Source organism: Mercenaria mercenaria, chromosome 3 (genome assembly GCF_021730395.1).
Source record: "Mercenaria mercenaria strain notata chromosome 3, MADL_Memer_1, whole genome shotgun sequence".
Taxonomy (NCBI): Eukaryota; Metazoa; Mollusca; class Bivalvia; order Venerida; family Veneridae; genus Mercenaria; species Mercenaria mercenaria.
In genome coordinates, this window is record NC_069363.1 from 53,321,194 (window position 1) to 53,382,141 (window position 60,948).

The 60,948-nt window shown below is 36.6% G+C and overlaps 2 long non-coding RNA genes across 4 annotated transcripts; both read right to left on the bottom strand.

The window, feature by feature from the left end:
* Positions 1–24,454: 24,454 nt before the first annotated feature.
* LOC123543761 (uncharacterized) lies at positions 24,455–46,724 on the bottom strand. 3 transcript variants are annotated; one of them, XR_008370226.1, is made up of 10 exons: positions 45,863–46,724; positions 35,341–35,417; positions 32,343–32,445; positions 31,537–31,733; positions 30,905–30,963; positions 30,497–30,691; positions 30,102–30,235; positions 29,577–29,780; positions 28,535–28,682; positions 24,455–24,580 (listed from the first exon to the last, which is right to left on the bottom strand). It is a non-coding gene; the product is annotated as an uncharacterized LOC123543761 (long non-coding RNA). The 3 variants fall into 3 exon arrangements; XR_008370224.1 differs by having other exon boundaries at positions 30,497–30,963; XR_008370225.1 differs by lacking the exon at positions 28,535–28,682 and having other exon boundaries at positions 30,497–30,963.
* Positions 46,725–52,276: 5,552 nt separating this feature from the next.
* LOC128556041 (uncharacterized) lies at positions 52,277–57,911 on the bottom strand. Its single transcript, XR_008370405.1, has 3 exons — positions 57,775–57,911; positions 54,390–54,624; positions 52,277–52,447 (listed from the first exon to the last, which is right to left on the bottom strand). It is a non-coding gene; the product is annotated as an uncharacterized LOC128556041 (long non-coding RNA).
* Positions 57,912–60,948: the final 3,037 nt, after the last annotated feature.

Below are 60,948 nucleotides of genomic sequence, written 5' to 3' on the forward strand. Positions count from 1 at the left end.
GAAAAAGTTGTCCCCCTTTGAAGATGAATGCCATTTGTAAAGAAATAAAAATAAACAATTGCTGAAAACTGTGTTCCACCTAGTTATGTGAAATTTCAACACTCGCACGCTATTGCAAATGCATCAAAACAAACTTGTGTAACAGTTCTTTGAAAATGGTGAGTTTTTAAAGGCGTTTGACTGGCCGGAAGATGGACCCCTTTAGGCAGTCCTTTTTCCGGAATTCAATGTTTATATCAGTATACTGACACATGTTTTGTAGTTTTTGTAATGATAGCGTATATATAACTCTACAAAACAAGTGTCAGTGTACTGATTTAAACATTGAATTCCGGAAAATGACTGCCTTAAGGGGCCCCACTTCCGGACAGTCATATGCCTTTAAAAACTCACCATTTTCAAGGAACTGTTGCACAATTTTGTTTTGATGCATTTGCAATAGCGTGCGAGTGTTGAAATTTCACACAATTAGGTGGAACACAGTTTTCAGCAATTGTTTATTTTTATTTCTTTACAAATGGCATTCATTTTCAAAGGGGGACAACTTTTTCAGAATATTTTAAGTACGGGACAGTGCGGCAGAACATGTAATGGTCAGTTAAAATATTGGTAACGATGTTGTTCGTTTATCAAAAATCTCTGTGTTTTGGTGGTATACTCCTAAACCTTAAATCAATAAATGTGAAGCCATCTGTCAATAATAAGACCTGTTGCAATGATGTAATGATGGCCTATAGGTTAAAGGTCAGTAATTCAAATCCTTCTTTGTTTCATATAAAAAACGACAACTTCATGTCGTCTTTACGTATCTTTAGAGAACATCACTTTTTCCTACACCAATTTTTCATGAAAGTTCTATCACAAATTAACGCAAAAATGAAAAGAAAATAGGGGGTTGAATAGTTCCTAGTGAAATGCCAGTCAGTTGTGATCTGCTACCCTAAAAATGGCGCATATTTGCTCTCCTCCGCGCAATAAACACCTACTTCCGGTTTCGATTTGCAAAACTTGCCATGTGGGTTGTATGAACATGAAAACCGTCTCATTTCATGCAGAATGTATTCTAGTAGCGAAAAGGTGTGATTAAAGCACTCGTTTTACACGAGTTTGCGCAGAAAATGGGAAAATTAGGATCTATTTATTATGGACTTCTTTCGACTACACCACAGAAGCACATTTTCGACCGAATTACTGACCTTATTCCTATAAGATTTAAGAACTGTATGCGGATAGCTTCTCTAGTTACTGTGCGAAAACTGATTTCAGTTTGACAGTCAATACATGTATCGCCATAACATATTTGACCAACTAACCCCCAAAACAATAGGGTCATCTACTGGACACAATCACTCAAACTTAACAAACTTAAAGATAAGTATATATATATATATATATATATATATATATTTCTGTAATGTACTCATCAAGACCAAAAAAATTGATGTATGATATGACCCATTTCGAGAGAAAAAGTTTTTGGTGAAATTTTTCCAAAAAAAAAATATTTGTCTCCGATTTTATTTATTTTTACAGGAAATCAAGTTTAATCTATTTCATCGACGGAACTGCCTCGAAAAATAAAATATCTAAACCCAAACTAAAGTTACGGGGTGTTAACCGAGGTAGGGGTGGGCATTTTCAAAAAACTGAAAAAAAAATCAACCCCCCCCCCCCCCCCCAAAGTCGGGATCATTTTTCGTACCCTTAAAGGCAATACTAAGATGAGTTTTATATATCATTTGAAGGTATATACCTTAGGCTTTAAAATAAAATAATGATGAATAAATTTGGACACCGTCTTACGTGACCTTGACCTGATGAATATGTGCCGAAAATAACGTATTTTTTTATAAAATTTGATTGATTTTTAATTTATTCTGAGAGCAAAGTATTAGATATATCTTTATTATTCATAGAACATGTAGATATACATCCTAGCTACAAAATAAGACCCTAACCAGGTTCCTAGAGTATATATTGAGGTCACAGGACCCAAAAGATGGAGGTCCGGTAGGGTCATTTTCCTAGAAATCGACCATTTTTGACAGGTTAGTCATCTGATGTGAAGCCTAACTACCAAGCATACATATAAATGATACATAAACATGTAGAGATATACCATGGCTACATTTTAAGACCATTCCCAAGTTCCTGGGGTAGCCCTAGGGGTCAGGCCAAGCCATAGAAGGTGTTCAGGTAGTGCTCGAACTAGTAATATTGGCCATTTTTATGGATTTTTATTGGTTTTCGACCTGGTTCGAGCCTCTATGACCATAGCATATAACTACATGATACATGGATGTGTAGCTGGGGTCCTTGCTACATTTTAAGACCATTCCCAAGTTCCTGGGGTAGCCCTAGGGGTCAGGCCAAGCCATAGAATGTGTTCAGGTAGTGCTCGAACTTGTAATATTGGCCATTTTCATGGATTTTTATTGGTTTTCGACCTGGTTCGAGCCTCTATGACCATAGCATATAACTACATGATACATGGATGTGTAGCTGGGGGTCCTTGCTACATTTTAAGACCATTCCCAAGTTCCTGGGGTAGCCCTAGGGGTCAGGCCAAGCCATAGAAGGTGTTCAGGTAGTGCTCGAACTTGTAATATTGGCCATTTTCATGGATTTTTATTGGTTTTCGACCTGGTTCGAGCCTCTATGACCATAGCATATAACTATATGATACATGGATGTGTAGCTTGGGGTCCTTGCTACATTTTAATACCATTTCAAAGTTCCTGGGGTAGCACTAGGGGTCAGGCCAAGCCATAGAAGGTGTTCAGGTAGTGCTCGAACTTGTAATATTGGCCATTTTCATGGATTTTTATTGGTTTTCGACCTGGTTCGAGCCTCTATGACCATAGCATATAACTATATGATACATGGATGTGTAGCTGGGGGTCCTTGCTACATTTTAAGACCACTCCCGAGGTCCTAGGGTATCCATGTGTGTCAGGCCAAGCCATGAAATGTGCAGCGGTAGTTATGTTATGAAATTAAGGAAAAATGCAAAAATGGGGTACTTTAAAATGTTTGTTGTGAACTCATTAATTAATATAAAATTATTATTTATATATTACGTAGAGGCAATACATAGCGCTTTCCCACAATGTAAATTATATTAATATGGGAGTGTCCGTCTGTCCGTACGAGATTCCGTGTTTTTTTGCAAAGATCAATGGTCTCGTACAGACAGACGGACACACCTAAAATTATATATGTTACATTGTTGGAAAGCCCTACCTATTGCATAAACGTAGATATATAAATCATAATTTAATATTAAATAATAAGCTCAAAATGTGCATTTGAAATTACCCCTTTTTCGCATTTTTGCCGACTTTACGCAAAGTTCCGTGTTTTTCACAAAGATCAATGGTCCCGTACAGACAGACGGACACACCTAAAATTATATATTTACATTGTTGGAAAGCCCTAACTATTGCCTAAACGTAGATATATAAATCATAATTTAATATTAAATAATAAGCTCAAAACATGTATTTGAAAATACCCCTTTTTCGCATTTTTGCCGACTTTACGCAAAGTTCCGTGTTTTTCACAAAGATCAATGGTCTCGTACGGACGGACGGACACTCCGTTATTAACATTATTATTTACATTGTTGGAAAGATCAAAGTATTGCCTACACGTACATATAAAAAATTATAATTTAATATTGAAAAATGAGCTCCCAAGATGCAGTTGAAATCAACACATTTTTGCATTTAAGATGAAGTTGATGAAATTTTCGAAATAGAATGCGTCTAAATTATCGTTAGAATAACGGTTCTTTTTCTACTTCTACAATTTGAATTTCTTGGTTCAAATTTTTGTTAAGGTCCACTTCACTTGAATACTATCAGAACTTTTCAGACTTGTTTATCATCATTAGGTGAGTAAGTAGGCCAGGTGCCGTAAGTCTGATGTCTGAATTATTACTCTTTATGTACTTAAAAAATTTGAATTTTTTTTTTTTTTTTTTTTTTTTGATTTAGGTCATTTTTTCTACTTGCTAATAAATATTAAATTAGTGTGAAGGTTAAAAACCACAACTCTCTTTTGCTTTTTGTCATAATTATGAGCATTTTTAACTTAGAATGTCGGTATTTATTTGTTGTTTTTGTTCAAGTTCACTTTTTTGAATACTTTCTATAGCTTTGAAATCTCAAACATTTTGTCATCAGTTAATATGAGTAAGAAGGCCAAGAAACATAATTCTTTTTTCTATTTTTTGATAATTGTTTCAAATGCGATAACAACAGGTGTAAGTTATTAAATTTTTGTGAGTTTTTACATTTCCTCATTTATATTTTCAAGGATCGTTAAATCAAATGTACAACGCCATTGGCTATGACATTGTATAGATACAGGCGTTTAATCAAATTAATCAGTTTCAGTTTCTTTTTTAACATATTGTCCAGCACTTGCAGACGCAATGTTTTTGTCTACTTCTACGAGGCACACATTTTATAACACAGTAAAAACGCTCCTTCACTCATGAATAATAATCCGATATTTGTTAAAGTGAGATCGTAGTTACCTTGTTACTGCATTCATACAATTGTGTGTGTTTACAAGACATATACAAAATGATTTCTCCGTTGCAAAACGATCCACTTATCTTAGCAGGGAGGAGAACGCAGATTTGTGGATCATGGGGTCATGAGTTCAATCGACGGGCGAGGAACAGGTTCTGTCTGACAATTTGATAGAGGACACTGTGCCTGAAGTTAACTACTTTGACAATTACTTGCGGACTAGTACAAGTTCGAGCGTCACTGGTAAGAAAACAGCCTACAAACAACATTCATTGCCCTTGTAAAACATATAAAACAGGATATTACATTTTCTTGTATTTCAGTTCAGCGTATCAGTCTTATTAGTGGAAATTATTTTGGTCTAACAGAAATATTTTATACATGTGTCAGCCGATTCTTATCAAACATCTGTTGTAAATTTTAACTAATACATGTTCATAGTAAACTTTATTGCTCCGGAATTTTAAAAAGATATACCAGTATCAAATAGAATTTATACTGACCAAGTTTAGAAAATATATTTCGAGAAACGGTAAATGTAACGGTGTTATAAATCTTTAAAAAAGTTTCTATAGAAACTGTTTGTTTGCCACAAAATGTCTCTTTATAAAAAACATGTAACATTTTATTTCAGAAGTTTTACACAAAGTTGATATGTTGCTAAACATGGTATGGGCATGCGGTTTTGATGCTACAAAGTTGTCATCTAAAGACTAGAGAAAGAACATTGCTTACGTTATATTTAATCAAAATAAGATAGAAGTTAAAAAGAAATCGGAAAATATGGATTCCTTCAATAATACATCTTGTCGTTTTTCAACGTACTGTCTAAAATACTACATTGACGTCGCTTCCTCAATTTCAGATGTAATTTATCCCGATCAAAACCCTTGTACAAGCACACCCTTAAGAAATAGAAGAAAATGTATACCACCACAATCTTTAGTTTCCTTTGTCTCCTTAACCGTTAGCCTGCTTGCGGCAAGTGGTTCTGCCTTTGCGACCAGTGCAGACCGTGCAGGCTGTTCATGGTCTGCACTGTTCGCTATTCGGTCAGTAAATTTTCGGTAAAGACCCCTTTGATGAACTAGTGGTACTGTCCAAATTGAATGATCAATCAGTCCATTTTAGAAAATTAGCAGGCTAAAAGTTAAAATACAGTGGGCGACTAAAAACAGTTCGGTAAAAGTTATCTCCCCTTTATATTGCAAATGGCGTTGATGGAGGTAGTGGAAATTACTCTGGGCGACTATAAAACGGGTCGGTAAGAGTGACCTCCCCTTTCATATTGCAAATGGCGTCGAGGGAAGGCAGGGGAAGTAACTGTGGGCGGCTAAACAAACTTGTCGGTTACTACGATCAGTTACCTCCCCTTTATATTGCAAATGGCGTCGAGGTAGGTAAGGGCAGTAACTGTGGGCGACTACAGAGGGTCCGTAAGTGACCTCCCCTTTATATTGCAAAAGGAAGTAAATCTGGGCGGCTTAAAACGGGTCGGTTACAGTGACCTCGCCTTTAAATTGCAAATGGCGTAGAAGGAAGAAGGAAAATAACTCTGGGCGACTATAAAACGGGTTGGTAAGAGTGACCTCCCCTTTATATTGCAAACGGCGTCGAGGGAGGTAGGGTAAATAACTATGAGCGATTAAAAAGGTTCGATAAGAGTGACCTCCCCTTTATATTGCAAATGGCATCGACGGACGAAGGGGAAATAACTCTGGGCAACTACAAAACAGGTTGGTAAGAGTGACCTATCCTTTATATTGCAAATGGCGTCGAGGGAGGGAAGGGAAGTAACTCTAGCCGGCTAAAAAAACGATCGGTAAGAGTGACCTCCCTTTCTATTGCAAATAGTGTCGAGGCAGGAAGGGGAAATAACTCTGGGCGACTATAAAAAGGGTTGGTAAGAGTGCCCTCCCTTTTATATTGCGAATGGCGAATGGCGTCAAGGAAGGTAGGGGAAGTAATTCTGGGTGGCTAGAAAATATTTGTAAGATTGACCTCCCCCTTTATATTGCAAATGGCGTCGAGGGAGGGAGGGAAATAACTTTGGGTGACTATAAAACCGGTAGGTAAGGGTGTCTTCCCTTTTATATTGCAAATGGCGTCAGGAAGGGAAAATAACTCTGGGTGACTATAAAACGGGTAGGTAAAAGAGACCTCCATTTTCTATTGCAAATGGCGTTTGAGGGTAGAAGGGGAAATACCTCTGTGCGATTATAAACGGTTAAGAGTGACCTCCCCTTTATATCGGAAATGTCTACCTAGGTTCCCGCTCGTGATGAAATAATGCACGGAGGAGCACCTGGGTTCTTCCTCCACCATTAAAGCTGGAAAGTCGCCATATGACCTATCATGTGTCGGTGCGACGTTAAATCCAAAAAAAAGATAAAAAAAAATATTGCAAATGGCGTCGAGAAGGGGAAATAACTCTGGGCGACTATAAAATGGGTCGGTAAGAGTGACCTTCCCTTTATATTGCAAATGGCGTCGAAACAGGAAGGGAAATAACTCTGGGCGGCTAAAAATACGTGTAGGTTAAGAGTGACTTCCCCTTGACATTGCGTCGAGGGAGGAAGGGGAAGTAACTCTGTATGGCTTAAAAATACGTGCAGGTAAGAGTGACCTCCCTACTTATATTGCAAATGGCGCAGAGGGTGTGTGTGTGTTCGGGTTCAACGTCTTTTTCAACAGTTTTTCAGTCATATAAACGACGGTGTCTACTTGTAGCAGTGAGCACAATGCCGAACTTTATAGTGCTGCCTCACTGAAATATCACGCCGTAGACACATTACTTGATACCCCACCCAGTCACATTATACTGACACCGGGCTGACCAGTCCTAGCACTACCCTCTTAATGCTGAGCGCCAAGCGAGGAAGCTACTAGTACCATTTTTTACGTCTTTGGTATGACGCGGCCGGGGATCGAACCCACGACATCCCGCACTCGAAGCGGACGCTCTACCACTAGGCTACCGAGGCGGTATGGCGCAGAGGGAGGAAGGGGAAATAACTCTGGGCGATTACAAAACGGGTCAGTAAGATTGACCTCCGCTTTATATTGCAAATGGCGTCAAGGGAGGTAGGGGAAGTAACTGTGGGCGGCTAAACAAACTGGTCGGTTAGTGACCTCCCCTTTATACTGCTAATGGCGTCGAGGGAAGTAGAGGAAGAAACTGTGGGCAGCTAAAAAAACTGGCCGGTCACTACGATCAGTCACATCCCCTTTATATTGCAAATGGCGTCAAGTGGGAAAAGGGAAGTAACTGTGGGCGACTACTGGGGTCCGTCGGACCCCCCCCTTTTATTGAAAAGGCGGGGGTGGAGGTAAAAGTAAATCTGGGGGGTTTAAAAACGGGGGGTTACACACTGCACCAACCAAATAAAAAGCCTCTGTATTTTTTTATACCCTTCCCCTGGGGTATTCTATAAAAACCATGGCCCTGAAGGGGAAAAATTACAACCCCATTTAAATCGTAATTGCTATTTAAAAACGGCAGATTGGTGAATGCGTACCTATTTTTGAACAAGCGAAAATTTTATCTTCCTTTGGGCACCAGTCACTTTGTCTCAATGTTCCGATTGCAGAGAGCTCCACTTTTTTATGCTTTCGTCAACTTACGAAAAAACTTGGTGACTCCCCTAATGAACATCCGGTCTAGAGGCACAGCAGTATGCACATGTGGGCGAAATGTAAACAAAAAAAAACAAATGCAAAATATTCACATTTATCAATAAAACTCAAAATGAGAATAAAATTCATTTGTATGCGATTTTGAATTTAAAATCATCATTGGTACATCTTTCTTTTTTATTTAATTCTTTTTGCACATTTATCTTGCATATCACATTTTAGCATACACTGGGGTAAAAGCGATTGACATACATTTTTCATATCACCCAAATCAGAAGGTTTTTTGAATCTAGCCCGGAACTTCACCGGGAAGCAAGTTTTTTTGTGAAACGTTAAAAAACGTAAACGCGCTTTGTTTTTCTAAGACAAGATTTTGAAAAATTGACCGGTACAAAAGGGAAAGAAATTATCGCATTTTAATATCCATAGTACACTTTTAAACCAAACTGGTTTTTTATTTATAAATGCCCAACTGACAGCTCTGGCGATTACAAAAGGGGCCCATAAATTGAGCCCCTTTAAAATTGCAAAGGGCGTCGAAGGGGGGAAAAATTTTTGGGCGCTAAAAACGGGTAAAGTGACCCCCCTTTTATATTGCAAAAGGCGTCGAGGGAGGAAGGGAAAAAACTTGTATTAAAAAAGGGTAGGAAGAGTGACCTCCCTTTTATATTCAAAGGGCGTCAAGGAAAAAAATAATTTTGGGTGACAAAAAAGGGGTAGGTAAGAGGATCTCCCCTTTTTTTTGCAAATGGCGCAAGGGGAAAAACTGTGCATTTTAAACGTTTAAAGTGAGCCCCCCTTAAATATTGCAAAGGCGTCAGAGAAGGGGAAAAATAACCGGTGTTTATAAAAGGGGTCATAGGTGACCTCCCCTTTTATTGCAAATGGCGTCGAGGGGGAAAGAGGAAATAACTCGGGCGATTACAAAAGGGGTCTAAGACGACGTCCCTTTTAATTGAAAAGGGCGTCGAAGGAGGAAATAATTCTTGGTAATATAAAACGGCTAAAGTGACCTCCCTTTTATATTGAAAAAGGCGTCGAGGGAGGAAGGGAAAAAACTTTGATTATAAAACGGGTGGGTAAAGTCCTTTCCCCCCCGATATGTAAATGGCGTCAAAGGGAAAGGGGGGGAAAAAACCCCGGGGTGACTTAAAACGGGAAAATTAGATTGACCTCCCCTTTTATTACAAAGGGGCGTCGAAGGGGGAAGGAAATAACTCCGGTGACTAAAAAGGGGTAGGTAAGCCTCCCCTTTATATTACAAAGGGCGTCGAAGGGAAAAAGGGGAAAAAACTCTGGGGGGGACTAAATGGGAGGTAAGAGTTATTTCCCATTAATTTGCAAAGGCGTTAAGGGAAATAACCGGGTGATATAAAAGGGAAATAAAGAAACCTCACATTATATTGCAATGCGTTGGGGGAAAGGGGGAAATAACTGGGTGTGATTAAACTGGTCAAAGAGCGACCTTTCCCTTTTTATATGAAAAGGCTGGGAGGGGGGGAAAAAACTCTAGGCAATTCTAAAACATTTTGAGTGCCCTCGCCTTTATATTGCAAATGGCGTCAAAGGGAAAGGGAAAAAAACTCTAGGTGCTAGAAACTTCAGTAAATCCCTCCCCTTTAATTTGCAAATGGCGTAAAAAAGAAGGGGAAAAAACCTTGGCGATTAAAAAACGGGTCAGTAAGATTGACCGCCTTTTATATTGCAAATGGCTCAAAGAAAGGGGGGAAATAATCTTGGGGATAAAAAAGGGGGAAAAAGGGAAACCTCCCTTTATATTGAAAATGGGTCGGGGGAAGAAGGGGAAAAAACTGGGGACTAAAAAACGGGTAGGTAAAAATGACCCCCCCTTTATATTGAAAATGGCGTCGGGGGGGAAGGGGAAAAATTTGGGGTGACTTTTAAAAGGGTTGGGTAAGAGTATCTCCCCTTTATTTGCAAATGCGCAGAGAGTGGTGGGAAGAAATAACTCTGTCCCGATTTTAAAAGGTAAGTGACCTCCCTTTATATTGAAAATGGCGTCGAAGGGGGGAAATAATTCTTGAAACTATAAAAGGGCTAAAAGTGACCTCCTTTTTTTTTGCAAAAGCGTCGGGGGAGTGGGGAAATAACTGTGTGTTTAAAAAAACGGGTTGGGGTAAAGTGCCCTCCCCTGTATATTTTAAATGGCATCGAAGGAGGAAGGGAAATAACTCTCGGTGACTATAAAAGGGGAATAAGATTGACCTCCCTTTATTTTACAAAGGGCGTCAAGGAAAAAGGGGAAAAAACCGGGGTGACTAAAAAGGGGTGGGTAATGACCCCCCCCTTTATATTACAAAGGCATCGAAGGGGAAGGGGAAAAACCCCGGGTGACTAAAAAGGGGACAGAAATTGACCCCCCCCTTTAATTACAAATGGCGTAAAAGGGAGAAAGGGAAATAATCTGGGGACTATAAAAGGGGTGGGTAAAATGCCCTCTCCTTTATTTTGCAGATGGCTCAAGGGGGGAAATTCTCGGTTTTAAAAAATCGGTGGGAAAATTATTCCAAAATTTTTTTGAAAAAGGCGTTGGGGGAAATAACTTGGGGACAAAAAAAGGGGTGGTAAGAGCGCCCCACTTTTATATTGCAAATCGCGTTGAGGTAAAGGGGAAAAAACTGGGTGTTTTTAAACGGCATAAGAGTACCTTCGTTTTATTTTGAAAAATGCCCCGGGGGAGGGGGGGGAAATAACCTGGGCAATTCTAAACGATTTGTAAGAGTGACCTCGCCTTTATATTGCAAATGGCTAAAAGGTGAAAAAACTCTAGGACTATAAAACGGTTATAAAAAGGTGACCCCCCTTTTAAATTTTGCAAAGGCGGGAAAAATTGGGAAAAAACTTTTGGGTGTTTAAAAAAAGGGAAATAAGATTGACCTGCCTTTTATTTTGCAAAGGGCGTCGTAAGGGGGAAATAACTTTTTGGGTGACTATAAAAACAATTATAGTGACCTCCCTTTTAATTGCAAAGGGGCGTCAGGAAGAAGGGGAAAAAACTCTGGGTGACTATAAAGGGGTCAGTAAATTGACCCCCCCTTTATATTAAAATGGGTCGAAGGGGAAGGGAAAAATTTCTGGGTGACAAAAAAGGGTGGGTAAGAGTGACCCCCCCTTTTTTTGCAATGGCGTCGAAGGGGAAGGGGGAAATAACTCGGGAGACTATAAAAGGGGTAGGTAAGAGGACCCCCCCCCTTTATATTGCAAATGGCGCCCAGGGGGAAGGAAATAACTCTGGGACTTTTAAAAGGGGCCCCCCTTTAAAGGTGACCTCCCCTTTTATTGCCAATGGCGTCGAAAGAGGGGAAAAAACTCTGGGCGACATAAAACGGTAGTAGTGACCTCCCTTTTATATTGCAAAGGCTCTGGGGAAGGGGGGGGAAATAATCGGTGTTTAAAAAACGGGTAGGCAAGAGTGCCCCCCCGAATTGCAAATCCCGGGGAAAGGGGAAAATAACGGGGCGTTTAAAAAGGGATTTGTAAATGACCTCCCTTTTATACTGCAAAGGCGCAAAAGGGGGGAAAAACCTTGGACATAAAAGGGGAAGAGGGGATCCCTTTTATATTTGCAAATGGCGTCAATTGGGGGGGGGGAAATAACTGTGTGAATTTAAAAAACGGGCAGTAAGAGTAAGAGGACCTCTCCTTTTATATTGCAAATGGCGTAAAGGGGGACATAAATGGGGTGGGTAAGATGCCCTCCCCTTTTTTTGAAAAGGGGCTCGAGGGGGAAGGAAAAGCTCTGTGTTTAAAAAAGGCAGAAAAGGACCCCCCTTACATTGCAAAAAAACTTAAAAGGGGTAGGAATGCCCTTTTTTATTTTGCAAGGGATAAAGGGAAAGGGGAAAAAACGGGGCTTTATGAAAGGGGTTTTGTACAGTGCCCTTTTCCTTTTTTCTGCTAATGCTCAGGGGAAAGGAAAAACTTGTGATTAAAAAAACAGGTCAGAAAAGGGGACCCCCCCTTTTTTTATTCAAATCGTCAGCGGGGAAATAACTCGGGATGACATGAAAGGTATAAAGGACCTCCCTTTTACTTTGCAAATGGTTCGGGGGAGAAGGAAATAACTCTAGATACTAAAAAACCGGGGTTTCGTCATGACCCCGTTTTAAATGCAAAAGGGCTCGTGGGAGAAAGGGGAAATAACTAGGGGCGATTATAAAAGGGGTCGTAAGGTGCCCTAAAAACAGTTGGGAAGTAATCTCACCTTATAGTAAAAAGTGGGTCAGGAACCCCTTTAATTTTGCATATAAGGAAAAAAAATTTTTAAAGGAGGTCATATTTAATGTGGGAAAGTTTCCAAAATCAAAATCAAGCAATTTTTTGACATTTCATTTTTTTAAGTAAACAACACACCAGTGGGTTTTTATTCTTTTTTTCAAGCAACAAAAATAACAAAAAAAACATTTTCAAGTATAATTTTAGTGTTAAAAATTTTGAAAAATAGATCTTAAAATTAATACATGAATTAAAAATTCACTGAAACCAATGAAAAATAAGCTTACAAAATATTTTAAATTCTGCATTTAAAAAAAAACATACATTATAAAAAAAGTAAAAATGTATATAATTTAAAAATCTAGAGACAGACATGGGAAGAGAGGGAAATTTTTTAAATTTTTTAATTAAAATGACCTTTTTAAGTCAGGGGAAAAAGCCATGAAAAATCTAACAAAAGTTTTTACGATTGTAATTTTTAAATTTATTTTAAAAAAGAAAAATTTTAAATTCAAATTGTAAAATTGATATGTCCTCTCTTGTGATTAAAAAAATATCAAACTGAAACAACTATTTCTGTCTTAAGTGTTTAATTTTTTTTTTTCCGTTATTCCTCAAAATATTCATGTTTGTTACCTACCCTGCATAAAAAAATAGAAAGGGCATTCGTTTTTTTGTTTTTTACAAGATCGAAAATCATTTCCCGGAAATTTAAATTTTTCCCGATGCAAAAATTCAGTATTTCACTTTTTTTTATTCTTACAAATTTTGTCGGTTTTAAAACCATTTCATTTAGTTTATTGTTTTTTTCTTGTCGAGTTGCTATTTATAAATTTAAACTAAAACGTATCTTACTTTTTCCCTCGCGCAGAGACCGATGTTACGTAAATCTGCTGATTCATGAGTCAAATCTTAGTTATAGTTCCAAGATACGCTTTCGTTTTCATTTTTAAACGTTTGGGATTTATTTAGGGGTTTTGTAAGCACTACTATACATCTTTGTCTTTTGAAACAAATTTTTCCCGTCTTTTCCTTTCGCGTTCAGTTTGTTCCCATTAAAAATCATGTTTGGATTTTTTTTCCCTTTTTAAACAATGAGTTTATCATGTTATAATTTAACGTTTATTTCAGAACCCTTTAAAACGCGAACTAAAAAAAGTTTGCTCCAATTCATTAAACATTTGATCAGACACTTTTTACATCATTCTAAAAACATTTTAAAATTTAAAACATTGTTCCATAAAAGACAAAATTTCTTTAAAAACATTTCAGCCCCCAAAATTTTTTTAGTCTCAGATAATTCGGTAAAGTTATGCCAAACTTTTAAAAAAAGTGACAAGAATGAGGCCAAAAAGATTTCAAAAATACATTAGGTTTACCCAACAAAAGACGAGAATGTGGGGTTTTAATAAAAATATTCGATTTTACTGCATTTTGTTGTTTCAGATATGAAATTTTTTTTCAAACATTCAATATTCTGAAACAAACGACACATTAAGCTGAAAACCACGATTTTAAAGTGAGAAATTCAAACGCAACTTTTTTTGCACCCAACACAATCTAACGCGAAAGAATATGAAAAATTAATTACCAAAAAATCGATATTTTTTTAACAAAAAAAAAAAGTAAAAATCTTTTTTAAATGAAAAAGAAAAAGTCCGTAGAACATATTACTTTTTTCAAATATTTTTTGCCCTAAGAGAAGCAACTTAAAGGGGACTACACGAAAAATTGTAATAAAATTAAAAAAAACTTTAATTTTTAAGTAAAAATGAATTTTTCAAATTTACATTTGCGGGGGTTGAGTCTAGAATGATTCTATTTCATCTAAACGAAACAAACAAAAAGGATTTTAAATTATTCCCAAAATGTTTTTTTGTGTTATAAAAGATATACGCAATTTATTTATCTTTGAAAAACCCCGTCCAGTTAAAAAATAACTTTTTATTTGAGATGCTTTTTAAAAAATTTTTTCCAAAACAGTATTATTCTATGTGGGTTTTTCCCTTTCAAATACTGCTGCCCCGTTTTTTTTATTAAAGTCAAAGTGAATTTTTTTGTCAAAAAAGTATTTTTTTAAAAAATGCAATAAAAAAAAAAATGCATAATTTTTAAGGCCAAAAACAAACTAGCTAGAATATCGAAGTCTAAAAATAGTTCGACTTACCCGATCTTTAAAATTAAATAATTTTCAAATTACTGAAACTATTTTTCCTAAAATTTAAAAAAAACTTGTAAAAAAATATACAATTTGCTTTGTTAAACATTTAGGCCGCTTAAACATGAAGGGTTTTAAAGCTTTTATGAAGGGGATTAATACCCCCCCGACTTTGTCACCCTGCTTTTGACCTTTATTTGTGATTTCCCCCTTTAAAAACCCAATGATCACGTTAAGTGGAAATAGGTGCGGAGATGAGGGAATCTAAAACAAAAAAACAAAATGGTCAGAAATGACGAAAAATTTTCTGTGAGTGGGTAGAGTAAAAGTGATGGGAGGGGTAGGGTTATGAGGGGGATACAAATCCAAAGAAACAATGAGTATAAAAAATGTAAAAAAAATATAGAGAAAGTAGGGGGGGTTGCGTAAATAGGGGAAAAGGGGGAATGTACGTGTAAGAGATGTAAACAAAAAAACTTAAGGGGAAAAAATTTGAAATATGGGGTTGGGGTAAAAAGGGGGTATAAGGGGGTAGTTAAACATCATATAAACATATATAACAAGATTACATTAATTTACAATTAATTAATTGAAAAAAATTAAAAAAATCTTCTTTGTTTTGAGCGGAAGGGGGAAAAGGGGTTGGGGAAGTAGGGGAAGACAGGTTTTTAGTGGAGATGAGGGGAATATAAATGTAAGTTTTTTGGTTTAGGAAATTTTCTTTGGGGAGGGTCGGGGCTGGGGGATGACGTGGGGGTAGGCTTAAAAAGTGGGATATCGGGGTCCAGTGCAAAGAACAGATGATTATATGTCAAACGAAAGTTGCCATAAAACTTTAAAACCAACTTATTAAAAATCTGATCCCCCCCTTTATCTTTTACCTACCCGACTTAAACCTAAAGAGTTTCCCTTTCCTAAAGGCAATCCTTTTGTAAGGTTTGGTGATTAATTTTAAAGGGATATGGTAAAATTTAGAATTTGTCAAAATTTAACCAGCATGTTTTAATGTTTGACCCATGACCTTTTCTTTAGGAAGCCAACTCTAAAATAATACGTCTTCCCCCTTACCAAAAACTAACACTTATAGAATTTGAAGGAAGGGGAAGTAAAAGAAAATAGTGACACAAGCTGCTATAAATTTTTAAAATTTATACATCGTTGACAGTGACACCGACGCAAAGGCAAGATAACAATCATCTTTTTTATTTAGTTCGACTTTGTACCTCCAAACCCTTAGACAATACGGAGGGGCATGAAGTTGAACATATGACTTTGACCTCAAAGAAACATTAACTTTTGGGCCATGACAGGGTTTTACCAGAAAACCGTCTTGATGTGGTTAATAAATTTATGTATTTTATAAAGCGGGGCACGATGGGCGGACGGCGAACAGACTTGGGAAAACGGACCCAATTAACCCCCTATACTTTTATGGGATAGATTATAAAAAATATAGCTTATTTCTAAAATTTTTTAAATATCTTTGTCAGGGTGGGTGTGGTGGGGTCATTTAATCCTGGGCAAGGTTTTTCTGAATTCATCATACTTTTTTTTTCCTTTCCCATAATTTTCTTTTTTGGGGTTTTTAAAATCAATCTGAAAAAAGTTATAAAAAATTAAACACGGGAAAAACTTCAAGATGTAAGGTCAAACAAATTAAACTAAATATTTTTGATTTTTTTTTTCTATTCAAAAGAACACCAAAAATATATCCTCCCCTTCCTTCGCAAACAAATAAAAAAAAATTTTTGGGAAAGAAAAAAATTTAAAAAGGCAGTATATAAACAACAAGAAACTAGATATTTTACGCTGTTGTGACAGTGACCTTTGACCTATGCGCTTTGCATATTGTCTAATCGCCACAAACCTTTATGACAAGTTTAAAGTTAATAACTTGAATGGTTATTGAGTTATGTTCCGGACACGAAATACGACGGACAGACAGACAGACGCAAGCAATCATGCGCCATTATGTAAAATGTCCGATTTTTTTAAACGGGCATATAAAAAGGTATAAAGTTTCAAATCTATAGTATTCAAGCAAAGTGACCCAAAACAAAAGTAACAAAAATACCAATTTTGTCAATTTAAATGGGCTTTCATGCTACAAAATGCAAGAAAAATATTATGATTCTTGGCCTATTTACTAACTGAATAATAATAAACAAATGTATGAAGGTTCAAAGCTGTTATAGTTGCCCAAACCAAAAACAAAATAACCAAGAAACAAGCAAATTCGATGAATTGGTATCCCCCGCCGAAAGGGTCTGTGGTGAGGAACAGCAAAAAATATATCCAGCAAAAAGTTAAGAATGTTACAAAGAAGCAAATAATTTCATTAGTCAAAATCAAATTAACAGAAAATGGATGTTTTTTTTTGTGGTGGGTGGGGGGAGGGGGGGTGGTTGAGGGGTGAGGGTACAAAAGTTTACATGCTGATTATAAATATTGATGGAAAATTAATAATGAAAAAAAATTCGGGGGGAGGGAGGGGGTTTTACCAAGGCAAGGTGGCGACCAGGTGTGGGTACAAAACTTCACATGTTTATAATAAATGTTCATGGAAAAGAATGAAAGAAGTTTAATGAAATTCTTCCAATTGGTTGGTGTTATGTACAAATCTTTGGATTTTTAAACAATTAAAGGGCAATAACTGTATGGAAAATTGACCATTAAAAAAAAAGAAAATGACGGGCATCATCAAAGTATGTTGGTTCATATTTATTTCAAGTTTGATGAAATTCTACTTGCTAGTAACTGAGAAATGGCTGCCCACGGACATTTTTGTGCATTTTTCCTTATATCAAGGGCAATAACTCTAAGGGAAATTGACTAATCGAAAAAAAAACTTGAAGGGCATCATCACAGTATCTTGGTTCATGTCTATATCAAGTTTGATGAAATTCTACCTGCTAGTTACTGAGAAATGGCTGCGGACGGACATTTTTCATTAAATCAAGGGCAACTAGAAAATGCTTTTGTAAAAAAGCGCATGTTTCCCCCAATGCAAAGTCCTATAGGCAAGAAGTCAATAGGGGTCAGGAGCGAAAGTCAAAGAGACACTGATGGTTGGCTGCAATAGGGATCATCTACTTGGCATGTCCAGTCATCCCGCTATATTTCAACACTCGTGGCCTAGTGGTTCTCAAGTCACTGTTCAGGCTCCTGTGACCTTGACCTTTGATCAAGTGACCTCAAAATAAATAGGGGTCATCTACTCTGCATGTCCAATCATCCTATTAAGTTTCAACATTGTAGGTCAAGTGATTCTCAAGTTATTTCCAAAAAATGATTTTACATGAACAGGCCACTATGACCTTGACCTTTAACAGACTGACCCCAAAATCAATAGGGGTCATCTACTCTGCATGTTCAATCGTCCTATGAAGTTTCAACATTCTGGGTCAAGTGGTTCTCAAGTTATTGATCGGAACTGGTTATCAATGTTCAGGCCCCTGTGACCTTGACCTTTAACGGAGTGACCCAAAAACAATAAGGGTCATTTACTCTGCATGAACAATCATCCTATGAAGTTTCAACATTCTGGGTCGAGAGGTTCTCAAGTTATTGATTGGAAATGGTTTTCAATGTTCAGGCCCCTGTGGCCTTGACCTTTAACAGAGTGACCCTAAAATCGTTAGAGTTCATTTACTCTGCACGACCAATCATCCTACGAAGTTTCATCATTCTGTGTCAAGTGGTTCTCAAGTTACTGACCGGAAATGGTTTTCAATGTTAGGGCCCCTGTGACCTTGACCTTTCACAGAGTGACCCCAAAATCGTTAGGGGTCATCTACTCTTTATGATCAATCATCCTATCAAGTTTCAACATTCTGGGTCAAGTGGTTCTCAAGTTACTGACCGGAAATGGTTTTTAATGTTCAGGCCTCTGTGACCTTGACCTTTAATGGAGTGACCCCAAAATCGATAGGGGTCATCTACTTTGCATGTACAATCATCCTATGAAGTTTCAACATTCTGGGTCAAGTGGTTCTCTAGTTATTGATCGGAAATGGTTTTCAATGTTCAGGCCCCTGTGACCTTGACCTTTGACGAAGTGACCCCAAAATCGATAGGGATCATCTACTCTTCATGACCAATCATTCTATGAAGTTTCAACATTCTGAGTCAAGTGGTTCTCTAGTTATTGATCGGAAATGGTTTTCAATGTTCAGGCCCCTGTGACCTTGACCTTTGACGAAGTGACCCCAAAATCGATAGGGATTATCTACTCTTCATGACCAATCATCCTATGAAGTTTCAACATTCTGGGTCAAGTGGTTCTCTAGTTATTGATCGGAAATGGTTTTCAATGTTCAAGCCCCTGTGACCTTGACCTTTGACGGAGTGACCCCAAAATCAACAGGGGTCATTTACTCTTCATGACCAATCATCCTATGAAGTTTCAACATTCTGGGTCAAATGGTTCTCTAGTTATTGATCGGAAATGGTTTTCAACGTTCAGGCCCCTGTGACCTTGACCTTTGATGGAGTGACCCCAAAAACAATAGGGGTCGTCTACTCCAGCAGCCCTACAACCCTATCAAGTTTGAAGGTTCTAGGTCAAATGGTTCTCCAGTTATTGCTCGGAAATGAAGTGTGACGTACGGACGGACGGACGGACGGACAGGGCAAAAACAATATGTCTCCTGGGGGAGACATAATAACTCTAAGGGAAATTGACCAATCAAAAAAAAATTGACGGGCATCATCGCAGTATGTTGGTTTCCTGTTTATTTTAAGTTTCATGAAATTCTACAAGGTAGTTACTGAGAAATGGCTGCGGATGGACGGACTAACGGACGGACGGACGGACAACGCCATTTCAATACCCCTCTCCCGATTTCATCGGCGGGGGATAATTATAATTTCGCATACATAAGGCGGCATAATTATAACGAAATGCTTGCGAGAGATATTTCTACTTATTCACCTAATGATGATAAAAAATTGTGCACAGTTTTAAAAGTTTTCTATATAAAACAAGAGCTGTCAATACAGCCAATGCTCGCCTATTCGAAGCAAGAATATTACCCTATATGTTTAAATGTCTGTAGAGTTTCGGTCCAGTATCTGCATTGTTTTGGAGATTCAAGTGAACATAATTTTGCAAAATAAATGTCAGAGTTATCGAACTTGATGCTATCACCTAGTTTTATAACTCGGAAGACACATTTGAAGTTTCAAATCAATATCTGCATCAGGTTTGAAGATAGTAGCTTGCATGCATAGCTTTAGCCAAAATTTTCTAATTCAAAAAGAGTGCATAATCTGCCCGAAATACATGTCAGAGTTATGGGACTTGATTCTAAGAAGTTGGTTATTGACCTAGAAAAAATGTTTCAAAGCTATATGCCTTTAAACAATAGCTATATAGATACTTTAACCAGGATTTTCTAGGTCCAACAAGAGTGCCAGAATGTCACAATATATGCCCGTCATAGCAAATTTCTTTACACTAGCACCTGTATTTGCAAATGGGATTTTAATTCTGTGGTTGTGTAGTAATTACTGTAAGTATTTTGGTTTTCTAAATCCACAAAAAAATCTCCTTACCAGGTAGAGATACCTTAAAATACACCCTAAATTTGAAAGTAACATCTGTGTTGTACCGCAGAAAAGTGGTCAATTATAAAAAAAAATATAAACAAGAGGGTCACGATGACCCTGGATCGCTCACCTGAGTAATATGAGCTTCATGTTTCAAAAGTCAAACTGATGCTAAAATATTAAAACAGTAGGTCAGTAGGTCACATTCATGGTCACTGAAAGTCACTTTTAAGATTGGTGTGCAAAACTGTATATGTCATCCAAATTTCAAGGCTGTATCTTAAAAAACAAGAAAGTAGGTCAGTAGGTCAAGGTCACAGTCAAATGACCCCTACTTTGGGTCATCAGGAAATATGATCAGATGATTTTTTAAGTATTTTTTCCTATACAACTCATATAACAAGTAACTTAGAGCGGGGCTTCTTTTCACCCCAAGGGCATAATTTGAACAATCTTGGAAAAGGGCCACTAGGCAACCACGGTCTTGTGGTTTCAGACAAGAAGATTTTTAAATGTTTTACCTATAAAGGTCTATATAAACCTTGGGACCCCCGGGGCGGGCCCTCTTTTCACCCCAGGGGCATAATTTGAGCAATCTATATAGAGGACCATTACATGATGTCACATGCTAAATATCAAGGCTCTACGCCTTGTGGTTTTAGACAAGGTTTTCAAAATTTTCCTTATATAAGTCTATGTAAACAATGTGACCCCCAGGGTGGGGCCATATTTGACCTTAGAGGGATAATTATTATAACCTTGGTAGAGGACTACTAGATGATGCTACATACCAAATATCAAAGCCCTATGACCTGCCGTTTTGGACAAGAAGATTTTTTAAATTTTTCCTTTCGGTTGCCATTGCAACTAGAGTTCTGTATGGAATTCAATTGTTTGAATAAATTTGAAAGGGGATTACCCAAGGATCATTCCTATGAAGTTTGGTGTAATTCTGCCCAGTGGTTTTTAATAAGAAGATTTTTTTTTAGAAATTGTTGACGGACGGACGACTGACGACGGACGACGCACACCGCACAACGGACGTTGAGCGATCACAAAAGCTCACCATGAGCCTTTGGCTCAGTAGAGCTAAAAAGTTACAATAAAAGTTATTTATAGTAACAACTAGGGGAAAGCTATTTATAATAACAACAAAGGGAAATAATTCTAAAGAATGGACCTGCGCATTACACTCCGCCTCCTGGTGAGGTACAATTGTGCCAAGTTACATCAACTTCCCTCCTATATGAAGGAGAAATGCTCCGAACAAAGTCATTCTTGTATCTTACCTTTGGCCTCTAAATGTGACCTTGATCTTAGACCTAGGGACCTGGTTCTTGTGCACGACATTCCGTCTCATGGTGGTGAACATTTGTGCCAAGTTATAGCAAAATCCCTTCATGCTTGAAGAAGAAATTCTTCGGACAAAGTTTTCATTCTTGTATCCTTTGACCTCTGTGACCTTGACCTTAGACCTAGGGACCTGATTCTTGCGCATGACACTCCGCCTTATGATGGTGAACAATTTTGCGAAGTTTCATTAAAATCTCTCCATGCATGAAGAAGATATGCACCGGACAAAGTCTGCGGACGTCGCCCACCCGCCCGCCAGGGGCGTTCCCATAATACGTCCCGTTTTTCAAACGGACGTATAAAAAGGGAATTTCAAAGTTTTATATAGCGTATCTTTAAATGATAGCTATACGTACTTGCAAACAAAACTTTTACCAATGAGTGACGCCGCCGAGGACGCCATGGTGAGTACACAGTTCATGACAGTGAATAAGTGTGGGAAGTATCAATCTATTTCCATCAGCGGGCACTGGGATACCACTGGGATACAAAAACCAACTAAAACTGCTAAGTCGAAAAAGGAACATAATTTTGTAAAAATGCAAAGTAGTGCAACTGAGCAGTGCATGTCCGATTATTTCAATGAACAAGTGTGTGAATTTTCCATCCATTTCCCCTTGTGGGTACTAATACCAGCTTACATACAAAAACTGAACAAAACTTGGGCGCCGGCGTATTGGCGAGTGCAATATTCTCCAAGTAGTCGAGCTAAAGAAAAGGCCATAATATTTTCATTAAAATGATTTTCAGAGTTATGAAATCTATGTCATTTAGTTGGTATGAAGGTCGCGAGAAGTAAACGTGAATTTTCATTCAGTTACAATGTGTAGTTAGTAGTTACTCAGAAAACTAACTCGCCGACAATCGCAATTAGAATTTTCTTGAAAAATGTCTAAGTAATAAAGAAATATATTTTCGACAAAATAATAGAAAGACTTATGAAACCTAGGTCATTGACTTGATACTATTAAATGGAAGGAATGTATAGTTTCATTCAGTTTCGAGGAGTAAGAACAGAGATATCAGCTTGTTGAGAATCATGAATAATGTTTCCGGGTAAAAGTGGACAGTATTCATGACAGAGTGGTTCCGGGACCTTATGGCATATGATGTTGATGATGTTGAGGTTCAAGTATTTTAGATTTGAGTAACAACAGAGTTAAAGTGAAAATGCATAAAAACTATAGCCTGAATCTGAAATGGCCGCAGACGCGGACGCCGATGAAATTGTGAGTAGGATAGATCTCTACATAATTCGTATAGCCGTGCTTTAAACAAACTATTGGAGAACAGATGTCAAAAAAAAAAAATAAAAAACAAGAGCTGTCACAGAAGAACATGCTCGAGTATACCTATGCTGGATAGTGAAACTGGGCACATCTGAAGGCACTGGAGCTGTCACTGGAGTGTTTAATGACTCCAATGGTGAATGAAGATATTGCACATTAGCTTGAGTCTGTGTCAAAAATATTAAGTAATAAGAGAGGTCAAGATAAAGTGTATCATATAAACATTATATAAGTATAATTCTAAGCAAACATTGGGCATAATTCATTAAATATTGGTGCAAGAGTTATGCACCTGGTGTCATATGATGCGGGTGATGATGTGGAACAACTTCTTCAAGTTTGAATCAAATGCATTTCATAATAACTGAGAAATATTGAAAATGCATCGAAACTAACCTTAAACTAGAGATGCTTTTGAGAAAAGCGCATGTGTCCCACAACTGCCCCTTAGATGATGAAAAATGTTAGTTTCTCTAGATGTTTAAGACAAGTGGATCCAATTAGATGGTCTGGATGGGTGGATCAAATCAGTAATTCAAGGGCCATAAATGAAAAGTGCCTGGACGGATTTGGCTAGTTATCGAACTTGGGTAAGGTCTTATGGCCAAACACATTTTGTTAAAGTTTGGTGAAGATCGGATGAGAAATGTTCGACTTAGAGAGCGGACAAGAGTAAACAGACGAATTTTTTCAGTAATTCAAGGGCCGTAACTCTAAAATGCCTGGACCGATTTAACTAGTTATCGAACTTGGCCGAGGTGTCATGGTCAAACACATTTTGTTCAAGTTTGGTGAAGATCGGATGAGAAATGTTCGATTAAGAGTGCGGACATGAGTAAAAAGGCCAATTTTTCGATAATTCAAGGGCCGTAAATCCAAAATGCCTGGACCGATTTGGCTAGTTATCGAACTTGGCCGAGGTCTCATGGTCAAACACGTTTTGTTTAAGTTTGGTGAAGATTGGATGAGAAATATTCGAATTAAAGTGCGGACAAGAGTAAAAAGACCGATTTTTGGTAATTCAAGGGCCATAACTCCAAGACGCCTGCACCGATTTGGCTAGTTATCGAACTTGGCCGAGGTCTTATGGTCAAACACATTTTGTTCAAGTTTGGTGAAAATCGGATGAGAAATGTTCGACTTAGAGTGCGGACAAGCTTTGTGAAAGACACACAGACACACAGACAGACTGGAGTAAATCAATATGTCGCCCACACCACTGTGTGGTGGGAGACATAATTCTAAGTAAAAGGGGGCATAATTCTTGAAAAAATGGTGCCAGAGTTATGAACCTTGTGTCATATGATGTGGGTGATGATTTTGAACAATTATTTTAAGTCTGAATCAAATCCATTCAGTAATAACAGAAATAGAGTGAAAGTTTATCAAAACTTTAACCTGAATATCTAAGTAAAAATTGGGAATAATTCATGAAATATTGGTGCCAGAGTTATGGCCTTTACGTCAGATGATGTGAGTGATGATGGGGAATAACTATTTTAAGTTTGAATCAAATCCATCAAGTAATTACAGAGATAAGAAGAAAATAGGAGAAAGTGTAAAAAAACTTTAACCGACACCGACGCCGGGTCGAGTAGGATAGCTCTCCTTATACTTCGTATAGTCGAGCTAAAAATCATTAATTGCTTACAGACAGAGCTAGTATCAAACAGACTTTTTAAAGGTATTACCTGGAACGCATCGCACTGTCATCTGTTGGAAATAACAAACACAGGACGGCATGATGATATGTTTCTGCAATCGATTCTTTTCTATGTCTTTCAGTAACGTAAAACTGTTTTCTTGCCTTTTCAAACCTGAAATAATTATACTTTGTACATCTGGTGCTACAATAACCAGTAAAATCCATGAAATTCAATTAAAATATGCTAAGAATAGCTTAATGATTGGCGACCGATTGCCAGGCATGTCTTTTCACAGTAATTCTCTTGCCTATAATGTATGAGCCGCGCCATGGGAAAACCAACATAGTGCATTTGCGACCGGCATGGATCCAGACCAGCCTGCGCATCCGCATAGACTGGTCAGGATCCATGTTGTTCGCTTTCAAAGCCTATTGCAATTAGAGAAACGGTTAGCGAACAGCATGGATCCTGCCCAGACTGCACGGATCCATGCTGGTCGCAAACGCACTATGGTGGTTTTCTCATGGCGCGGCTCATATATTGTTTAATATCGTTGACTTTGAATCATTTACAATGCTGTGGGTCCACTTTGTTTCATTGGAATTTGGTGGAAACTATATGTGAAGCTGTGTACACAATGTTCTGATCTAGTTGTAATATTTCAAAGTTTCAATGTCCGAAAAAGGACTATTACTCCAAAAGAATATGACATGAAAATCCGTATGTAAGTTAAATGTTAATGTTGTATACCAAGTTTCATCTCAATAAGATATAAACTGTAAGACCAGCCGAGTACAAAAGAAATTTGACAGACGGATGGACTGATATACCCATGAGCCTTTAACACCGTGGGCATAAAATATATCTGACAACTTACGTCGTGTCATAATTCTCCTTTAATGCGCGCAAAAAATCTTTCTATGCCTATCTGAAGAGTCTTAAGAGATAAACAATTTGCAGATAACAATGTGTATTTTATTAATCAAATACTTTGGTTTTAAAATAAAGTTCGGAATTTTAAACAGGGAGAGTATGATAAAGTCCAAGTAAAATGTTGCGATAAACCGACTGAAATTAGTACCATTTGGCAATGTTTCGGTCATATTAAAAATATGAATTACTGGTATTGGCGCCAAACCATGCCTTATGCAAAAAGTGCGGTTTATCTCCAAATAGGGAGAAAATATGTATAATTACAAATGCAGGATTTCTCAAGACCAACTGAATCAATGTCTTTAAAACCAAGTTAACGAACCAAACAAGAAACGCGGCAATGCCACGAAACCAGGTTTTCAACACTTTTCATAAGAATAAACAAGAGTGCCAGAATGTCACAATATACGCCCGTCACAGCAAATTTCTTTACTCTAGCACCTGTATTTGCAGATGTAATTTTAATTTTGTGGTTGTTTAGTAATCATTGTAATTCTTTTGTTTTTCTAAGTCCACAAAAAAACTCCTTACCAGGTAGAGATACCTTAAAATACACCTAAAATTAGAAAGTAACAACTATGTTGTACCACAGAAAAGTGGTCTTGGTTTTTCCCTACGGTCAATTATAAAAAAAGTTACAATATAAGTTATTTATAGTAACAACTAAGGGAAGTTAAAAAAAAATACAAATTTTTTTTTAAGTCCACACAGAAATCCTTACCAGGTAGAGATTGGTCAAAATACACCTCAAACTTGGATGTAACATGCATGTTGTACTACAGAAAAGTGGTCTCGATTTTTCCCTAGGTCTAGTAATGAAAAAGTTACAATATAAGCTATTTATAGTAACAACAAAGGGAAGTAATTCTAAAGAAGGGAACTGCACAAGACACTTCGTCTTATGATGGTGTATAATTGTGCCAAGTTACATCAAAATCCCTCTATGCATGAAGAAGATATGCTCCGGACAAAGTTTTCATTCTTGTATCTGATCTTTGGCCTCTAAGTGTGACCTTTACCTTAGACCTAGGGACCTGGTTCTTGCGCATGACACTCCGTCTCATGATGGTGAACAATTGTGCCAACTTTCATCAAAATCCCTCCATGCATGTAAAAGATATGCTAACCCTAACCCTAACCTAACCCTAACCCTATTTTTAGTAACAATGACCTTGACCTTGACCTTGATCCCAGAAACCCCAAAATCAATCCCAAGCTACAACTTTATATAAGTTTTTTATACACCAAGTTTCATCATGATAGCTCATTCCTAAGTTAAGTTATTGACCGGAAACCCTTTTTCTATTTTAAATAACAGTGACCTTGACCTTGACCCCAGAAACCCCAAAATCAATCCCAGCTTTTGTCTTGATATAAGCTACATACATACCAAGTTTTATTCAAATATCTTTACCGAAACAAAAGTTATTGACCGGAAACCCTTTTTCTATTTAAAGTAACAGTGACCTTGACCTTGACCCCAGAAACCCCAAAATCAATCCCAGCCTTTGTCTTGATATAAGCTACATACATACCAAGTTTTATTCAAATACCTTTACCGAAACAAAAGTTATTGACCGGAAACACCAGTTTGACGCCGCCGCCGCCGCCCGCCCGCCCGACCGACATCTACCCCAATCTAATAACTCAGGTTTTCGTTGAAAACCTGGTTAACAATAGAACCGTGTAATATGTAAAGATAAAATTACAGTTGTCATTTATTGCCAAAAGAAAGGAAAAGAATGATGTCAACATCGTATAACAATTGACCACTGAAAATGTTCTTTAGATATTACTAAGAATTTAAAACACCGACAAAACTCCAAAAACATCGGACACCGAACTCCAGAAAAAAATGAGCATGTACTTCAAGCTGATAATGTTAACCAAGTTTCATTTGAATTGTAGGTCATGAGCACACAGTGTTCTGATTTGGTCGTTAGTCCGTAATATTTCGACGTCCGAGAAAAAGGCCATAACTCGAGAAAAAAATCAGACATCGAGGTTCCGACAATATATACATCTCCACTTATGTTTCATTGGAATCGGGTAGAAACTGACAGCTGAGTACACGATGTTCTGATGTAGCTGTAATATTTCAAAGTCGAAAAAAGGACCATAACTCCAAAAGAATATGACATGAAAATCCGGACAATATGCACATGTCAGTTAAATGTTAACGTTGCAAACCATGTTTCATTTCAAAAAGATATAAACCGTGAAAGTAGCCGAGTACAAAAGAAATGTGACTGACGAAAAGACGGATAGTTCAAACACTATATACCTCATGGGCCTGACACCGTGGGCATAAAACACGTCGTATCATAATTCACCTTTAATGCATGCAAAAAAAATATTTTCTATGCCTATCTGAAAACTCTTAGAGATAAACAATTTGCAGATAATTATAGGTTATTAGCTTTGTATCGGGAAATATGCACGAGTTCTTCAGCGGAAATATTGCATGACTTTGGGAGCGCAATATTCATCCGCTGAAAAACGAGTGCCTATTTCCCGATGCAAAGATAATAACCTTTTTATTACATACGCATCTACACGTATAAATATAATGTAAATATCATAAATTTATGAAATAGCCTGAATAGAATTGACAATACTGAACTAAATAGAAACACACACTGAATTACGTCACGCTCCAGATACGAAATTCAGGTGTCAGTGTACGGAAAATTACTGATGTTTCCGGTACCATTGTAACTTAACGGGTAAAAGAAATGAGCATGTAACAACAATTTGTATTTTCTCGGATATCAGTCTGTTGGTGACATAGCCTAAGTTCAAATATGGTCTGAATTTCAGAATGAACTGTTCACTGATTTAAAGTAGCTCTACGTTCAGGTAAAACTGAATTAATTTACATAGAGTAGTAATAGAGATCTTATTTATTCTCATAATTTTGAGAACTGGTTTCTAACCAGTACCTGAACCTCACCAGATACCACCGTGACGGTCAAAATCCCCTCTTATCGTTAACATTTTCCATATTTGCCAGTCTGTGTGAGCACATTGTGTCAGATATTTTTGTGGCAATATTATTTATATAATAAATACTTGCCATAATATTTTTGCCGCAATACCGTCTACCATGTTTATGGAACTTTATCATTTTACAATCTGCACACAAATAACTTTCAAACTAACTGAACAAACGTTATGAAATAATATATTTACCTGACTGAAGTCTTCGTCTGCCCGGCCATCCAGGATTTTTTGTTTTTGTGCAAGAGGTGTTGAAGAGCTCTTTACCGTGAGTACGACAGGACAAATACAGGCGATATGTCCATCAAGCTTTGAATTCTATTAAAACCATCGATCAGTGCTGAAAAATTATTTATTACATACTCAGTTATAAACTCTGTTAAATTACAATGAAATCCGAAACATTTAAATATTTCATATTAGTGTAAATGCGTATGTAATAAAAAGATTATTATATTTGTATCGGGAAATATGTACTTGTTCTGCAGCGGAATAATATTGCACTCCTGCAGAACTCGTGCATATTTCTCGAAACAAATCTAATTACCTACAGGTCTTACATTAATTAACTTTCAATGCACAAATGACAGCATATGACACTAAATTAATTTTAGTCATTTAATATTACGAAGCAGTTGATCTATTAGTTGCTAAGTGATGTACTTCAAGACAGAGCAAACTCTTTAGTTTAGGATTGATATTTTTATTTCCGAAACAAACGCCTTACAAACTGGCATCGCCTTTGCGATCTGTATGTTATACAAGTCAGTATCAGCGTTCATGATGACGACAGTTAAGGCTCGTCTGGTAGAAGCAACTGGTGTCGTTTGCTTGATATAATTGACAACTATTTTGCATGTTATAAATCCTCTTATATCATTTAGATATTATCCTTAAATTTTCGAAATAATTATTTTGTAACATTTAAATAACTACCAGTCAATGTTACATAACTTGACAAATCTCTCAACATGTTCAGATAAGTCATGTTCGGAAAAAAATAAGGAAAGTTATGTGACAGAACCAGATATTAGTCCATATCAACAGCAGCTTTCACATTTTACATTGTTTCAGATAAGTCAATAAGCTCAAGATAACCGAATTAAGTTCCTTAACCAGTAGAATTTAGCTCTCCATCAAGCACACTGCTAAGTCAGAAACCAAAAGTGTAACATACATTCTTGATCGACTCGCGCCGCGTAAACGGCAATTCTTAAGCAAGTTAGTTACCTACCTGGTTGAAAACACCTGATCAATATGTTGACATCATGACATAAGGGGTCCAGCACACCTCTGATGATCGGCATCGATAGGGTACCAGTGCGTCTCTGGTGACCGGTATCGACAGGTACTAGTGCACCTCTGTTTATCGGCAGCTTTATGGTACCAGCAAGGCAGGCCTGTGGCAACTGTAGTTCCATTAACTAAAAGTTTCTTCCTGTTAATACAATATAATAAATGGCCGCATTATTTTTTCCTGTGTTTCTTACCAATACTTACACTAAAGTCACGTATTGAAAGCGAAGTATTCAACCCTCTTTGAAAATGAAAAGACACTTTTTACTTTTTTACTAACAAAAGATAAAATTTTGTATTTTAGAAACGCTTGCTTTATTTAGATCACGGCATTGCAGTGAACCCAGTAAAGTTTTCTTTAGGTAAAATTACGTCAATCATGAAAACCTTTGACACTTCACAGTGTAACAAAACTGAATCAACGATTTATATTCAAAGTACGTTATAAATTACAAGTCCTTACGTGTATGATCTAGGAAACTGCTACTCGTCAGATGGTTTGTGTCCTTCGTTGGTTAGTCTCTCACCAAATACTTCGAGCTTTACAATCACCAAAGCCAGAAACTGTATGCGCATGCCCGAAGCTCTCAAGTTACTCTGGAAGAAATGTCGACCTTAGCTTTCTAAAGGTTTAAAGTCATGCACTGCTAACTAAATACTGCTAGTCATTATTTAACAACTGATACGGTTACAATAAAAATAATTTAAATAATGTAGGTTTTTATGATAACCAGAATATATCGAATTTGTAGAAAAATTATTTAAATGAAAATAAATCTGCATAACTTGATTGAAAACTGCACGCCTATTACAAATATAGCTTAAGAAATAAACTAATGACATATGCAAATTACATACCCCGTTGTGCCCTAGAAAAACGACCAAGCTGCACAATCCACTAAACCATTGTGAAATCTACAAGACTTCCTTGCAGTGCTTGTGAAGTCAACATTAGTTACCATAGCTGTACCGTCCGCTAAACCACTGCGATATCTACAACATTATATCTTCGCATGTGCTTGTATTCAACATCAGCCATCAGTTTGGAAAAATCTGCAGAGAAATGTATGCAAAATAGGATAACATAGGTAGCAATATACATACCTGTTTATGATAAAGAGAAATGCACATTTTGTTTGGTCTGCGTCTCTGTATCCTGCTGTGACTTTTTTTCCCCGAGTACCCCATCATTCTAGTGGAAAAAATAGCAATACAAAACAAAACGAATAAAAGCAGATATACAATAGAACAGTTGCGCGCGCTTACCCAGATGTCGTCTGCACCTTTTACTTGTCGTCTGCACATTCATGGTACGTCTCAGCTATCTAAAATTGATAGGACAAGAAATTATATAAACACACCTCAATACTTAATTTATTCATGTAATTGTGTACATGAATAAATAGTTATATCATATCGCTAATGGTAAAAATAAAATACAATATAACGAACTGAAAGACGAAGAACCCGATTCGACAAACAATCTGCACTAACAAAAACCCCTTTTGACAAAACCATTTACAACCGAGAAAACCACACAGGCGACACCACGAACCCAACAACAAACACTAAAACATCTCCACAAAACACCACAACAAACACTGAAACACCTCCACAAAACACCACAACAAACACTGAAACACCTCTACAAAACACCACAACAAACACTGAAACACCTCCACAAAACACCAAAACAAACACTGAAGCCTCTCCACAAAACACCACAACAAACACTCAAACAACATCACAAACACAACTAACTGGCCAATGTAAACGAATACCTGACAAAACAGCGAACACCGAACACACATAATGAAACAAAAACATACAATGTAGATTGGATTCTCTGTAAGCACAACTATTATAAACTCGGATTTTTGTTTAAATTCAAGTTTTACCTGAATATATGTACAGATCTGAGCAAGGCTTATGCTATTCAAAACTAAGCGTTTGTCACGTGATCGGTTGCAGTATTTCTCTCACTGCTGTTCGGTGACTTGGACGTCGGTCATCTATTTATCTCTGGCTAGGTGTAGAGGTACATTTCCATGGTAACCCTGTTCTCTGTATATTTACACAAAGACATGTGTAAAATCTGAAATAAATATGTCAAAGTGTTGTAACAAGAAAGGAAAAGTAAACATACGAAGCCTATACACTCCAAACAATTCTGTTTAACACTGTATATCTGAACGTTGGCCATCCATTATACCATTGCCTAGATGAAGAGGTACATTTCAGTGGTAACCCTGTTGTGTGTATAGAAACAAAAGGGTATGTGTAAAAAGAAGATCAAATATATCAAAGTGTTGCCACCAGAAACAAATGTAAACATTCACACCCAAAATCTGCTAATCTGAATATTAATCAACCATTATACCATTGCCTAGATGTAGATGTAAGTTTCCATGGTAACCCAGCTGCGTGTACAGATATAGAAAGGCATGTAACAGAAAAAAATATATATCAAAGTGTTGCCACAAAATAAAAAATAAACATACACACTTTATATGCTTAAAATCTGCTTTATAACCGCCAATAATTGATTTATTTCATTGCTTAGATGTAGATATATGTTTCAATGGAAACCCTGTTGTGTGTTTAAGACACAGGACGGCATTTTTAAGAACTGAAACTAATATTTTTTTTCTAGCGGGACCCATAGAAATTCCAAAAAAAAAAGAAAATATGAAAACATACACACCATTTATGGTCCAGATCTAACAACACCTTCGTCCGTCATCGTCCATGATATGCATGCATGTTCTTGATCTTTGCCTCAGAACACTATCTTTTTAAAGCACAACCTGAATTGCACGAAGAAAGAAAACATGATTTTGTTAAACGTAAATGTCTCACTTGGCAATAAAACTATTTTACAAAACTTGTTTTCATTAAAACACCACTTGCATGAGACAAATGACTAAAATCAGTGAAAGCGATCCATAGAAAATATTACAGCCAAGCTTCAAATTGCGTATATACAAGAGCTGTCCGTAAGACAGCGTGCTCGACTACTAGACAACTAAAATCAAACAAGGGCTATTATTGACAAGATTGACATAACTAAGTCATTTCATTATGATTTATTACAAATATAATTTATCGCAAACTGAAGTTTTATTTTGGCAACAACTAGCATGCAAAACTTCAAGCAAAATTTCCAAGAGAAATAAGCGACATAATTTTAATTAATTTCAACCAAGAGCTCTTTTAACCTTGAAATTTTGATGAGAATAGGGTATTGCGAGCAGTTTCAATCTTTACTGAGATACAACTTGATACGTAGAACTTTCTAAGTAGAAAACGGGACATAATTTAAATTAAAATCAACCAAGAACAAGGAGCTGCCTTCAATAAACGCTTGATGCCCCTAGTGGCATCCTTGTCGATAGCTTTTGCACCTTAAGTTTCAAATCAATTCATTCTCGTAAGCGGTATTGATGCTATTCGAAACGGTCCCATTTGGTGAACCAAGAGATGGCCCATATAAAGCACCCTAAGTCCAAAATGAGGTCAAGGTCAAGGTCAACCTGAGGTCAGGTGATGTCTGAAGATGAGGAATGGTCACAGGTTACATCTGCATTAGTATCAAGTCATTCTAGTAAGGAATATTGATGCTAGACGAAACGGTCCCATTTGGTTAACCTCGTACGGATGGACGGACAGACGAACGGACAGGACAATCACTATATGCCTCCCGCATCAGTAGATGCCGGGGGCATAAAAAGTTGGTGAAGATTTTCACACAACATTCAAGATACGACTTGTTAGTTGTATGAAAACCTTCACCAAATTTTCTAAGTCGAAACAGGTAGATACTTTAAACTAAAATCAAGCAAGAGTAATCTCACTTGGTTACTGCTGTAACATTTATGACTGAGAAGCTTGCCAAAACACTTTAAGTATGAAAAGGGCAAAATTCTGTCAAAAATACAAATAGAGTTATGGGGATTGTAACCACACATGCAGATGATGATTATAGGGTACCAATAACTTTACACCAAGTTATAATGGGCCCAGCCCCTGCACATATTTTATTTGCATGCTAAACAATGTTAATGTGAAGTTACAAAGATATAAGCAACAGTAACAAAGAAAAACAAAGGTTGCCGAAAAAGCTCACGCAAACGCCGGGGTGAGTAGAATAACACCCCTATGTTACTTTAATCCGAATAGTGGAGCTAAAGAAGGCCACACTTTGTTCCAAATTTAACCAAGAGTTATCCAACTTAGTTATTGCAGTAGTCTGGGAAGCATTGTGTGAAGATTTATAATGCTACTGAGGTATAATTTTAGTAGAGGTCCACTAGGCAATGCTACATATCAAATATCTAAGCTCTAAGGCTTCTGGTTTTTGAGAAGAAGATTTTTTAAAGTTTTCCTATGTAAAATCAAGTGACCCCTGGGGCGGGGTCAATTTTGACCCCGGGGTCATGATTTGAATAATTTTAGTAGAGGTCCACTAGGCAATGCTACATGTCAAATATCTAAGCTCTAGGGCTTCTGGTTTTTGAGAAGAAGATTTTTTAAATTTTCCTATGTAAAGTCAAGTGACCCCTGGGGCGGGGTCAGTTTTGACCCCGGGGTTACGATTTGAACAAATTTGGTAGAGGTCCACTAGGCAATGCTTCACACCAAATATCTAAGCTCTAGGCCTTCTGGTTTTTGAGAAGAAGATTTTTAAAGTTTTTCCTTTCTGTTGCCATGGCAACCAGAGTTCTGCATGGAATTCAATTCTTTGAAAAGTTTTGTAGAACTTTATTTAAGGAACATTCCTGTGAAGTTTGGATGATATTGGCCTAGCGGTTTATGAGGAGATGTCATTTAAAGTAAAAGTTTACGGACGACGGACAACGGACGAGGGCCGCCGGACGGTGACTGATCAGAATAGCTCACCCTGAGCCTTTGGCTCTGGTGAGCTAAAATACCCATAATTTTGATAAACGTAACCTCGCTTGTAATTAAAACTACCAAAGCATCAAGAACAATTTCCATGGCAACATCCCTTGTATGAGACAAATGACTCAAAATTAATGGAGGCGATCCATGAACAATATTACAGAGAAGTTACTGAACGTTAGCCATCCATTTCTGTCATTATGTAGATGTAGATGCACACTTTCGTGGTCATCATGTTAAGTGTATGAAATACAGAAAGACACGTATAAAACAGAAAAAACAAGGAACTGCGTTCAATAAACGCTTGATGCCCCCGGTGGCATGCTTGTCGATACAAAGCAACCTAAGTCCAAAACGAGGTCAAGTTCAAGGTCAAGGTCAAACTGAGGTCAGATGATGTCTGAAGATGAGGAATGGTCACAGGTTACATCTGCATTAGTATCAAGTCATTCTAGTAAGTGGTATTGATACTAGACGAAACGGTCCCATTTGGTTAACCTCGTACGGACGGACGGACAGGACAATCACTATATGCCTCCCGCATCAATAGATGCCGGGGGCATAAAAATTAGCCGCGCCATGAGAAAACCAACATAGTACGTTTGCGACCAGCATGGATCCAGACCAGCCTGCGCATCCGCGCAGTCTGGTCGGGATCCATACTGTTCGCTTTCAAAGTCTATTGCAATTAGAGAAACTGTCAGCCGCAAACACAGAATGTTGGTTTTCTCATGGCGCAGCTCATATGTCGTTATGCCTTTAGACATTTCAGACAAAAAGGAAAAAGAAAACATACACACCCTCTATGCTCCAAATCTGAAAACACCTCCGTCAATGTTCTGTATGTAAGGTCCTCCATCTATGTCACCATGGCAACCTGAAAAAAATAAAACATGATTTTGTTAAACGTAAATGTCTTACTCGCATGAGACAAATGACTCAAAATCAATGAAGGGGACCTCCGTGGCCGAGTGCTTAAGGTCGCTGACTTCAAATCACTTGCCACTCGCCGATGTGGGTTCGAGTCCCTGTAAATGTCTCACTTGCAATTAAATCTATCAAGGCATTTACAAAACATTATTGTTATCGTGGCAATATCACTTTTCTGATACTTTCACAATCAATGGAAAGACTCAGAATCCGTGTAAAATTTAACTTCTAACAAAAATTTGTGGGCATAATCCGTTTTCGTTTCCATTATACGTGTAACCTTAATAGCTAGTAAGTAAGTAAGTAAGTAAGCTTTTTTTAAAGTCGGCAAGAGGATACAACAACACAACATAAGCTCATAAGAGCTTTTTAACCGACTACAACTTTAGCTGACCCTAAAATAATCAGTTCAGCATTTCATTGTTACTTTTCTATTACGCCTTGACAAGATACGGTGTAAAGGAACAAGAGTTACTGAAAATTATTAAACTTTATTTTAAGTCAATATATTCAAATGTTCTTATCCGATGTTAAATAAATTTTCGATGGATGACAGGTTGCTGGCACTGTCAAATAAATGAGACTTCAATATTTTCTCATCAAATAACTTCCACAATACATAATTTTATTGTTTCCTTAGCAACCGTTCATTTCAGACAACAGCAAAAATGCACGCGTGATTATTCAATCATATCTTTCCAGTTTAGGCATAATCGTGGCATCGGCCCCACGAAAAAAACCTCCAGAATCTCTTTTCACTCCCAGTTAAATAAATTAAAGCTATGAATAATCTTTGATATGAGCCGTGCCATGGGAAAACCAACATAGTGGGTGTGCGACCAGCATGGATCCAGACCAGCCTGCGCATCCGCGCAGTCTGGTCAGGATCCATACTGTTCGCTAACAGTTTCTCCAATTCCAATAGGCTTTAAAAGCGAACAGCATGGAGCCTGACCAGACTGCGCGGATGCGCAGGCTGGTCTGTATCCATGCTGGTCGCACACCCACTATGTTGGTTTTCCCATGGCACGGCTCATATTATTTATTATCAGTCCAGAGAAAACAGGGGCATCAGGTTTCCTCTACAAATAGTTTCTTCCGTTTACAGCAATTTGAATGATAATCGCAGGTAAAAATGGGTAAACCACAAAATGAGTTATTTATATGTTTAACTGAAAAAATGAGAAAAGAAAGAACGACAGAAATAGAAAGAAAATAGAAAAGGAAGCGTATGAAGAATAAAAGTACATACATTTCTTGACGTGTCCCTCTGAAAACCCACGCTAGCTCTAACGTTAACAATAGTCATGAAAGTCACGTGCAAAGTGAACTGAGCACAAATAGTGCCCCGGGAATAACGTGTTGATTAATTCACAAATGGTGAGTGAATTGTGTAGGATTATGTCAAACATGTTTTATACGAGTTTATTAGTCACCGGGTCATTGCATCGGAAGCAATTTGTATACGTTCTTAAATGATCAAGCAGATTTTTTCTCGTTATGGAGAAGGTTCATACAATTGCCGATTAAACTCTATGACTGCTAGACTTTGACCAGTAATAGCGCTTTGAACACAGTTTCTGTGTCCATACCTTTGACCTGTGCCGGCAGTGAGTTGTCTCAGGTAGCGACACGCACCCGAAGGTCACATGTACAATATCTGGATGTAGCAGCAAGTGGTCAACTTCTCTATTCTTCAGTCTTTTGTATCACACCTCTGTACGTTTGGAATTGGACCGGTTGGATGTTGTACACTTATAAAATCAATCCCACCTCGCCCCTTGCGCAGAATACTTGGTTTCTTTAGTGGTGTCACAGGGATAATGAAATGCCCAACAGCTCCCTTGCCACCGTACCCAGCTCCCAATCCAACCCCCTCCTAACATCTGTTTAACGGCAACTCTTTTACAAATTCACCGTGATCTATAAACCAGAAACTACTGAGTCTGGCTAATTCAATATTGCAAACATTCTGACGTTATAGTTCCATAGGGTTTTTGATTTTATGTTAAATCAGATAAAAGAGCTAACAAATAGATAGATGTTGCATATAATTACACGGTCAGAAAATCACGACTTTCAATATTACACATGAAAGTACATCCTTAGAGAAATAAAGGGAGATAATCGTAAACAATGAATTTAGTAATATTTGCTACCATGGTAATCAATATTCAAAGCTTCGGCAAATAATAAACAATTATCGAAAATAGAATTTAGCACGAATTAGAATGTGTCTGTAGGACACAGGGTGTGCACAACTCTAAAAATAGGGGGCGGAGCCATACGTAAAATAAGAGGTGCGTAAGTTCATACCAAATTAAGACTCATGCAAGGTTTCATCAATTTATATCAAATACTTTTTTGAGCTAGGCCTGTCACAAGGTGAAAATGTGCATTTTTGACTATTTCAGGGGCCATAACTCTAAAAATAGGGGGCGGAGCCAGACGAAAAATAGGAGGTGCGTAAGTTCATATCAAGATTAAGACTCATGCAAGGTTTCATCAATTTATATAATACTTTTTAAGCTAGGCGCGTCACGAACTTCGGACGGACGGATGCACGGACAAGAGCAAATCTATATGCCCCCACCACTCATGGGGGGCACAAAAAGACATGTTTCATGTTCATAACAGAAAAAATGTGACAGTCACAATATGAGCCTTTGTTAGGGAAATATGTCCATGTAATAATGTCATTTAGATAAAGTTAACAGGGCGGCGGAATATTAATGTTTATGCCAATACCAATACGATTCCCACAAACCCATTATAAATATCCCCCATTTTTATTAATGGACGTCTATTATCCCTTTGAATTATTAAAAAATGTTAAATATATTACAAAACAAGAACTACCTTTAAACAAGAGCACCGCCTTGCGGATGCAGATGCTCATCTGATTTTTTGTCTCTGTATAATTATACCAGATTTATATAGCGCCCTTTTCATGATAAACACGTTCAAAGGCGCTTTACAGCAACTGCAGCCACACAGGGCGCGAAATCATCCTCTACTAGTACAGACACAGAGCGATCTGACCAGAGGGACAGAGTGAGACAAAGCCCCCACAGAGAGATCAGAAATAATAGAAATATTGTCCTACCCGTTTTTATATTTTCTAAGTCATAAAGGGGCAATAATTCTTGCAAAAAGCAGGATGGAGTTATATTTCTTGCTGTACAGAGTCAGCTTTTAATGGTTAATAAATGTTGCAAGTTTTAAAGCAATAGTTTTGATAGTTTAGGAGAAAAGCTGAACAAAACACAAAACTTAACCAAGAAATCTAATTTTCTAAGTCCAAAAGGGGCAATAATTCTTGCATACTTGCTGTGCAGAGTCAGCTTTTAATGGAAAATAATTGCTCCAAGTTTTCAAGCAATAGCTTTGACTGTTAAAGAGAAAAAATGACCTAAACACAAAACTTAACCAAGAAATATGATATTCCGAAATATGATAAGTCCAAATGGAGTCATAATTCTTGCAAAAAGGAGGATGAAGTTATGTTTCTTGCTTTACAGAGTCAGCTATTGATGGTGAACCAGAGTTGTAAGTTTAAAGCAATAGCTTTGATAGTTTAGGAGAAAAGCTGACCTAAACATAAAACTTAACAAGGCAACGCCGACGCCGAGGCAGACGCGGACGCCGATCAAGTGATGACACGGCAATAACTCATTTTTCCCCAAAAAAAATCCGATGAGCTTAAAAGAAAGTAGGCGCATTTTAGATCAATCTATAAAACGCAGAATTATGAATATTTATATTGCACAACCTATAAAACTTAGCCAGAAAATCGTAATATAAAGCAGAAGTGCTGCTTTTTGTACTTATTGCCTGTAAAGAAATAGTTGTGAATCATGGACTTGCTTAAAATTTAGCAAACAACCGTTCCTTGCCACCAAATGTGAAAATATTTTTTTAGTACGTTATAAGCAAAAAGGTCGGTTTTTATCTAAAGGAAAGAAATTTGATGTTATGTCGCACCTTTAATGCTAAATGTCGCAAGAATTTGACCATGTCGCATTACCAACTCTAAACGTCGGACAGCAATAAAAGAAATTTTTGAGGGACTGGATATCATGTACAAATAAGCAGATAGTAATGCCATGTATTGAAAAATACCGAGGTTTAGATTGCGGAGTTATACACTACAAAAAGTTGTGAAAATATGCACAGCAGATTGTTTTCATATGCACCAAAAAGTACAGATTGAGTAGGAACTTTCCAAGTCTATGACACACTGTCATACTTGGAGCAAGCATTTGCCATGGAAAGTCTTTACTCTAAATTGTACAACATTTAGGAATACCTTTAACAAAAGCTGTCACAGGAGACAGCGCGCTCGACTATTTCGATGCTAGATAGTGAAATTTGGCACATCTGAGGAAGCCAGAGCTGTCACTTGAGTGTTTAATGACTCAATATGGATGCATATACTGGGCAATACTAGTAGCTTAATTAAGTCTGTGTCATATGAATTTAGTAATAACAGAGATAAAGTGTACTAAAACATTAAATAAGTATAAAGGGGACATAATTTATGGAAATTTCTGCAAAAGTAATACACCATGTGTCGTACAATGTGACTTATAATGTGGGACAACTATATTCAATTTGAATCAAATCTATCAAGTAATAACGTGCATTACATGTTGAACCTGAAATTCTATAAGTAACAAGAGCTGTCTGTAAGACAGCGCGCTCGACTTTTCTCAGTGCTTGACTCTGAATTAGAGCTTTGCCAGTAAAAACCAGAAGCTGAGTTCAATAAACGCTTGATGCCCCCAGTGGCATCCTTGTCGATAGATTTTGCACCCAAGTCCAAAACGAGGTCAAGGTCAAACTGAGGTCAGGTGATGTGTGAAGATGAAAAATGGTCACAGTTTACATTTGTATTAGCATCAATTCATTCTTTTAAGGGATATTGATGCTAGACGAAACGGTCCCATTTGGTTAACCAAGAGATAAGTCCAAAATGAGGTCAAGGTCAAGGTCAAACTGAGGTCAGGTGATGTCTGAAGATGAGGAATGGTCACAGGTTACATCTGCATTAGTATCAAGTCATTCTAGTAAGGGGTATTGATGCTAGACGAAACGGTCCCATTTGGTTAATCAAGAGATGGCCCATATAAAGCAACCTAAGTCCAAAATGATGACCCATTTGGTTATCCTTGTATGGACGGACGAACGAACGGACGGACGGGCAGAACAATCACTATATGCCTCCCGCATCAGTAGATGCTGGGGGCATAAAAATCCCAAGTTAAAAAGGAACATAACTCTGTCAAAATTCAAATCAGAGTAATGGGGATTGTTTCTCCTGGTGTAGACTTTGATAGTAACTAACTATTTTAAGTTTCAAGTCAAAAGCTTTAATAGTAACTGAGATATTTGACTTTATCACAAAACCACACAAATAACTTCTAAAGTTAAAAAGGGCATAATTCTGTCAAAATTCAAATCAGAGTTATGGGGATTTTATCTAAGTTAAAAAGGGGCATAATTCTGTCAAAATTCAATTCAGAGTTATGGGAATTATTTCTCTTGGTGTAGACTTTGATAGTAAATAACTACTTTAAGTTTCAAGTCAATAGCTTTGATAGCAACAAAGATATTTGACTTTATCAAAAACTTTAACCAAAAATTCTAAGTTAAAAAGGGACATAATTCTGTCAAAATTCAAATCAGAGTTATGGAGATTGTTTCTCCTGGTGTAGACTTTGATAGTAAATAACTATTTTAAGTTTCAAGTCAATAGCTTTGACAGTAACAGAGATTTTTGACTTTATCAAAAACTTTAACCGACGGCGACGGCGACGGCGACGCCGACACCGGGGCAAGTGCAACAGCTCTACTTTTTCTTCGAAAAGTCGAGCTAAAAAGGGGCAAAAAACTCATAACATACAGGTGCCAGCAGCATAATGGACTTTGTGTTATATTATGTGGGTGAAGATGTGGAACAATAATTTTACATTTAATTAAATCCATTTAGTAAGAACAGAGATATGGTGAAAAAGCATCAAAATTAAACTGAAATTCTAAGTAAAAAGGGGATACAATTTATGAAATATTTGCACCAGAGTTACTGACCTTGTGCCATATGATGAGGAGAACGATGTGGAAGAACTATTTAAGATTTAATCAAATTCATTAAGTATTAACAAAGATAAAGTGAATGTACAACACAGTAAACTAAAATTCTAAGTAAAAATTGGGCATAATCCATGAAATATTGGTGCAAGAGTTATGACCCTTGTGTCATATGATGTGGGTGATGATGGGGTTCAACTATTTTAAGTTTGAATCAAATCTGTTTGGTAATAACAGAGATAGTGTGAAAGTGCATCAAAACTTTAACCTGAAATTTTAACCCTTACTGAACTTGTCCATCTTTCAATTTGGGCAGTACCATTACCAAAAATATCATGTCTGAATGGCGAAAAGTGTAGATGTTGATCAGTATGCATGGATGTGCAGGCTGATCATAATCTACACTGGTCGCAAAGGCAGAATCAGTCGTGTCCAGCATGATAAGGATTAAGTAAAAATGGGTGTAATTAATACAATATTGGTGTGAAAGTTATTGACATTGTGTCATATGATGTGGGTGATCATGTAGTACAACTATTTTAAGTTTTAATCAAATCTGTTAGGTAGTAATAGAGATAGAGTGAAAAAGCATCAAAACTTTAACCAGAAATTTTAAGTGAAAAGGGGAATAACTCATTAAACACAGATGTCAGAGTTATTGCCCTTGTTCCAAATGATGTAATAGCTCATGCTGAACAATTATTGTATGTTTGAATCAAATCCCTTTTGTAAGAACACAGCGAAAACGCATCAAAATTACACAAAATCCTAAGTAAAAAGGGGTATAATTCATGACAAAATGGAGCCACAGTTGTGGACCTCATATCATAAGATGTGGGTGATGAACTGATGATGTCAAACAACTTTTTTAAGTTTGAATCAAATCAATACAGTAATAGGTAAGATAGGGTGAAAGTGTACCAAAACTGTAACCTGAAATTCTAAGTAAAAAGGGGAAATATTTCATAAAATATCGGCGTGAGAGTTATGACCCTTGTACCATATGATGTGGGTGATGATGAGGAATAACTATTTTAAGTGTGAAGTAAATCTATCAAGTAATTACAGAGATAAAGACAAAGTGCGTCAAAACTTTTACCAAGGTGCAGACGTAGAAAGACGCCGACGCCGACACCGGGTTCAGTAGGATAGCTTTACATACTTAGTATAGTCGAGCTAAAAAATCAGGATCCTATACACAAATACACTCTTAAAGTAGTAAATGTCACAATGAACTATCGCAACCAAAAAGGATCCTTTTAAGTATGTAAAGCGGTGGAAATATTAAAACAGAATTAATTTACCGACGCAAAATTGCAGCAAGTAAAGAATACACATACGCTGTAGCCATGCTAAAGTGGAAGAAAAGAGAACAGAGCAGGGGAGACAACTCACAACTCGATATGTGTCCATAGGACACAGGAGCCCACCACTTCCATGACCGTACATGGTTTTATGACTCAATGTTAAACTTTTTTCAAGATGCAACACAAACTTATAGGAACTTAATGTGTATTTTTCACTAAGTAAAGTACTCTGGCCTAGCTGACCAAAATCCCAAAGAGAACAACAGTTGCAAAACTTCACAGGCTATAAAACAATCCTCTAATGTTTTATGACTCACGGTCAAGTACATTTTGACATATATACAGCAAAAACTTATTTTTTTACTAAGTCAATGGCCATAACTCTGGTCTTGCAAAGTAAACAAAAAGCTAACACAGGAGCTGTCCGTAAGACAGCGCGCTCCACTATTCGGCGATTTGACAGTAAAATGAATATATGTCTCAATAAGAGACCACTACTTCAAAAGGAAGATACACCAAGGGGCATAATTCTGTCAATAAAACAAACTAGAGTTATTGGGATTGTTACCACACATGCAGATAATGATGGTAAAAACATATTTTGAATTTCAAATCATTATCTCATATAGCACCAAAGTTATGTCCAAAAAACAAAGTTTATCAAAATATTTAAGTATGAAAGGGGCATAATTTGGTCAAAAATACAAATCAGAGTTATTGGGATTGTTACTACACATGCAGATGATGATAATAAAGATACATTTTGAGTTTCAAGTCTTTATCTTATATTGTACTAAAGTTACATCAAGAAAGCGAAGATTGCCAAAACCTTTAATTATGAAAGGGGCATAATTCTGTCAAAAATACAGTTAGAGTTATGGGGATTGTAACCACACATGCAGGTGATGACTATAAAGAAACATTTTTAATTTCAAGTCATTATCTTTTTAAGTTCCAAAGATATGTCTATTAACGAAGCTTATGAAAAAAAAAAATTAACATGAAAATAATTCCAAGTATAACAACTTTGTGACCTTGACTTTAGGTATAATGGGCTCAGCCCCTGCACATACTTTGTTTGCATGCTGGACAATGTTTATGTGAACTTAAAGTAAGATATAAGCAATAGTAACAAAGATATGACTGAAAAACAAAGGTTGCTGAAAAACTTAAACCTAAAAAATAACCTAAGTATAACACCATGGTGACCTTGACCTTTGGTATAATGGGCCCAGCCCCTGTAAATACTTTGTTTGTATGCTGGACAATGGAAGTTACAATAAGATATAAGTAATAGTAACAAAGATATGACAGAAAAACAAAGGTTGCCGAAAAACTTTAACCTAAAAAATAACTTAAGTATAACACCTTGGTGACCTTGACCTTAGGTATAATGGGCCCAGCCCCTGCATATACTTTGTTTTAATGCTGGACAATGTTTATGTGAAGTTACAGTAAGATATAAGCAATAGTAACAAAGATATGACAGAAAAACAAAGGTTGCTGAAAAACTTTAACCAAGAAAGGCGAGTATAATAGCCCCCCTATATTGTGAATAGTGGAGCTAAACAAGAGCTGTCACAGGAGACAGCGTGCTCGACTATTTCGATGCTGGATAGTGAAACTGGGCACATCTGAGGAAACTGGAGCTGTCACTGGAGTGTTTATTAACTCCAATGGTGAATGAAGATATTGCACAATTGCCTGAGTCTGTGTCAAAAATATTAAGTAATAAGAGAGGTACAGATAAAATGTATCAAAACACTATATAAGTATAGCCTAAGCAAAAAGGGGGCATAATTAATAAATTATTGGTGCAAGAGTTATGCATCTTGTGTCATATGATGTGGGTGATAATGTGGAACAACTACTTCAAGTTTGAATCAAATGCATTTCATAACAACTGAGAGATAGTGAAAATGCATCGAAATTAACCTTTAATTCTAAGTAAAAGGGGGCATAATTCATGAACAATTGGTGCAAGAGTTATGCACCTTGTGTTAAATGGTGTGGGTGATGATGTTGAACAACTATTTCAAGTTTGAATCAAATCCATTCTGTAATAACAGTGATAGAGTGAAAGTGCATCAAAACTTTAACATGAAATTCTAAGTAAAAAGGGGGAATAATTCATGAAAAATTGGTGCCTGAGTTATGCACCTTGTGTCAAATGATGTGGGTGATGATGTTGAACAACTATTATCAAAATCAATATAAAATCCATTCAGTAATAACAGTGATAGAGCGAAAGTGCATCAAAACTTTAACCTGAAATTCTAAGTGAAAAGGGGGAATAATTCATGAAAAATTGGTGCCAGAGTTATGCACCTTGTGTCATATGGCATCGGTAATGATGCTGAACAACTATTTTAGTTTGAATCAAATCCACTGAACCAGTAAAAACAGAGACAGAGTTAAAGTGCATCAAAACTTTAACCTGAAATTCTAAGTAAAAAAGGGGAATAATTCATGAAAAAATTTGTGCCAGAGTTATGCATCTTGTGTCATATGATGTGGGTGATGATGCTGAACAATTATTAAGTTTGAATCAAATCCATTCAGTAACTAGAGCTATCACTAAAGGTGATGAATGTACCCCCCGCATGCACTGACACAGTAAAGTCCCATAACTATGCAGAATATTTACCTAAAAGAATGTAACATGCACCATGCACAACTAGGGTTGGTACTGATCACTTGTGTGAAGTTTCATTAAATTGTGTGCAAGGGTTTGGTAGATTAGGCACGCACAAGATTGCATATGCAGACTGTATGTACATAGTATGTTAACAAGAAACAAAGTCCCATATTGTACCTTACAACCTGCATCTAGGGTAAACATAATGACCACTACAATCGCCTCCATTTTTACATCTTAACCGATTATTAATTATTTCTTGTCTTTTATAACTTAAATGGTCAAGACGTATACAGAACATATTATGGCACATATGATACATGCATTTTTCTGCTCCACGATTTACACGTTACTTACCAGAATACCGGAGGTCCCACTCTACCAAAATGTGGTCTTGTGGGTGTTCCTGTAGTAGGATGGATTCGATCTTATGTAGACACAGCGTTTCATTCTTTTCACCAAAGGCGTTGGGTCGATTCTTCCAACGACCAGCCGTTCTCGGCATCTCTGGAGTTGTTCCGACCTGTATATATAAACATGTAAGAAAAGGTATGCTTTAGATATACAATTAACGCGTGTCAATACATAGCGATTTGAATAAAAAGTATCCTTAATGTATATGTTTTGTAACTATGGTAATACTAACTCTAACCTTTAGTCAGTATATTATACATATTGTACACTAAATGCGTGCGAACATGCAATAATTTGCGTATTTTTGCAGTGCGCTCGAACTGATAATCACTTCCGGACATGCGCATGCAGAAGACCGCTTCAAGTCTGCAATGAGCAACATCGTTATCATTTATTTTGTGGGTGTGGTTTCGGCAGCCGTCAGAGTCGCAACTTTTTTGCCTATAAAGTTTCGTCTTAGACACAGCGTTATGTGAATCGATATATTATCATGAGATATAGATAAAGTGACATGATATGGATGTCTGTTGCGTATTTATTTATTTATTTTTTTTTTTTTTTTTTTTTTTTCCAAATAGGCATTAAGCATTCTATAGGAATATACAATCAATGTTTTGTTTTCATCTGCAAATGAAATAAATTACAACTGTGTACATATTGTAAGGAATCTACTGATACAGCTGGTGATACTTACTTATGTAGCTTTGTGAATGCTAGATTGCATTACAATGAAATTTACCCGTACATTACAAATACAAAAGAAAATATTAAAACAAAATGAAATCTAATTACACCTTTCATTTAAAAAAAAGAGTCATCCGAGTATTGTGTGACAGACCACCAAGCAACCACTACACCATTCTAGGTAGTTATAACTGGTAGTGTTTATAACAAATTGTGCTGATTTGCCTATTCGACAAAATCAACTCATGATTTGACAATACCGTTGACACAGTGAGGATGCGTACACCGGATATTGCCATTTAGTGATAAGGTATTTTCCGACGCGATTCATTTTGTCAACAAGGTAAGTAAAACCCGATTTACAGTTGTATTTTACTACTACAGAAGAAAAGAGCATATTGTTTTTAATGACCAGATACTGTGTATATGCTCTGACAAGCGTAAAATAAGTCAATCTTAAGTAGAAAAAGCTAAAGTTTGTGATTAAATGACAATTTTGTCATTAGATAAATGCATGCCGTGAACACATTTCTCCCGATACCGTCACCTATTTGCATTGAGATGAAAATTTTGAAGCGTACAATTTATCAAGTTGTATACAAAGAAAAAATGTGCAAAAAATCAGCTTAAGCTTTCCAAGTAGATGTCAAGCGTAACACTTATTGAAACATTACACATGAACTGTTATAGTTAGAGTCATAAAGGGAGGTAATAAAAACAATAGATCCAATAAAACATTCTAGTATATTCAGCAATATTTAAACCTATGACAAATGTTAAATAAAGTAGTTATCAGAAAAAGGATTTAACAATAAATTAATGTATTTTATGTTCAAAATGGAAAATGTTGTAGCTACATTTTAAACGAAGGCATTATGAGCCTTTAAGTTTGCAGATGGCATTAGACTTCACAGCGGAGACTTTAGCAATATATATAGCTTACAATAACAGCGGCATGGCAATAGTCACCACAAGAAACTGTCTAAATACAAGGCATTGCCAAGTACAGGCCAAGCCACGGGTACACCCTTGAATATGATGACGTTAAGGATGTACGAGCGTTTTTTTGTTTTTTTTTTTTTGTTTTTTTTTTTTTTGTTTTTTTTTGTTGTTGTTTTTTTCAGAATAGGATACCCGCCATTTTGAAAAATGTTTCTTCGAATAGTACTTTCTAACAGAAGTTTTGCCAAAAATTAATGCTAAATAATTAAAATACGGCTAAAAATGTACCATTTAACCAAATAGATCATACTTTTTGCGAAAAAAAAATGTTCACCCTTATTTTTGGCTGGCATTTGCCTGAAATTTACGTAAAATTTACAATGTGCTAGGGGTAGGTAATTTCAAATATCTATTACAGTAGAACAGGTTTGGTTTTGATATTTTTCTGACTGATACATATAATAATAATAATAAGCTATAATTGAATTAGAAGTTTTCAAAATAGCTCTTTATATTATCTAGAAAATATTAATTAAAACAAAAAGAACACAAAGCATTAAAATTCACCAGTTTTTAAGTTTTTTTTCTTAATAAATCTCTTAGATGCACGGTGACCAAAATATTTTTTCTTTCCATTTTGAAGCATTTTTGTGTGTCATTAGAACTGCAAAATTGTGCAAAAGTGTGAAAAAATTTCTTGTGTAACGTATCAGAAAACTGACATGTATATAAATAAAATCAAAGTTATTTTTGTTGCATTATATTTATTTTACTTTTACAGTTTCTGAAAGGCAATCAGCTCACTACTTGTTTCATACGAAACAACAGATGTCTTATGCATTGAGCAAACAGTACCTATTGGTTATACTTAGAATATATTTTGCACAATTCAGTTACAAGTTATGTCATTTCTATGCAAACAGTTCGTTATTACTTTTATGTGACCAACTTCCCTGTTGGTCAAACTAGTATATTTCTTGTCAAGGTAAGAATGTTATCAGCTTTGAACATAATAACAATTGTCTAAGATCATTCCGATTTTATGCATGTATTCATACTGTTGAATGTGAAATGTTTATGATCTTTGTTGTTTTTTTTTATGAATTTGTGTTTACGTTTCAAGTTTGCTTAATAAATATTTTAACGAACATGATTATTTGTTCTTTACCAAAGTAAAACATGGCTTTTAAAATATTTCTAGTCAAATAATGTTTTGTAAAATAAATCTGCCACAACAGAACCTACTTTAACAATTCAGTATCAATGTCCAGTCTTTTCTGTGGCAGTAATTTTCTCTTATCACATTTATGCAGTAACTAGTTGCTTCTTTTAATGTCAATAACTCTTCGTCTGTCTGGGTTTTCTCTTTCCACTTAATTTAGCGTCAGAAATGTGGTTTCTGTTATGCAAGTAATTGTATAATTGTTTAATCTTTAGAAGAGTTTTAAGCCGGTTTTCCAAAACAACTTGTATTCTTCACTATACCTCATATTACCAAGTTGTCGATGGAAAAATTTATACTAAAGGAAACTTTCCTCGGCAAACAAACTTATTAAAAGCTATGTATTCATCTATTTTGTCACATTCTTTCAAAGATTTATAACAGTGTGTACTCTTTTAAAACCTGGTCTTTCCACGAATTGCGCTCTGTGTATCATTGGTGGTTCCGTGTAACACCGCCGTATGACTACAGCTGTGGGTGTCTCTAAATTACATTTTGGTACTGGTAGCATGTACCATATGATGTGCATGATGATGAGGAATAACTAATTTAAGTTTGAAACAAATCCATCAAGTAATTACAAGATAAAGAGAAAGTGCACCAAAAACTTTAACCAAGGTGCGGACGCGGAAGGCCCACGGCGCCGACGCCGGGTCGAGTAGGACAGCTCTCCATACTTCGTTGGGTCCAGCTAAAACATATTGCATACTATAGCACTATTTTCCCGAGAATTACGATTTTAAAGCTTATTACATTATTTCAACGAAGTAAAGGGTATAAATATCAATGTAAAAACATTACGTATCTGCAGGGCCACAATACATTACTGTTTTATACTTAAAAAAAAATGATAATTTTGTAAGATTTATTCTATAAAACTCGGGGATAATGTCAACGTCACTCGGTACAATAAAATGTGATACAAGTCAATATACACAGTACATCGTCGGCGCCCATTTATGGCCGATTTCTCCGTTCTTTGAACATTGGCAAAGCTGAAATTTTACACATTTTCTTTGTACGTAACTAAATAAGTCTTTATGATTCGGAGTTTTCCCCGCAGGGCAATCAGGGCGACGATATCAAGAACATGTACACAGCACGCATTTATCAAATGATAGTATATTACCATAAATTTTAGCGTTTCCAATTAAGATTGCCTCATTTACGCTATGAAAGCATATTCAAAGTAGTTGGTTACTAAATATAAGTCCCTTTTTTCTAAAGTAGTAAAATAGAGTAGTAAATTGAATTTTTATTTACCTTGTTGACAAAAATCATTCACGTATTTCGGACAATACCTTATCACAAAATGGCAATTATCCGGAGTACGCATCCCCATCGTGTTTGTTGTCAAGCTCAGTTTTTATATTATTGCGCGTATACACATCTAATTACTACTTCAGTACTTTAGTACTATTTCATTTTGGCAAAGCGTACTGATTTCTTGATGCAAGTATTCTGGTCCGCTGTCGTTATTTTTTGAAATACTACTGAAATATATTTTACCCTTTCTGTCATGCGTTATGGCCTGCCAAAACCAGTCATGGAAGCTCTGGATGATTTTCTTTCGCAAAGGCATTGAACATCTTTTTCATGTTGTCAATCTGTCTGTCCACGAAAGTAAAACAAAGATAAATTTACACATCTTCATTTGTAGCTATTTTGGTCAGAACTTCAGAAAAAAAACAAAATATTTCTTACATAAAATAACCATTCATAATAAGTTTTATCAGCATTTCTAGCGAGATTTCTCTTATCCTGAAGGTTTTTCTATAGCAATAAACAAGAGCTGTCACATGAGACAGCGCGCTTGACTATTTCGATGCTGGGTAGTGAAAATGGCACATCTGAGGAAGCTGAAGTGTTCAATGACTCCAATGTGGATGAAGTTATTGGACAATAGCTTATGTTTGTGTCAAACGAATTAAGTAATAAGACAGATGAAGATAAAGTTATTAAAACATTAAATAAGTACAATTCTAAGCAAAAAGGGGGCATACTTCATGAAATATTGGTGGAAGAGTGATGCACCTTGTGTCATATCATATGGGTGGTGATGTGTAACAACTCTTAAAGTTTGAAGTTTGAATCAAATCCACTGAGTAATACCCGAGATAGAGTGAAAGTGCACCAAAACTTTAACCTGAAATTCTAAGTAAAAAGGAGATAATTCATGAAATACTGGCGCTAGAGTTATGGTCCTTGTGTACTTTGGTTCGAATGTTGATACCGAACAAATATTTTAACTCTGAATCAAATCCTCTCTGTAATAAAAGAGATATGGTGAAAATGCATCAAAATTAACCTTAAATTCTAAGTAAAAGGGGGCATTATTCACGAAAAATTGGTGCCAGAGTTATGGACCTTGTGGTGTGGATGGTAAGGTGGTGCAACTGTTTTAAGTTTGAATCAAATCCATTTAGTAAAAACAGAGATAGAGTGAAAGTGCACCAAAACTAACCTGAAATTCTAAATAAAAAGGGGCATAATTCATGGAAAATTGGTTCGTTCCAGAGTTATGGACCTTGTGTCATATGATGTGGGTGATGATGTGGAACAACTATTTTAAATTTGAATCAAATCCATTTCTATTAGTAATAAATGAAATAGAGTGACTGTGCACCAAACTTTAACCTGAAATTCTAAGTCAAAAGGGGGATATTCATTACATATTGGTGCAAGAGTCATGGCCCTTGTGCCATTTGATGTGGGTGATGATGAGGAATAACTATTATAAGTTTGAAACAAATCCATCAAGTAACTACAAAGTTAAAGAGAAAGTGCATCAAAACTTTAAAGTGCGGACGCGGAAGGACGCCGACGCGCCGACGCCGACGCCGGGTCGAGTAGCTCCATACTTCGTATAGTTGAGATAAAAATAACAAATATTGTATGGTTGACCATACTGTAACGTAACCATGGTCGCGTGACTGACTATAGGGTATGTACTTTCATCTTACCCAGCAGCTTGGAAGCACGTAGTCTTAAAATCATCGTTACAATCAAGCATCTATAAAGCTTGTATCTTGCATGATAGTGGCCTTTATTACTAGGCGGGAAAACGGCACTATATGTTGATGTGGACTACATTCGAGCGGACAACTGAGGCATATGGGGGAAATTTTACTGCCATCGTACCTTACGTATAAGCAGCTGCCAGATAGCCCACTTTGCTCAATAAAGCGGGCGCAGATCTCCGTTTTGCAAGGTTCGAGTTCGGACAAAGAGCGAGACGTATGTTCTCCAGAAGGATTGATTAAAGGTATTGTGTCTGAAATCATTCGTCCTCCAACTCTGATTCATCTGTTCAAGTTGAGGAGTGAGGTTTGTACTGGTACAGAATCCAGTAAAACTGGTGGGTTAACTAAGAAAAACAATGATTAAACAAAAGATACTTTACACTATAATTATTGTATTTTATGACATACATGTACATACACAACGGAGTATAATGTGCATGTATACAGAGAATATAGAAATAATACAAAGTATGAAATACCTTTTTAAAAGCATCATACACATCGGTTGCCTTTTCTTGTAGTTGTACATTGATCCCCGACAAAGCAGAAAGACCTTGATACAGAACCATGAAGATCTCAATAAAGTCGAAGCTAGGTTATCGAGTGAAGGAAATCTGCAGCTTCAGATCGAGAATGTCCATCCCATCCATCAGACAGCTGCAAGATATGACGGCTCTTGTTTATACCATATGCTATGTAGGGCCTACTCTAGCGACTCTACTAGAAAGGCGTACTGTCGTAAAAATGAGAAAAGGCAACATGCCTCTCGACCGAGTGTGTTTTACACAAGTCGAGTTTTATTTTGTTTAGTTTCTTTTTTTTCTTTTCGTTTGTGGAGTACTGATAACTGTTTTCGCTTACAATGGAAAACTTCGCTTTGCAGACGTTCGTGGAAAATTGAAGAAAAAACAAAAGCATGTGACTGCACTTATTTTCCTTTACTCTAAACCGATTGTTCAATTAATTCTAGCAGCGGTTCTAATGATTTTATTAGTAGTGACTGGAAGGTCTTGTCATTATTAGTACTATTCAGTGTATTTTACCTACATTTATGCATGCGTTTAGGACATATTATACGGAGTCTTTAAAATTTCAACTTACCCGTCAATAGTCAAAACTATTGCTCGGGATTTCACGTACTTAAGACAAATAGCTTAGACTAATGGTCGAGTTGCCGTCCAATTAAGTGTTTAGTACTTAACTTAAAAAAAAAATTTACACAGACTTCAGTTCATCAAAGTTTGACTTTATTCCAGCAGACGTGTCTTGCATATTGACTGGTCATATAGTACAAACTATTGACCGACTATATAAGAAGTCATGTAACAGTATACTCTTACTAAATGGTCTACAGGCCAATAGTCAAAATTATAGTTCAAACATCGCTTTTATCCAATGACAAGCGAGGGATTTTCAAAAAAGTAAACAATTTATTTTCTTATTATTTCATAACTGAAGAAACTGATCCACTTAATCATGATGTTGTTCAAAATTAATGAGTATTTATTGTTCCGCCTACCATAGATTTCCCACATTCAAGGAGGTGGAGCAATTGCCAAAACTGGGACTGCATACAGGTCTAAAAATAAACCAGTGTGCGCTTACTATATATAAATGATTTTGTGTACAAGCAGTGTTGGCCACACCTCCCAGGGAAATCAAGTTCAAATTCTAAACATTTTTTTCTTAAAAGTTACCTTTACAAAATAAAACAGAAACCGATTTTTAATAAGATATTGTAAAAAGTCACTACCTACAACTCATCAAATTAAAAGAATATATATCTTACTACTGATTTAAGGTAATTTCAAAGAAGGGGTCCCTGTGTGGTTTAGTTTACTTGAGACGGAGATGTCGCTGATTGATGAAAATGGGCGTTTTAACTATAAGTCGGTTATAGATACACTTTTTGATCTTCTAATGCATTAAGTTTTACCTTCACTACGCTACGCTCCGTTTCAGCAAACTTATTGCATTAGAAAGTCAATAAATGATCTATAACCTATACTAATTGCCGAAAGTTCAAAGGAATGGGAATTACCAATAATTATAGGTTTTGATATTAGCTTTGTATCGGGTTCTTTAGCGGAAATGCTGCGCGACTTTAGTGGCGCAATATTCTTCCGCTAAAGAATGAGTGCATATTAAATAACCTGTTTATTACATAACGTACTCGTATCTACACGTTTAACTGTAATGTAAGTATCATGAATTTGTTCAATAGCATTAACAAAAAAGAACTTAATAAAAGAATTAATGCAACGACACACACTAAATTAAGTCACGCACCCGAAAAATATTGACGTCTCCGGTTCGGGGAATAGAAACGAGTATGTAATAATTCTGACTATTGACCAGCAGGTCATTCAGTATTAAGTACATTGTTTGTATCTTATTACATGACATCAGAGATTAGTTTTCATTTTTTTTTACTTATTAGCCCAGTAAAAACGTGCTGAATGTAGACAAACTATGGACCGGCAATTCATACCAGGAGTCATATTATAATAATAAGGGTTAGTTCACAACTATCGGTGTCTTTCATTGTTTTACTGTATAATTTTGTGATTTGAATTACATGATTTCCTAATCAACTTACTTTTTACAAGTGGAATACAAGTGGAACAAAGTGACTGTCCTCGATGTGACCTATTGTTATCGGCTGAACTTGATTCGTCGAACAAACTAACTCGGACTCTACAACCTCAAACCGCGGCAGTTTTTTTTTTCGCATCTTTGGAGTGCGTGATGATGTGTACGGGTTGTAAAATGAGTTCAGCAGTTGCTTTGCACACCCTAGAATCCATGACGTCGGCATAATTGGTCTGCAGCACCTGCAAGAAATCACTGTTGGATATACTGTCAGGATTGTCAGATCTCTGGACCAAATACGTAAGATAACAGATTGCTTTTGCAAGTTTATACGGACGGCGTCTGTCAGGATATTTCGTCGAATTTTTAATGGTCTCTTTATAGATTTGCATAATACTATTTTACATGACTGGCATGTATAAACAGTCGGTCAATAACTGGTCTACAGCAGCGTTACTGCTCAATATTCTTCAAATTCATGCAGATGGCTGAACATTACAAATTCTTAGAATAGGCATATTTGTTGTTATTCGTTTTCTATCTATTCTGAAGCAGCATTAAAAGAAAAGTTCACTGTTTTCCCCCATTAACACAAACAAGGATTGTCGCTATTAGTGACAAATGCCCTAGAAGCATGCCCACGAATGCTACAGTTGTCTGCGCCAAAAAAAATGCCAGAATAGTTTAGGTATGAAACACCTTGTGACCTTGACCTTGATCCGAGAGACCAGGGTCATATGCGCAACACACCTTCTCAATATGGTTAACATTTTTTGTCAAATTATTTTCAAATCCCTTGTTAAATGGCAGAGTTATGAACCAGACAAGAAACAGACCATGTTAACCTTTGACTTTTAAGTGTGACCTTGACTTTGGAGCTAGCTAGGGTTCTGGGTCTTGCACATGTCATGTCATCTCATTATAGGGAAAATTTATTCCAAGTAACTTTAAAATCACTTCATCGATGGCAGAGTTATGGATCGGACACGAAACAGACCATGTTAACCCTTGACTTCTAAGTGTGACCTTGACCTTAGAGCCAAGGGTCTGAATCTTGCGCATGACTCGTCGTCTTATTATTGGGAACATTTCTGCCAAAGTAATTTCAAAATCCCTTGATGAATGGCAGAGTTATAAACCGGACACGAAAACAGACCCTGTTAACCTTTGACTTCCAAGTGTGGCATTAACCTTGAAGCTAGGGGTCTGGGTCTTGCGCAAGACAAATTGTCTCATTATGATAACTATTTATGCCAAGTTATTTCAAAATCCCTTCATGGATGGCAAAGTTATGGACCGGACACGCAACATACACTGTTAACCCTCTAATTGTGACCTTGACCTTGAAGCAAGGGGTCTGGGTCTTGTGTATGACACGTCGTTTCATTATGGTGAACACCTATGCCAAGTTATTTCAAAATCCCTTTATGGATAGCAGATTTACAGCCCGGACAAGAATTTACACGGACGCACGCACGCACGCCCACACACACACGGACGGACAGTGCGATTTTAATATACCCACCTCCAGGGTCTGGTATCTTATAAAAATCACACTGTATGACTTCCGGTCAGTCGTATATAAATATTACATAAAGCACAGTTAATTAATTACCTCCAGGCCGCAGGTATATTGGAAAGCAACAAGTAGTGTAGCTCGCATTAATGGAACGCTGTTTTTGCAATATAGCTGGCAGACCAACATTGATGCCTAATTGTGCAAAAAGGAAGTTTTTTTTGTAAATGCTCTTTTATTTCCTGGATTATGGGCCTTCGTTGTTTTCCTCTATATGATATATAGAGAAGTGCTTGTGACTTGAATTCGTCATTCGTTATTTCATATAATTTATTCAAACTTTCAGCAATGATCAACATTGTTACTTAGTTAATTGTGCGTAACGGATTTCTTAATTGCTCTTTAATTTCTTCGATTATGGCCATGTGTTGTTTTTGCTCTATATATCAACAAAGTCTAGATGGAAGGTAAGAATCACATTTGATAGCTCTAGTTAAGTATTTCAATAGTCAAGGAATGTGACCAGATGAGCTAAAAGTTATATTATACATGAAAGGGAAATATATATATTTTTGCTCAAAACAACAGAATTAATAAATACATATTTCATAGATCTACATGTAAAACATGTAGAATGGAGTAATGCGTAATGGTATAACAAACAAGAGGGTCATGATGACCCTGGATCGCTCACCTAAGCTACATGTTTCAAATGTCAAACTGATGATAAAATATTAAGTCAGTAGGTCACATTCATGGTCAATGAAATTCAGTTTTATGATTTGTGTGCAAAACTGTGTATGTCATCAAAATTTCAAGACTGTATCTTAAAAACAAGAAAGTAGGTCAGTAGGTCAAGGTCACAGTCAAGTGACATCATATTACTTGGGGTCATCAGGTAATTATAATTAAACAGTCTTGGAAATAGGATCAGAGGATTTTTGAAGTATTTTTCCTATATAACTCACATATTAACTAAGTGACCCCAGGGCAGGACCTCTTTTAATCCCAGGGGCATAATTTGAACAATTTTGGTAGGGGACTACTAGACAATGCATTATACCAAATATCAAAAGCCTAGATTGTATGGTTTCAGACAAGAAGATTTTTAAAGCTTTTTCTATACAAGTCTATATAAAACTTGGGACCCCCAGGGCAGGGCCTCTTTTCACCCAAGGGATACAATTTGAACAATTTTGGTTGAGGACCATAAGACAATGCTACAAACCAAATATCTAAGGTCTAAGTGTTGTGGTTTCAGACAAGAAGATTTTTAAACTTTTTTTTCTATATGTCTATGTAAAACTTGGGACCCCCGGGGCGGGGCCATATTTGACCCTAGGATGACAATTTGAATAATCTTGGTAGAGGACCACTAGATGATGCTACATACCAAATATCAAAGCTCTAGGTCATGTGGTTTTGTACAAGAAGATTTTCAAAGTTTTCCCTATATAAGTCTATATAAACCATGTTACCCCCGGGGCGGGGCCATATTTGATCCTAGGGAGATAATTTGAACAATTTTGGTAGTGAAACACTAGATGATGCTATACACCAGATATCAAAGCCCTAGGCCCTGTGGTTTTGGACAAGAAGATTTTTAAAGTTTTTCCTTTTGGTTGTCATGGCAACCAGAGTTCTGCATGGAATTCAATTCTTTGAACAATTTTGAAAGGGGGCCACCAAAGGATCATTCCTGTGAAGTTTGGTGCAATTCTGCCCTGTGGTTTTCAAGGAGAATGTTTTTTTAGAAATTGTTGACGCACGACGCACGACGGACGACTGAGGACGCACGACGGACATCAAGCGGTCACAATAGCTCACCTTGTCACTTCGGGACAGGTGAGCTAATAAAAACAAGCACGCTACTCACCCATAAGTTACTTTTAGACTGAGTGGACTGAGTGGTCACACATACATCCGTAACAATTTCTGGTCTGTATAACTTCTGACCACAGGAAATCTTTTGACTTGTCTGTTTCTTTGAATGTTGACGTATAACTTCCCCACGAAAGCAATGTTTTATACCTGTAATGAGCCAACAATAACACATGGTCAATTCCATTTATTTAGCCAAGACGAACCCTAAATATTTTGTTTTATATTCAGTATTGTATAACAGCGGTAATATTAGAAAATCAGCAATAAGTGTCTGATTTCTGAGTGTGCACACTATTTTACTTCCTAACGGTAATAACGGTTTCAATTTATTAGAAAAAATAAAAATTATTTTGAATTTTTTGTAGCCGTGATTCGATAATAAAATTATAAAAAGTTGAAAAGCCATGGAGAAAATAATTATATTTTGAATTATAATGTTTTTTTTTGTGTTCATGCATGTGTATGCACTGACGAGTACGAAATTCTTTGAGTTTTGTTTCAACGAGGGCGTAATTTCGGCAGGGTTTACACATCCATGAACACCAGGGAGTTAAAACGATTCCTGATTGATTGCGTATGGAATAGACAAAGCACTAACCTCTCTTACAATATGCTGAACGAATCCTCTCTCTCAGTGCCTGCCATCCTCACCATTTGTGGCACCAACAACATGAAAAAAGCAGTTCCCATCGTAGGGAACATTCTTCAGAAGACGATACCCGAAAGTTTCTACAGTTCGAAGAAGGTTGGCCAGTTACATTTTTCTGATTTTTTCTCTTTGCTTCGCGAAGAGATGAGAGCGATACCGGATCAGTTCTAGGCTTGAGAAAATCCTGGAAATGAAAGTCGTGATGTAGAGGATCTTGTTATCCGATTTTTAAGAGTTCAAATTTGAAAAATAACGCTGATCTTCATTTCAAATTTTATGCTGTCAATTATATGCATGCTTCTATCAAATTGTGATGTTATTTGTTTAAAAGATAAATCAAGCAGATACACTGGATTCTAGAGACTGCGGAGCGACACTGGATTCTAGAGACTGCGGAGCGACACTGGATTCTAGAGACTGCGGAGCGACACTGGATTCTAGAGACTGCGGAGCGCCTGTGATAAATTAGACTCTGGTATATACCTGATTCAAGCAATTTGAATGCAAAGTATATTTAATGTATATTTTTTTTTGTAACCATGGTAATTTTAATCGCATATTTTTGCCTAACATGATCACTTTCGGACATGCGCAGAAGACCGCTCTAGGTCTACAATGAGTAACATCGGATTCCAGACGCTAGTTACTGGTATAGGAATGCATGATTAAATTTAATAATAATAAATATAAAGCGACTCTATACTTATGATTAAGGACTACATGAGGTCATATAAACAATCCAATAATGCGATTCCAGCAATTACAGCAGAGCAAGTGACATTGTTTTTTAAATTATAATATCACACTCAAAACTAGTCCCTTCCACCGTGCTTGCAGACCGTGAAATACAAACCATTTGAGACTCAAATTTATAATATTTTAAATAAATAATGTAGAGAATGACTGTGTCAGGGGCTGGTATTTAATAGCTTTTGAGCATTGCCAAACAATACTTCTCAACAAGAGCTGTCCGTAAGACAGCACGCTCCACTATTCGGCGATTTGACAGTAAAATGAATATATGTCTCAATAAGAGACCTCTACTTTCAAAGGAAGATACATCAAGGGCGTAATTCTGTCAAGAACACAAATTTGAGTTATTGGGATTGTTGCTACACATGCAGATGATGATGGTAAAGATATATTTTGAGTTTCAAGTCTTTATCTTATATAGTACCAAAGTTATGTCCAGAAAACGGAGTCTGTCAAAAGTTTCAAGTATGATAGGAGCTTAATTCTGTCAAAAATACAATTAGAGTTAAGGGGATTGTAACCACATATGCAGATGATGATTATAAAGAATTTCAAATATTTTTAATTTCAAGTCAATATCTTTTAAAGTACTAAAGATATGTCTATAAACAAAGCTTTCGAAAAAAATTAACATGAAAATAATTCCAAGTATAACAACATTGTGACCTTGACCTTGGGTATAATGGATCCAGCCCCTGCACATACTTTGTTTGTATACTGGACAATGTTTATGTGAACTTACAGTAAGATATAAGCAATAGTAACAAAAATATGACAGAAAAACAAAGGTTGCCGAAAAACTTTAACCTTAACTAGAATGTGTCTGTAGGACACAGGGTGTGCCCCCCATTGGTACATTTGTCACAAATAAGGGGCAATAATTCAAATGTTTGCAGTGTTAATGGGGTTTAGCCTAAACAAACATTTTATGAAAAGGATTCATTATTCTAGACCATATATTTTTGAGCTATGAGCATTCACAAACAAAAAATCCACTATTTTGGCTATTTCAAGGGCCATAACTCTGTAATAAGCGCAAAGATTCTCAAGAAGAATGCCAAGTGTGAAAGGTCACATCATGATAAAGACTCAAGCAAGGTTTCATGAATCAACATTATATATTTATTGAGCTTAGCACATAATTAGGTGAAAATGTGCATTTTTTTACTATTTCAGGGGCCATAACTTTATACATAAAAATACTAAACCGTACAGTCTTTAGGTATGAAAGAACAAGACATATTGCAGTTAGAAACCTTGCAATTACATCTTGCAATTTTTGGAGGAATGTTATCTTCTTTATATGTATTCAACATTTGCGATAGGCTATAATATATGCAGTTGTAAGCACGAAGCTATAATCAGTCAGAAATGAGACATTCGCCTACGTCAATTTGATATTATTTGTCTGACCTTTGTTTAATTTTGATCTGTCGCTTGCAAATGTGCCGTTTCTTATACCGTAGGAATTGCGTGATCATTCATAAATATGGTTTTCATTTTGATCCATTTATGCCAAGGTATGACCAAAATAACTATTATCTTAAATTGTTCCAGTGTAGTTATATAATTCATTCTAATAAAATCTTTAGAAGAATGGAACGCATCCGAAAAGAAGCAATAGGCTCAGCACGCTCGGTTTTATGGTAATTGAGAGGTAATGGAACGCTTCCAACAAATGTTCCTGTAAGTGAATAAAATACAGACAAGAGATCGGATCCTTAATAATCAAATATAATAACAAGGGACGTGTCCGAGGGTACG